The 72089-nt window shown below is 44.8% G+C and overlaps 2 protein-coding genes, 1 long non-coding RNA gene and 2 pseudogenes across 4 annotated transcripts; 3 read left to right on the forward strand and 2 right to left on the reverse strand.

The window, feature by feature from the left end:
- Window positions 1-13264: 13264 nt before the first annotated feature.
- Window positions 13265-22255, forward strand: LOC124657612 (annotated as a pseudogene).
- Window positions 22256-43254: 20999 nt separating this feature from the next.
- Window positions 43255-45618, forward strand: LOC124652499 (mitochondrial amidoxime reducing component 2-like). The gene is made up of 8 exons (XM_047191512.1): window positions 43255-43459; window positions 43535-43684; window positions 44106-44282; window positions 44392-44480; window positions 44569-44633; window positions 44714-44816; window positions 45272-45382; window positions 45472-45618. Exons 1-8 carry the CDS (start codon window positions 43303-43305, stop codon window positions 45598-45600), a joined length of 981 nt encoding a protein of 326 aa, XP_047047468.1. The 5' UTR covers window positions 43255-43302; the 3' UTR covers window positions 45601-45618.
- Window positions 45619-46279: 661 nt separating this feature from the next.
- On the reverse strand, window positions 46280-48076 carry LOC124652009 (annotated as a pseudogene).
- Window positions 48077-49290: 1214 nt separating this feature from the next.
- Window positions 49291-53372, reverse strand: LOC124652058 (protein SUPPRESSOR OF FRI 4). Of its 2 annotated transcripts, XM_047191081.1 has the most exons (7): window positions 53072-53372; window positions 52652-52749; window positions 51265-51385; window positions 50737-51119; window positions 50261-50379; window positions 50086-50142; window positions 49291-49420 (listed from the first exon to the last, which is right to left on the reverse strand). In XM_047191081.1, the coding sequence occupies exons 1-7, from the start codon at window positions 53260-53262 to the stop codon at window positions 49355-49357; spliced, it is 1035 nt and encodes a 344-aa protein (XP_047047037.1). In that variant the 5' UTR covers window positions 53263-53372; the 3' UTR covers window positions 49291-49354. The 2 variants fall into 2 exon arrangements, with proteins under 2 accessions (XP_047047037.1, XP_047047036.1); XM_047191080.1 differs by lacking the exon at window positions 49291-49420 and having other exon boundaries at window positions 49921-50142.
- Window positions 53373-57246: 3874 nt separating this feature from the next.
- On the forward strand, window positions 57247-58571 carry LOC124653937. Its single transcript, XR_006988104.1, has 3 exons — window positions 57247-57289; window positions 57460-57509; window positions 57882-58571. It is a non-coding gene; the product is annotated as an uncharacterized LOC124653937 (long non-coding RNA).
- The last annotated feature ends 13518 nt before the right edge of the window (window positions 58572-72089 follow it).

The following is a 72089-nucleotide window of genomic DNA, read 5'->3' on the forward strand; positions in this document are numbered from 1 at the left end:
TGCAATCTCCATGGGAAGGACCCTTCGTCGTTAGCAAAGTGCTTCACAACGGATCGTACTACCTTGTCGATTTCCGCGAGCTGAGGGATAGACCTGCTAATTGGCACCGGAAACGCAAGCGTGAGGATCCGGATGACATCTACGATGAAACAGATCGCCCTTGGAATATCGCACAGCTACGTCCTTTCTACACTTAGCATATTTTTTCCGAGTTACAAAACTCTGTAATAGTTATACATGATCAATGAAATAAAGCTTATGGTTCACTCTTTGAGTCTTTTACCTCCTTTACTTGTTCATTTTTAGATCGTGTATGTTTTCCAACTAAAACCGCAGAGCTGGATATTTCCGCCTAGGCGTGTATGAAAGTTGTGATTTTCAAAAATCGTCCTTTAGGACGTAAGCTTAAGTTTTCTGATTAAGTTGTTGTCTGTTGCGAACTCGTGGATTCCTAGTAGCGATTTCCGGCACCTATGCTTGGGGGCTTGTTTCCGCGGTTATTGACGGATTGCCATTGGGCTTCGTCGCGCCGGCGAGCATTTCCGGCTAAGGTTTTCCGGCTCGCGGAAGGTCAAGCGGGCAAGCCGGAAAACAACGAAGTCAGCACTTGCTTTCCGACATAAAACGAAACATGCGCATAATATTAACGGATAGCAGGATAAGTGTTTCCGCCCATGCATAATTGTTTCGTTTCCTAGCTACTTAAGAATTTAAAGTCTTATTACAAACCCACTTTGGGGCCAAAAATGATGCATTGTTTTTCCCGCAGGAATAAAAAGTTGTCACTCCCCCCTGGCCGGAGAAGTCTTGCCTCCTTCGGCCGGAGACGACACGTCTTCATCACTTTCCTCTTCTGCAGCTGTAGCACTGGTCTTGGGTTCCTCTTGGGGAGCGTCCTTGGAGCTGGTCCAGGTGAATTGGGTTCCGGATTCCGCAGGTCGCGCCTTCGCGTCGAGCTCTTTTTGAAGTTCAGCTTCCAAGGGCTCGTCCGCAGGAAGAACAACCTTGTCGTAGAATTCCTCATGACGGATCCTACGCGCGATACGGGTGTCGTAGCCGCTCACTGCATCCAGGAGTGCATTAACATCCGCATCCGGAGGAACGCCTGAGGTCACCTGATCAAGATCAAGATCCGGATTATGTGCTAAGCACATAGTCAACGCCATTGCAGCAGCGCCCCGGGCTGATGATGCTTGAAGATCCGTCACCAGTTCCGGCAGAACGTCCATCTTTCCAACAAGTTTGCGAACGTTGCAAGTGCGACTCCTCTTGATGGATAGGTTATAGCATATCTTGCGGGAGGCGGAGATGAGATCTTTGCAGTCATCGCCTGCAAGTTGAAGAAGGTCATCCCGCGGGAACAAATTCCGGCGCTGTTCCGGATACCCAAGCGGCTCTGCATAAAATAGTCGGGATATAAGCATACAATTTGAGCATAAAGTAAAAAGTCGGAGCAAATATCTGGACAAGGTTTTTATGTCTTACCCAAAATGTTCTCGTTGAGCAAGTCCCAGTGATGCTCCGCTGTCTCCATGTATTTCCGGAGTCCATTGAGCTCTCTTTGCTGTCTCTTGATGGTCTCGCTATCAGCATTCTTTTTCAGTTCCAGCTCACCCTTTTCCCTGATATGCTCGGAGTTTTTCTCCGCCAGCTGCTTTTCGGCCTGCTCTTTCTTAAGTTCCGCCTCCTTTAGTTTCGTCTCCAACTCTTGGTACGAGGAGCGCAGGTTCTCAAGTTCAGACGAAGCTGTTGCAAGGGAGGAGGATGCGCCTATAATAACATAAGTTAACAGCAAGTTCATAGTCGGAATATGATTAATGACGCAAAAGACGGAAACCAACCTTGGGCGTCCGCCAGTTGTTTGGACAGTTCCGCATTCTCATCCTTCAGAGTCCGGATATTTTCCGCCTGACTCAGAGTAACGCGGCGCTGCAGGGCAATGTTTTTGTGCAGCTCGTAGTGCAGCGCCTGCTGTTCCTGTAAAAATTCAACAGTGCAGGAGTAAAAATTCCGCCTGTAGCAGTGGTTTCTTTCAAAGCATCATTGCCGGAACTTTTCCGCCATAATGCTTGGGGGCTTCCGGTCCAATTTAAAAACTTTCCCGGAAGTAATTTTTCTCTAAGCATCTAAGCGCTAACTATTATTTGAGTTTCCGCATACATGCTTGGGGGCTACTGGGGAGTACCTTTTGCTTACAAATGAGCTTGTCGAAGAATTGGCCGACATCCTTCTTAAAATCTTGGATCTCCGATGTCGCGGCATCAGGTTTCCCCCAGGTGTTGTTCAGCATGGCGTTGAGCAGGTCTTGTTCAAGCTCCCATTTCTCCGCCTCGGACAGCTTGTTGAAAAACTTGGTAGCATACGCCTTGGGGGTGGAAGTGATGTCAGCCGGATCTCCAAAGTTCTTCGGAAAAACGACGATGTCGCCAGCGCCATCTCCGGCCTTCTCAGAAGAAGTGACTTCAGCCTCTCCTTGGCCTTGTTCTTCTGCATTTTCTTGGGCAGGGCCTTTGGCCGCCGGATCTTCTCCACCTACCTTCTCGCTGCTAACCGGAATTACTTCCGGTGGAGTGTTTGCGGCAGGAGGGGGAGACGGATCAGCCTGAGGGGGAGATGGCTGAGGAGTAGGGTGAGAGGCACTTGGCGGAGCTGGAGTAGCAGGACCGACTGCCGGAGATTTCTTCATGTACTTAGTAATGGGCTCCTGGCGGTTCGCGTAGCGGTGGTACTCGGATTTCTGTAAACAAGTGAAAGGGGTGGAATGAGAAATAAATTTCGCCAATATAAAGATGCACCATATTCGGAAACTTACAAGGCGCCGGGGATGATGGGGCGCGTGCGTTTGCCTGCTGTTTCCAGCATTTTCAGGCGTGCACGTTCTGCCTTCCTCGAGTCTAGCGGAGGTGGCTTCACGGTTCTTGACTTCTTGGCGGAGGCCTCGCCGCTAGCTCCGGCCTCGAGCCGGAAGCGTTGGCGCGGGGACGCTTCGTAGGTCGAGGGGCCGCCTTGCGGGGTGCCTGTTCCTCTTCCTCCTCATCGTCATCCGGAACCTCCTCCGCCGCGTCGCCGCTGACGGGGACACGAATGATGGCGCGAAAGTTTTCCTCCGCCAAAGTGTTGAGCTGGAAGGAACATGCATAAGAGTTAAAGTTAAACATCAAAAAACTTGTGGAGTTTGAAGCAACGGAAAAAACAAAGCTTACCGGAGGACATTGGTCGTTCGTGTAAATGTCCTTGAACAGTTCCGGGACCTGTTGGCCCCTCGGAATCTTCACCAGCGTCTTGATCCTTCTCTTCAGAGAGTCGGCCGGAAGATCGTGGTGGGTAACCCGGAGAAGATCGTCCGCCCCGGTATAAGCGCACATCAGGCGCGCGTTGTAGCGTAGAGGCTGGATTCTCCGGGAGAACCAGCTAAGTGTGAGCTGGGCTCCGGTCAGTCCGTCGTGGACTAGCCAGGAGATTCTCCGCGCAGCCTTCTCCAAAATTGGGGTCAGGGCGAGTGAAGGGACGAAGCTCCAGCTTGCAAGTTCTTCCGGAGGTTCGTTGATGAATTGGGGCAGGCCTTCGTGGACTTCCGGAACTGAAGCGTTCTTCTCATAGAACCATCCGGCGTTCCAGTACCGGACGGATTCGTGCGAGTCATGGGGAGGATACATGCGGTTAGGGCGGAGCATAAACGTCATGCTTCCGCAGTTCACCATTGCTTTGTCCTTGGTTTCTTTCTTCACCCGGAAAAAGAATTGCCACAACTTGACATCTGGCCGGATCCCAAGATGTCCTTCGCAGAGAGTCACGAAGTTGGACAAGAGAAGGTATGAATTTGGGCAGATGTTGTGGGGCTGGAGCCCGTAGGTGCTAAGGATGGAGAGAAAAAATTCCGAACAGGGAAGTGAAAGTCCGCGTTCCACCCAAGCCTTGGTCATGACAATTTCTCCGGCTTCGGCTTGGGGACGTCGGAATCACGAGTGAAACTCCAATGGGTGGAGATCATGCCCTCGTTCTGGAGCTCTCTAAGCTCCACGTCGGTAGTTGCGCAAGGCCACCATTGACCCCGTTCTCCTTCGCGGATCCGAGCCTTGGACGCCCTCTTGTTTTCCGCCTCCCGCACCTTTGCCGCCATCCGAGCTTGTCCCTCGAGTTCTTCTTGGAGCTCTTGGAGGGTAGGGATCCGGCTTGGAGCGGTGCTGGAAGATGCGGAAAAAGGTTGAGCTAGTCTGATGTCGGAAACATATGGTGGCAGGAATGATATGGGATCCGGGCATATGGGTTCTATTTGGTTGGGATCCGGGCTACTCGGAGAGCTACCAGTACAATGCGACGATTCGAGTGGCATGCTTCCGGCTGCACCCATACAAAGTATTTGAGTACCCGGATCACTAAGTCTATCTTCTACACTAGGTTGTCTTCTACAAGGCCGGTGTACTTACCGCTAATGGCGCGGTGGCTCGACGGAGCTCCGGCGAAGATGAGGTCGCCGAACTTGAAGGAAATCGTCCCGCGTTACCACGAATCGGCGGCGGAGCGAATTTCTCGTTCAAACGTGGGAATCTTGGCGCGAGGGGAGCCTTGGTTTGGCGGCGCGCGAAGTTCACCGTGGCGAAGCTCGCCGGAGTCAAGATCTGGCGGGCGGCGCAGCGCGAGGAGGAAGACGATGTGGTGAGAAGGGGTGAAAAGAATGGATTTTTACCGGGCCGCGGGGTATTTATAGGCCGCGCTCGGAGATTCGGGATCCGGATCCAACGGTGGAAACTGAGCGGTCACGCCGTTGGATGGATGACACGTGTTTAGGTCAACTGCGGTAAAACGACGTGGAGGTAACTTAACCATGCACTCCCGAAAATTTCGGTTGAAGATTTGCATCTGCGAAAATTTAGCGCGGGAAATGAGGAAGTTGTGCGCGGGAAATGTGGAACTTCCGTTGTTAAGTATGATCTGAAGATGAAGGATTTCGGAACCGTTTGAGTCTTTTAAGATTCCGGGTAATTCCGTGAGGATAAGTTGTCTCTCGTTCGAGCAGGGAGTAACCCGGAAATGTTCTTTGGAACGTCGATGGATGAAGTCCCGCGGGATGGGGGCATTTTCCGGCTATAAGTTGGAAAAATGCAAAGTTGGAGCTCTCCAAGTTTCTCCGCGTTACCAACGTTTGCCGGAGATCATGATGGACCAGCAAAGCGGAAACAGCAGGTGAAACTCGGAGAACTCTGGGGGCTACTGTTGTGGGTATACTTCATGGGTGTACCATCGACAGTGCCTAGATCCGGCAAGCCCGGGTGGCCCAAAGACGGTGATGAGGCATGCGGCCCATCGGGCGGCCCAGTTGCTGTTGATCATGAAGGAAGAAGTCCGGCCCAGGATCAGTAAGCCGGATCCGTACCGACATTAGGAGTAACCCGGATCCATGGAGGCCCATGAGGAACCCGGATCCAGTACGATGTATATGGAAGGCGGATCCGTGACGTGCACGGCAAGATATTGTACCGTAGCTAGGCTGTCTGTAATCCGGCTAGGACTCTCCATGTAAACCCTAGATCCGTGCGCCTTTATAAGCCGGATCCTGGGAGCCCTAGAGGCAGAACCTCAACTCATTGTAACAACGCGAAAGCGCCCAGATAATTCCAGACAAGCAGCAGTAGGCCCTGTCATCGTGCAGGTGTTCCGAAGCTGGGTAACTCGCGTACCACCGTCCCGTGTGCACTCCGCCCTATGGCCCCTACTTCTTCTCCCCCTCGTGAGGATCCCTCCTCCGAGGTACCGTCGATTAGGCAACGACACCTGGCGTCTTCAACCTCCGTACATTCCCATAAAACTTATGAGTTTATGTAGTCTCACTAGATTATATTCTATCATCTCGCAATAAGGTCTTAGATATCACATATATCTCATACCTTGCTTATTTCTGAAAATAAAATTTCCAGCTCCTTACTTTTCAAACGGATTTGAACTTCAAGTTTCACGGAGATAAGATGATTTTACGTACTAATTGAAACCATTTCTCTTTGAATCAGCAATGTGAGGTTTACTAAAAGTTTGCAATAGGACTTAATCATTTCTTGATTCTTTAACAATACGGTACCAGTCCGTAAAGTTTCTTGTCAGACTTAACATTATTTCTATCTCAATTACAAGACTAGCGCATGGTAGATAACGGATGCCAATTCTACAAATTAATTCAAAATACTATTCTGACTATGTTCATGATAATTAGTTCATGTTTTAATCTAATTACTAATGAACTCCCACTTAATACAACATCCCTCATAGTTGTTAAGTGGTACACGATCCATATCCACTACACCAAAACCGAACATCACGTGAGATGATGTATCTTCAACGGTGAACATCAACATGTTGATCATATCATCCATATGACTCGTGTTCAACCTTTCGGTTTCCTGTGTTCCGAGGCCATGTCTGTACATGCTAGGCTCGTCAAGCAAACCCAAGTATTTTCGCGTGTGCAACATGGCTTACACCCGTTCTATGTGAACGTAGAATCTATCACATCCGATCATCACGAGATGCTTCAAACCGACGAACTGTAGCAACGGTGCATACGAGGGGAGAACACTTTATTATCTTGATATTAATGTGAGGGGTCATCTTATAATGCTACCATCGCGATCTAAGCAAGATAAGATGCATAAAGGATTAACATCACATGCAATTCATATGTGATATGATATGACCCTTTAGTCTTTGCGCCTTTGATCTTCATCTCCAAAGCACGGACATGATCTCCATCATCAACCGGCATGATCTCCATCATGTCGGCGTAGCATCAAGGTCCATGGCGCCGTCTTCATGGTTGTTCAACACATGTAACAACTATTACAACTAATTTGAAATAATACTACTACATGAAATATAAAGACAACCATAAGGCTCCTGCCGGTTGCCACAATACAATAATGATCATCTCATACATATTCATTATCACATCATGGCCATATCACATCACCAAACCCTGCAAAAACAAGTTAGACGCCTATAATTTGGTTTGCATATTTTACGTGGTTTAGGGTTTTCGAGTAAGATCCAATCTACCTACGAACATGAACCACAACGGTGATACTAGTGTTGTCAATAGAAAGAGTAGATTGAATCTTCACTATGGTGAGAGAGACAGACACCCGCAAAGCCACTTATGTAATACAAGTTGCATGTCGGGTGTGGAGCAAGTCTCATGAACGCGGTCATGTAAAGTTAGCCCGGGCCGCTTCATCCCACCATCCCGCAAGATGCAAAGTACACCAACTAAAGACAACAAAAGCATCAACGCCCACAAAACCATTGTGTTCTACTCATGCAACCAATCTATGCATAGACACGGCTCTGATACCACTGATGGGATTCGTAGCATAGAAAATAAAAAATTTCCTACCGCAAGAACGAATAACAAGCCAAGATCCAATCTAGAAGATGGTAGCAACGAGAAGATCATGAGACTAACCCTCGAAGATTTCCAACACCTACTAGATTAGATCTCGTTGTTGCTGTAGTCGATCACTTGCCGCTTTCAAAAGCGCGTAGAAGATCTTGATGGTGCCACAGTCGGGCAACACCTCCGTACTCGGTCACACGTTCGGTGTTGATGACGACGTCCTTCTCCCCGTTCCAGCGGGCAGCGGATGTAGTAGATCCTCCTCGAAATCCCGACAGCACGACGGCGTGGTGTCGGTGGTGGTGGAGATCTCCGGCAGGGCTTCGCCTAAGCGCTGTGGGAGAAGATGGAGGAGGAGAGAGGCTAGGGTTTGGGATAGAGGGGGTGGCTAGGGGCGCTGGCCAGGGGGCCCCTTTGGTGGTGCGGCCAGGTCTAGGCTGCCCCCTCCCTCTCCTCCTCATTATATAGGTGGAATCCCTAAGGCTTTGCCCAAAAGTTCGAATAAGACCCCAATTCAAAACTCCCATATGGACGAAACCTAGGGGGACAGGGACTCTCCCTTTCCCCCCTTTCTTGGAAGGCCAAGGAGGTGGAGTCCACCATGGACTCCACCCTCCCACTTGGTTGGCTGGTTAGGGTTGGTGGAGTCCAACCGGGACTCCACCTTCCATGGTGATTTCTTCTGGAAGGTTCACCTTCCATAAATGCACCGGGTCATTTCCAAACTTGGAAAGTGACTTCCTATATATGAATCTTATTCTCCGGACCATTCCGGACCTCCTCGTGATGTCCTGGATCCCATCCGAGACTCCGAACAAAATTCGAACTCCATTCCATATACCATATCTACATAAAACGACATCAAACCTTAAGTGTGTCACCCTACGATTCGTGAACTATGTAGACATGGTCGAGACTCCTCTCTGACCAATAACCAATAGCGGGATCTGGAGATCCATAATGGCTCCCACACATTCAACGGTAACTTAGTGATCGATTGAACCATGTACATACGATACCGATTCCCTTTGTCACGCGATACTTTACTTGTCCGAGGTTCGATCATCGGTATCTCCATACCTGGTTCAACCTCGTTACTGACAAGTACTCTTTACTCGTACCGTGATATGATATCCCTTGTGAACCAGTCACATGCTTGCAAGCTAATTAGATATCATTCCACCGAGAGGGCTCAGAGCATATCTATCCGTCATCGGGATGGACAAATTCCACTCTTGATCCATATGCCTCTACTCACACTTTTCGAATACTTAATCCCATCTTTATAACCACTCATTTACGCAGTGGCGTTTGATGTAATCAAAGTACCCTTCCGGTATAAGTGATTTACATGATCTCATGGTCAAAGGACTAGGTAACTATGTATCGAAAGCTTATAACAAATTAAAGTTAATGATGTGATCTTATGCTACGTTTATTTGGGTGTATCCATCACATCATTCACCTAATGATATGATCTTGTTATTAATAACATCCTATGTTCATGATCAAGAAACCATGATCATCTATTAATCAACAAGCTAGTTAAATGAGAGGGTTACTAGGGACTCTGGTTGTTTCACAAAACACACATGTATCAATGTTTCGGTTAATACAATTATAGCATGGAGTGTAAACATTTATCATGAACACTAAGATATAACAATAACTATTTAATTATTGCCTGTCGGGCATATCTCCAACACTTAGAGTATCTATCCGTCACGCGGATGAATAAATCTCAATCTTGACACATACGCATCAGTCTACCCTTTAGGAATACCTCACACCACCTTTATGATAACCCGATGTGACGGTTGATGTAGTCAAAACAGCCTCCAGTGATAGCGATTAGATATGATCTCACGGTCTAAGGATTAGGTTAATAATTATCACAACGATGAACAATGTGATTTGATCGCATTGTAATACTTATATTGGTATATACATCATATCATTCACCCAATGATATAATCTCATTATCAATTGACATAAATGGACATGACTGGAAAACCTCGATCTTCAGATGACCATAATGAGCTAGTTCGCACAAAAACTCACTAGGGACCCTAGTTTATTTACATACTACACATGTATCAATATTTCTGATTAATACAATTATATCATGATATTAAACTTATTATGAACTACTGAGATATAATAATAATTTTTTTATTATTTGCCTCTCTAGATCTATCTCTGATAGTTCACACTACATAAATAGAGAACATTGCAAAAAGCCACCATAATTCATGCTTGAGCTTTAAAAAACGACCACAATTAAAAAAATCGTAAAAACCCACAAGGTGACCCTCTAATTTTCGTGGGGAATCATACACTTTAGCTCGCTTGATGGTGTTTCTGCAGGATGACCCCATTGTCAGTACCGACATGGCAATTATTAATGGTCAGGGAGACACACCTTAGATTGGTTACATGTGTTGATTTTTATTGTAAAACTCCAATGGACCCACATGTCAGACAATGCACCCTCCTTTCTTCTCCCTACCAAATGGGGCCCATATGTCCGATCATCTCTAAGCTACATCAATCGGGAAGATAGAGAGCATTGGCGGGGAAGGCAGAGAACAATGGCGGCCTCCGTTGGCGTGGCCTTGACAAACCATTGGCGCCGCCCGTAATTTTTCGAATGCAGCTTTGGCGAGGCTTTGCTGCCTGTGGCACCGCTGTAATGTGCACCATTGCTTGGCTGTAGTGGTCAGTCGATCTTCGGGTTGTTGCCACGGCCGCACTACCACTAGTAGAGAACAGGTCTTTTGTTCGGAGCTGCCAGGAGCACTAGTCCCAGCTATGCTTGAATCAGTTACTAATATGCCCATTAGTCCCGGTTCGTAATGGATCCTTTAGTCCCGGTTGGAGAAACCAACCGGGACTAAAGGGGTTGTGGCAGGTTCCGACGGTGCCAAAACCTTTAGTCCCGAATGGTGTCCCAAACCGGGATTAAATGTCTACCCTGTAGTACCGGCTAGAGACACCAATCCGGACTAAAGGTTTCTGGGTTTTTTTTTTTGCTCCACACACCCTCCCCCCTTTGATCGTCTTTTTTGGCTGTGTAAAATACAAAAGAAAATGGTAGAAAATTTAAAAAATAAAATCCTTTGAGATGTTCATGTGCTATGTCATCTAGCTGCAAGTGAAATTAACAAACATGAATTTCAACTTTTTTTTGTAAAATTACGTCATGTATCGGTAGAACGGGATTATCTTTTGCATAAGAACTCGAAAAAAACATTTAGTATATGAAAATGTATCTACACGAAAAGTTACATCCGAATTCGCCGGGGTTAGCTAATTTTTAGATTCTCAAACTGCCAAAGGGAAGTATGAAAATATTTAGGTTATGCAAAAATAAATTAAAAATTACTTAAATAATTTAATTTAATTTATTTATTCAAGATTATTGTTACATCATACTTTTATTTATTAAAGTAATTATTTGGAATTTAAATAATAAAGAAGTTTGACATCGTGACTAAGAGCTTAAAATGATTGATACGATACTAATATCAATAACATACGCGCAAAGCACTTAATTAGAAGCGGAATGAAAGGAACTTAGAGGATAAGCGTGCTAGTGCTAGAGTAGTGGGAGGATATGTGACCGACCGGGAAGTTTGACCACGAGTAAAACGTGCTAGTACTAGAGTAGTGGGAGGATAGGTGACCGACCGCTAGTTAGCACAACTTCACTACATCAATAGTGTTTACACAATGCCGCGGGTTTTCTAAAGAAGCGATTAACCATAGACGGTGGCTACAAGATGTATTTATAGAAGGATATAATGATCGGTACCGAATATTATAAACGGCATTGTGCGGCCATGGAGATGGGTCTCGCCCCGCTCGTCAAAAGTTTGCCTCCATTTTATATGAATTCGGATCACAATATAACAGTCAACACCCTAGCTCCTACACCTCTCCATGTGTGTCCCCGTCCCCATTCCGGCTGCCTCCGACTAACAAAGGAAGGGCAGCACCAGGTCGGCGGTCCCCTTTCCCTTCCCATCCCTGCTGTCCTCGGTGTATGGACAGCCGTTCCCCATTCCCTGGTTTCTTTTCTTTTCATAGAGAATGGAGAGAAGAGAGATCAGAAAAGTGGGTCCCACCTAGAAACGTTAGAAGATACAATATATGGAGGTGTTTTTCACAGAAATATCACGCCACATGAGCGTGATAGCAGCGTCAAACCACCTGAAATGAGCGATTGGCGTTTGAAAAATTTAGAGTCGATTGGTGGTTTACTACATGAAAAAAAAGGCCATTCTTTTAACTCCTAACCTAAAATATGGTGTTTTTTCAATTTTCTCACACCAACCCAGTGTATCATCGCTGGTGTACGGTGCCGCAGCTTATCACCAGTAATTTAAAGAGCGGTGACGTGTTGAAGACAACGCTAATATTGTGTTCTCGGCCTGGCCGGTGGCCCCGGCAAATTAGGTGGCATATTCAATCCCAAAAGGCCCCGGATGCAACTACGTGCTACACCACCACTGGTATTCTAGCTAAATACGGCCGGAATATTGACGAAGATTTGTCAAAACTTAAATGTATCTAAATGTTATTTAGTGTCTACATATATCTAAATTTTAATAAATCTCAGATAATCGAGCACTATTTAGAACATGCATGCTTACTATGGATGAATTTGCATGGGAATCTTCATGCCGTTCGCTCTGCCTCCTTTTCGCATTTGATATGTACGTACGTCCGGCTAACCACTACTTGTAGGGTGTGTTTGGTAGCTCGTGTCACTTCAGATTTACTTTCCCACTTGAGATATCTCATCCCATATAAGCTGACTTGAAATTTTGTAGTATGTTTGTTTGCTCGTATGCATTGAGAGAATTTGAAGTGATACTTTGTTTGGTAGTTGTATGGGTGGAGATGTGCCCAAAACCTAAGAAATAACAAAGAGGTTCAAAATCTTGCACAAAAGACCTTAAACAAAACAACTAAAAAGCAATCAGGCTCTCAGCCGTGCTGGGAGCAGATTGCCGGCGATGGCTGGTCGTTGGGCGCCGGCGGTGGTGGGAGGCGGCGGGAGAAGGGCCGTGGGGCGCCAGCGGTGGCGGGAGAAGGGTCGTGGGCGTCGGCGGTTGCGGAAGGAGGGCCGTGGGCCGCTGGCTAGTCTGGCCGCCGGTCTGGAGCTGAGGCGCGTCTGGCCGCCGGTCTGAGGCGCGTCGAGCGGCGTCCAGGGTCGACGGGCGGCGTCCAAGGTGGCCAAGGGAGGGCCCTGAGCACCGGACGGCAGTTGCGGAAGGAGGGTCGTGGGTCGCTGGCTCGTCCGGCCGCCGGTCTGGAGCTGAGGCGCGTCAGGCGGTGGCGTCCAGGGTCGACGGGCGGCGAGCGGCGTCCAAGGGAGGGGGTGGCGGCGGCCGGCGGCCAGGGGGCGGCGGCCGGCGGCCAGGGGGCGGCGGCGGGCGATGTCCAGATGAGGGGTACAGGAGGGAGCATTTTGCTTGTTCCTTTTCTTCGAGAGCAAATGAGGATGCCGGGTCGTGGTCTGGGGGGGGGGGGGGTTCGATGGTGGGGCCCGAGAAGGTTTGCGGGATGGACTCAGCTTGGTTGGGTTGTGAAGCTCGATTTGAGCTTCACAATCGGGCCAGGCTGAGGGGTAATTTCTGTATGAGGTGGGCATAGCTCATCTGCGTTCACCCGGGCTAACAAACAAGGGTATGGCTAAAAATCCCAGTTGAGATGAGAAATTCTTAGTTGACACAGGCTACCAAACACATCCCTAGTGAACCGATGGCCATAAATAGAAGGGGACTCGAAATCCAAACGTGTTTCGAATCCATGCTGTGGTGCTGCTAGCTGCCTTTTGTAACACACTGCTACTCCCATAGTCCCATCTCTCAACTAATGGCGACGATAACCATTTCTCTGGTGCTGATGGCGTTGGCGTTGCCGCTATCCTCGGCGGCGCGAGCCGCTGACATGGTGGTTCCTTCGCCGCCGCCGGAGACCTGCACCCGCAGGTGCGGCAAGGTGGCCGTGCCGTATCCGTTCGGTGTCGGTCCCGGCTGCTACTGGCCGGGCTTCAACCTCACCTGCGTCAGCAACACGAGTGGTCCGCTGCTGCTCGGCGACGGCACGCTCCGAGTCGACCACATCTCGCTCGAGAACTCGACGGTGCGCGTCATCCGACACGGCGACATCAAAATAAAACACCACGATGAGGGCTCCAACATCGGGACTGGCACCTTCGGCGGCGGGCTCAGGCCCGACGACGGCCCCTACGTGCTGTCGGACTACAACGAGCTGGTGCTGATCGGCTGCCAAGTGCTGGTGACGCTGGATGAGAAGTTCACCAACAGGTACGAGAGGGTCACCAACTTCAGCAGGAGCGGCTGCGCATCCGTCTGCAGCAACTCGGTCGACCAAAACACAATCTACATGAATGGCGGTCCCGGCCGCAAGGTGTGCACCGGCATTGGGTGCTGCCAGGCGGAGATCCCCAACGTCCTCCGCATGGACTTCAACACGCGGTTAATTAGGTGGTTCGGGCAAAACCGCACCATAGAGGAGATGTGGGAGAAGCCGCGCGTGTTCGTGGCCGAGATAGGGTGGTTCGATAAGCCATCTGTCTCCGACGAATTGCTCGCGACGTCCATCAAACATCGGCCGCACTCGGAAAAAGTCATGCAAGTCCCCGTTCAGCTGGCGTGGAACGTCAAGGTTGCCGGGGATCCTTTGTATAAGACGCCTGGTGATGAGATTCGTCTTCTTGACAGTGATAAATGCCCCGGCTACGCGACCCGCGCGGTCTGCCGGAGCAACAACAGCCACTGCATCCCGGGACAGAATAGAGGCTACACTTGCTCCTGTAAGATCGGTTACCAGGGCAACCCCTACGTCCCCGGCCACGGCGGATGCCAAGGTACGTACGTAGGTTACCCCGGCCGATTCCTTTTTTCTTTCGAAATGGGGGCCGACCCCGGCCTCTGCATCAATCGATGCACGCAGCCCTCTTTTATTACCCAGATAATATAATCCTTAGTTTTACAATTCACGAATCACAAAGCGAGTACACAAAAACTAGCCAATGAAAAATAAGAGAGACTCGCTTATACATCTGAAAGTCGTTTAACAGGACGCCAGCCATCCTGGTTGTATATAGCCCGTGCCACCGCATCCAGCCGGCGGCATCCAGCATGCATAGGCTCGCTTTGCGTTTCCGGCAGTAAAAGAGACCATTCGTGGATCCAGTGTGAGACCATACGGGTAACCTGTAAAAAATTTGAGTTCGTACTCTTGTTAAAGACAATATCATTGCGGCAGTTCCATATAGCCCACATGAGCGTGCAAAACCCAATTCTAATTCTGAACTTGGACACTTTGTCAACTCCGTTTAACCAATTTCCAAACATATTTGTAACATTTGTTGGAGGAACAATATTGAAATTGAACTGAATAACTCTCCAAATAAGTTTAGCGAAGGGACAATCAAAGAACAAATGATTGATTGATTCCGATGAATCACAGAACGCACATTTCATGCAACCATTTCAATTTCGGCGACTAAATTATCTTTAGTGAGTATAACTTTTCTATGAAGAAACCACATAAAAATCTTGACTTTCAGTGGTATCTTAAGTTTCCAAATATATTTACGAAGATAGATCGTATGACCGTTCATATAATCTTCATACATGGATTTTACTGTGAAAGATCCAGACGTTGTTAACTTCCATACAAAAATATCTTTCTCCTCTGCAAGGTAGTCAGAGTCGGGATTCGGAGTCGGGTCGATTTTTGTCAGGCAGAATCGAGTCGCAGTATCGAATCGTAGAATCTGGGATCCTACCATACTTACTTAGAGAAGATCTTTTTATCACACATAAAGTTTGCGTAATAGTATAATGGAGATAAAAAATTATAATACATAAAGTTTCTAGCAATAATGTTCTAGCGATAGATCATTTGAGATTTGGTAGGTAAATAAAGGGTAGTAAAGCAGGTGAAAAGGGCTTGGGATGTTTAAGTAGTATCATTGTATGGTTTTGTGGATGGGAAAAATAATGAGTTAGTAGAATCGGAAAAATCCATAAAAGGGATCGAGATTCTACATTATTCTAAAGGATTCTATGATTTGGATCGGGACTCAACATGGATTCTACGCTATTGGGATTCATAGTGGGATTTGGATCGATACGGCGATGTAAGATCGTCAAATCGTAGGATTCCGGTAGTAGGATCGGGATTCTGACTACCTTGCTCCTTTGACAAGGTTACAAGAATAAGGCGTTGGACCAACGCAATCCAAGCATCCCACTTGTTTCCTGTCAAAGTCCTTCTAAACTCTATATTCAGAGGTGTATTTGAAAGAACATCAGCGACTAAAACATTTTTTCGTCGGATGATATTATACAACGAAGGATATTGGGACGCCAAAGGAGCATCGCCCAGCCAAATGTCTTCCCAAAAGTGTACTTGCTGGCCATTCCCAATTGTGAACGAACCTCGTCAGAAGAAATCGTTTTTCACTCCCATGAGTCCTTTCCAAAAGGGAGAGTCGGTGGGTTTCGCAGTCACTTGTGACAAAGTTTTGTTCTTGAGGTATTTATTGTGTAAAAGTTCTTGCCAAACTCCTTCATTAAGAAGTTTATATAACCATTTACTTAACAAACATCTGTTTTTCAGTTCCAAAACCTCCACCCCCAACCCCCCTTGCTCCTTGGGTCAACAAATAATGTTCCATTTAGTCAATCTGTACTTTCGTTTTAGCTGATCGTTCTGCCAAAAAAAACGAGATCGATAAAAGTCTAATCTTTTCCTAACCCCTTTGGGTATTTCAAAAAAAGATAGCATGAACATGGTAGACTTGTCAGCACTGAATTTATCAAGACCAGTCTATCTCCGTATGAAAGAAGCTTGCCTTACCAGCACCCCAATTTACGTTCGAAGCGAGTTTCAACTAAACTCCATTTCTTGTTCAATAATCGTCTATAATGAATTGGGATGCCCAGATAATTAAAAGGAAGTGCCCCAGATTCACAGCTAAAAATCTGCTTGTACTGGTCTTCCACTTCTTTCGCCTTACCGAAGCGAAAAATTTAACTCTTGTGAAAATTTATTTTCAGCCCAGATAAATGTTCAAAGATACAAAGTATGAGCTTCATGTTAATGGCCTTCTCAAGATCGTGCTCCATGAATAAAATTGTATCATCGGCATACTGTAAAATAGAGACTCCTCCCTCTACTAAGTGAGGTACAAGTCCCCCTACTTGGCCATCTTCTTTCGCTCGAGCGATTAAAATAGCCAACATGTCCGCAACAATATTAAAAAGAATCGGAGACAGGGTGTCACCTTGTCTCAGTCCTTTCATAGTTTGGAAATAATGGCCAATGTCGTCATTAACCCGTATTCCCACAGATCCTCCCTCGACAAAAGTACTTATCAAGTGACACCATTTTTGGGAGAATCCTTTCATACGCAAGGTTTGTTGGAGAAAAGACCACTTAACCTTATCGTAGGCTTTTTCAAAATCAATTTTGAAGAGTACACCATCCATTTTCTTCCGATGAAGTTCATGGATGGTTTCATGCAACACTACTACTCCTTCTACAATATGTCTCCCTGGCATAAAAATTGTTTGGGTAAGTTTTATCACCTTAGGTGCAACACTTGTAATTCTATTAGTGCCTACTTTCGTAAAAATCTTAAAGCTTACATTAAGTAGGTATATCGGTCTATATTGTTGAATTTGTGTTGCATTCTCTTTTTTCGGTATCAACGTAATGATTCCAAAATTTAGTTTGTAAAGCGGCAATTCGCCGTGTTGCAATTGTACAAACAAAGTCATAAGGTCGTTTTTAAGCACCTCCCAAAAGCATTGATAAAATTCAGCTAGGAACCCATCTGGTCCCGAAGCTATATTATGTTTCATTTCCATAATAGCATCTAACACTTAACCCCGGCCGATTCCTAGCTACAAGTATTAATTACTACTACTATATGTAGTGACCATGCATATATATTTTTTCGAAAATGGGCACTTTATTACTTAACGTAATGGACCCGACCTCTGCATAGCTAGGATGCATAGCTAAGATGCATATATATATATATATTTCCAAGTTATACATATATGCTCCATCCACGTGTGCAAATGCAGATATCAAAGAGTGCGAGCGGAAAGAAGAACATGGGTGTTTCTTCGAATGTGAGGAACTACCTGGCAGTTTCAAGTGCGCGTGCCCGAAAGGAACCAATGGTGACCCCAAAGTACGCAATGGATGTATCAAGCACACAAACACAGGTAAATCAGCTACAAGTATCAATTACTACTACTATGTGTAGTGACCATGCATATATATATTTCCAAGTTATATATGCTCCATCTACGTACGTATGCAAATGCAGATATCAACGAGTGCGAGCGGAAAGAAGAACACGGGTGTTTCTTCGAATGTGAGGAGCTGACTGGCGGATTCAAGTGCGCGTGCCCGAAAGGAACCCATGGCAACCCCAAAGTACGCAATGGTTGTGTCAAGCACACCAACACAGGTACATCAGCATACTCCCTAACAAACTTTTCCCTATTCGTAATTTAAGCTAGGCCAGTCGATGTCAGATAGTTAATTATAGCATGGCGTCATGCATCTAGAGCATACCAGGAAACTCTACAAGGGGATTTTGATTCGTAAGATCGGTGGCGGCTCTAGAAGACGCCTGCCACTAGGTTGGAACACGACAACCACTCTCCCCGATCTACGCACTACAAACCTATATCGGAAATGAGTCCTTAAGCTTGGTTAAGTTCCCAACATACTCTTTGGAGTTTGCAACTGGCACTAAATATTTAGTGATATACTGTATAGTCACTACAGGAATCGCCCGAGACGCCGACGGCCGGCTGCCCTCGGCGTAGCCACGCCTGGCCCTCGGCGTAGGCTACGCCGACGGCAGCCCTCGGCGTATGGCCTCGGCGTCCAGGTCCCTCGGCATAGGTAGGCTCGCCGTCGGCGTACGTCTGGCCCTCGGCGTACGTCACCTACGCCGACGGCCAGGTGAGCCCTCGGCGTCTCTGCCCTCGGCCTGTCCTGGCGGCGCGTCGTCACCGTTAACGGCGCGTCGGCGGACGCCGACGGCACCCCCTCGGCATAGAGGCAGCGGCCCGGCGACGAACGGGCGACGTGGCGCGAGCTGGTGCTGCCAGGTGGTCGTCTACGCCGAGGGCAACCCCCTCGGCATAGAGACGTGCATGGCATGGCCACGTGGCGGCCGTCCAGACGCATAGTCTACGCCGACGGTATTGCCGTCGGCATAGACCTGACCATATGGTCCATGTTAGTGTCTATGCCGACGGCAATGCCGTCGGCGTAGGCCTTGCAATATTTTTTTTTTCTTTTTCCAGTTTCTGTTTCTGTTCCTGTTCCTGTTTCTGTTCCTGTTGCAATTCAAATTCAATTCAGCAGGTCCAATTCATCCAAAATCGACCAAATTCGCCATAATTCACCAAAATAGCATATAATTCACATAGTAGCATACATGGTGCATATAGTAGCATACAAGCGGAGAGCGGAGAGTGCCATGTCATAGTAGCATACATAGTAGTAGCAAGCAACCCTAGTTCTAAGCTGACTAGCGGAGGAAGGACCCGGGCGGGGTGTGTCCGCCCACATCGTTGGCGAAACGAGCAGCCCGGGGTTGCGCTCCGGTAGAAGCTCCAGAAGAACCACCCGGAGAAGGACCGGTGGTATGCCTAGGAGAAGTCGACGGAGAGGCACCGGGAGTAGTCCCGGGAGTAGTCGACGGAGAGGCACCAGCAGAACGCCCGGGAGACCGACCACCTTCATGAACCGGTGTGACCTCGCGCCCACCCGGCGATGCCCGGTTCCCGGACCATCCCGTTCCCTACATGTTCCCTACATGTTAGCAACTTGCGAGGCAAAGAAAAGTGGTAACTACCGGTTTGGCAAAGAACTTACCTCCGGTGTGGATCCGTAGTAAGTCGCAGCGAAAGCTGCCCTCGATGGCATGATAGGCATGTCCCCCGCCACGGTAACTCGAGCCGGTGGCGGTGTACCGGTAGACATAGAGATCATCATTTCCTGCAAGATAGGTTACAAGTTAGGCTTTGCAGAAATAAAGCATCAAACTGAGACTTGTCATCTACTTGCGCGAGAAGAAAGATTCAGACTTACTCCTATATACGCCATGTAGGCCGTATTCTGCCTATTCCACTGCGCAGCGGCCTGCTGATAAGCTTCATTACAGGCTTCGAAGGCCGCCTCGAACTCAGGCTACAATTTCAGAAACAATGAATCTCGTAAACACTTAGCCATGTAGGAAGGAAAACCGGAAAGAGGATGAAAATGAGGAAAACTTACATCGTAGGCGGGTGGACGAGCAGGCCGTGGACGAGGCTGGGGGCTGTCGGCGGTGAGGGTATGCTTGAGGCGCGTGTAGCTCGTGGAGTGGGTAGGCTTGACCGCCTTATTCAGCCAAGGGAAACGGCCATGCGGACGCCCGTGCCCCGACAGGACCAACGACTCCTCGTCGACCGGAATGCTCAAGGGGTCATCCACCTCGGGGTGACGAGACTTGACCATGTCGCAGTAGTCCTCCTTGGCGGCCTTGGCATTGCCGTAGTACTGTGGCTGAGGCAATGCGGGATTGGGCTTCTGCTTCGTCCGCATCATGTCATATATCTGGGCATCATGAAGCACCACCCCAGGTGGTGCCTCGGCCACCTGCATCGCGAAAAGAAAAGTTAAGCGTACCACAAATGAGACATGACGGGAAATGAAAGAAGGTCGTTCCATGTATATACATACCTTTTTCCCCTTGAAGCGGGTGTAGTCGCGGTTTCCCGCGCAGTGTGTGCCACCGGTGCCTCGGTTCTCCATGTTACGCCTCGACACGGCTGCAAACTCCTCGTCCTGCCTGAGCCACCTCGCCCTAATCAGCTCCTCCCATGCCTCCCTATGCTGCTCGGCCCACTCGGGACAAACCTGAAAACGCAATACTCAGCTCAAGATAATTCAATGAAAACTTAGCAGCAATGTAGAATCTCATTGACATTTTACTCACCGACATGTACTCCTCAATGGTCATTGCCCATTCGTCCGTAGGCTCGTTACCAACATAGTACTCCTTCTTGACCCTCTTACCCTTGTTAGCCCAGAAGGCACTAGCGCTGGTGAACTTTTGGTTGTACCACTGCTGCGGTGTCAACCTCTCGCAAGCGCCACGCAAAGTGAGACGCGCCTGCGTGTCATGCTCCGGGTCCACACGATAGAAGCACTTCAATCATGCATAAATCATGGCTCCGGGGCCATGCCCTATGCCGAGGGTAGCCCTCGGCGTCTGTCTGACGCCGTGAGAGGGCGGCGACGGTGCGGGTGCGAGGGGAGGTGATGGAGACCTCTACGCCGAGGGCCAGGTAGACGCCGACGGCGGCCCTCGGCGTAGGAGACTATACGCCGACGGTACCTAGACGCCGACGGTCGGCTTCCGGCGCTGCCCTGGCGAGGCCGTACGCCGACGGCCCCGATAAAATGCCCTCGGCGTAGGGTTTGGCCGTCGGCGTCTAGGCCCATTCCTGTAGTGAGTCGAGCATTAAACAGGTGGTAGCTAGCTACCTTGGTTTGTATACTCAAGTTAACATGTGCTTCTGTTTCTCTTGTAGGTTTAATTATTAGTATATCAGTTGCTAGTAGTGCTCTATGCCTTGTACTGTTAGGCACAGGCGCAATGTTCTTAATTATCCGCAAGATTAAGCTACACAGAGCAAAACAGTTGAAAGAGAAGTTCTTCAATCAAAACCGTGGACAACTGTTGCAGCAATTGGTATCTCATAGAACAGATATTGCAGAGCGGATGATCATCACTTTAGATGAGCTGCAGAACGCCACTAACAATTTCGATCAAACTCGTAAGATCGGTCGGGGAGGGCATGGCACAGTCTACAAAGGGATTTTGTCCGACCAACATGTTGTGGCCATCAAGAAGTCAAATATCGTGGTCAAGAGAGAAATTGACGAGTTCATCAATGAGGTGGCCATACTCTCACAAATAAACCACAGGAATATTGTAAAGCTTCATGGGTGTTGTCTTGAGACAGAAGTCCCGCTGCTGGCATACGAGTTCATTTCAAATGGAACACTCAGTGACCATCTTCACACAGAGGCCCCACGATCCCTACCTTGGAGAGATAGGTTGAGGATTACAAGTGAAATAAGCAAAGCCGTTGCTTACCTTCACTCTGCTATTTCCGTTCCTGTAATTCATAGAGATATTAAGCCTTCCAACATACTTCTTGATGGTGCATTGACAGCTAAATTGTCGGACTTTGGAACTTCAAGGTACATTCCGGTGGATCAAAGGGAAAGAACAACCGCGCTGCAAGGAACTATGGGATATTTAGACCCTATGTATTATTACAAAAGACAGCTAACCGAAAGTAGTGACATCTACAGCTTCGGAGTGCTTCTTGTTGAGTTGCTTACAAGGAAGCGACCATCTCTGTGGATGTCCTCTGAAGGCAATTGTCTCGTCGTTCAATTTGTTGAACAACTTGAAAACTGCAATGTGGCTGAAATACTTGATCCCCAAGTTGTGGAAGAGGGGGGTAGCGAAGTGGGGGAAGTAGCTACTATAGCTATGTCATGCATGAAATTGATAGCGGGGGAACGGCCAACAATGAGGCAAGTGGAGATGGCACTGGAAGCTCTCCAAGAACCCTAGGAGATTTTCATGGGTGGTCTAACGGAAGAAGAAGCTGAGAAAATGTATGCATCAACAAACTATCCATCAACTAGCAAAAGACCAAAGCAAACTGAAGCCACCAGATGTGTATTAGCCTGCAAGAAGAGTTCATGTTATCTGTGAGACACCCTGGATAGTTTTCCTTCCTTGTGATTAAGTCAGTGTATTTTTATCCATATATATATGGTGTGTTATTGTTGTTATGGCTATTTGTTAAGCCACTGATTCGTTATGTATCATTTCATGGAAAAATTATGTTGAATTCTAGTGTATCAATTGTTTTTCAAATGCATCGATATTTTCAATGGAAACAGCAATAAGAGATGTCCAATTTACCCCTTTAACTTGTCAAAGTTCCCTTTACAATCCTTAACTTTGAATTGGGTAAATTTCACCTCTAAATTCTAAAAATCGTTTGGAATACACCCCTTTCACCATTTGATAGGTTTGATCCGGTTTGTATTGCCACATTACCAATTTTTCATGTATGCCAACTCAACATTCCCATGCATGAATTTGGATCTCACATGTACTTTACCTCCTCGTACATGCATGCCCGTTGTGTACTTCTATCTCTCTTTTCTCGTGAGATCATGCTCTCTGAGGCAAGAACAGTGGACATGATCGCGACACAATCTCCTCCATTAGCGATCTATGTAGGTGATAGGGCCACGGCGCCATTAGAGCAGCTGTCTCTCATGGGGTTCCTGAATCAGGAGACATATGACGAATATGCTGATTTGGAAAAAAATCTTATTTTATATCAGATTGGCCCCTTTTTTACTTGATTAGTGATTAGTTTAAAAAGCAAAAATCTTTTCATTATATAAAAGTATATTGTTTTGTTGCGTTACATTCTCTATCTAGGTTTGACTATTTCCTAAATGCATGATTAGAAGTATTGAGCCATTGTTATGAGAGATTTGCACAACTAGTAGTTTTAGTAGGATTTATCACTTTTCCTTATCTTTGGTGTGTAGCTATTATGAACCTTTATGGATAAAAAAAGGAAGAAAGGAGACAAGAGGTGGTAATATGGAGAAACTACATGCACCAGGACTTAGCCATTTTAAGGGTGGAAAAGTCTAGTTTTTCTGTTAAAAGGCAATATAGTGGTGCGTAGACACACAAGTATACTAGCGCTGAACCCCCGCCTATGGCATTTCCTTTGTGGACGGGCTCGGTTCTAGGCGGTCCATTGCCACCGCCTTTCTCCATGGGGCCGACAGTAATATTATCTTGCGAGTGACACACGAGTACTATACATAGTGCACACATGTGTAACAGCCCGGTACTCATAAGGAGAATATTTATTTTTGTAATAAATCTCTTATATATAGTGGATCACATATATTCGCCCCTCTAGTACAAGTCCGAAAGCATAGAATTCCTATTTTATTTCATTCAATCCTACAACTACAATTATTTTAGTTTACTTTCAGTTTTACTTCACTTTGTATCACTTTTGTTCTTATTTGTTAGTTCTTACTTTAAATCATGTCTTAATTTATACCAAACACATAGCAACTTGTAGAATAGGATATTTTCAAACCACGGTTTGGATGCGAAACATATGGATGTGTGTTGTGACAACGTAGTTATGGGGAAGAGTGGTTTCCAAGGATCAAAGCAAAGCTCTCTATGGAACGATATACTTGTGGTGATACTTCCCGTGAAAATACTATGATAACCCTGTTATAAAATAATTGCAGGAAACACTATTATAAAATAGTTGCAGGTTATTACTTAGCTTAGGTCTCTTTCTTTTGTTAAGTTTGAAGGGATTACACACTCTGCATGAAACTCTCAAATATATAAAATAAACACTCTAGATATAATATAAAGTTAGAAGATATAAAATTTCACGCAAAGAAGAACACATGCTTCCAATGTAGATCGCCATACTTAGCTAGCTAACCCACCAATACGGCGCGAGATCCATGTAAACTTGTTTTTCAAAGAGCTATAAGTACCGGGTATTAACTGAGAAAATAAGTTTTATGGAGCTCACTGCACATACCATACCAATTGTTATATTGTGATCCAAATTCAATAAAAAGGCTAATGACGGGGCAAATCAAGGCCCATGTTGTTGCGAGGCTTGGGCCGGTATGATCATAGTCTCCATATATTTATACCTCTTGCAAACCGCCAACTATGATTAATCGCTTCGATTAGATAACACACAATGTTTGTAATCAGTCTCCATATAGTGAAGTTTCGCTGGTTGACGCCCGTGATTTTTTCTCCTTTTGTTACAGAGGTTTTTGAAAGGGGTTCGCAACAGAAATCAAAATTTCCTAACTTAATAGACCATAATGCGCCCAAGATCTATCCATGTAAAAATGCAGTAACGGAGAAGATATCGTTGGTGTACCCTCGTAGACCGATAGCGGTTAACGTTCCGCTAGAACGTGATTGATGTAGTCGAACATGCGACACCAACCTCAAGGTCGTGTAGAAGTCCTCTCCCGACGTCAAGTGCCGCAAGTGTAGCACCTCGTAGTTTTGCACACATACGATGCTCAACGATGCTACCGGGTCCGATCCAGCGAAGTTGCGGAAGTAGATCTTATGGATCCAGATCCAGGCAGCGCTCCCGTGTACCGGATGAAATTGTTCGTGTCCCTGCGTAGTTCTTCGGGGAATCGCACGGAGTCGGCAACTAGGGAGAGATTTTCCCTATTTTTTCTTGTGTGTTATTTTCAAAAAAAAAACCCACTACATATAGGGGCAAGGGGGTACTAGGGCATCCAACGGGGCAAGGTGGGACTCAAAACGAGGCAACCATGGAAGGGAGCCGGCAACGGCTGAGCCAAGCTCAGGCTCGCCCACGCGCCTGCCCCTCCCGTGTGGCCGCCCGGGTGGGCCAGCCCACTTGGCCAGGCCGGCTCCCCCGCCCCTTTTTTCTTCCTTTTTTCCTTATTCCTTTCTTTTATTTAGCCCCTCCTGGGGCCTAATAAAATAAGGATCCCCATTTAATTAAAACAAAAAAATCATTTTTTTTTATTTAATTAAATATATTTCAATATATTGATTCATCCAAACAAATATTGAAGCGTATCCTTAGTTACCAATTAGTCAGAGACTCCTCCCGAACTAATCCGAATGTCCTTCGGACTTCGTCGGAATCCTGTTCCGGATGATCAGGGCCAACGTCGTTGGTCAATGCGATCACCAGGGGGGTCTGGATAACCATATAATCTCTATGCATTCCACGAAGATATGATCGTTATTTGAAACATCGCATCGATTCTTATTCCTTTTGTTCATACGATAGCGGAACTCGTCCGAGACATGATCATCAATATCATAATACCAAGTTTGGTCTCATTTTCGACAAGGCTATTTAAACTCGTTCATGTGTGATTTCATCCCCATGACCTAGTCATATCATGCATAGTGTAACATCCAAAGTTTTCAAATCAATAAAGAGAATCAATTTCCATTGTTCAAAATTTGGAACCAACAAAAAAACTTGAATTAAGTGATATGGTGTGCATAGTGCTCATGCCTAAATGTTGTGATTTTGCTATGATGGTTGTTTGAAGTTGTTTAACAATACTCTAAATCCTAAACCATGCCAAATGGAATCAAAGAGGGACAAAGAAAAGAAAAAAGAAAATCCAAATAACATCACATATGAGCCTAGGGCCATTGTTGTAAAATCTTAACCTAGGCCATTTTACTTTGTGTAAATGGTTTGGAAACATTACTAAACTCAAAATAATACCATTTGAATCAAAGAAATGCAAAACAAATCAAAAGAAAAATCAAAACTAACTCACATATGATAATGGTCAAAGGTGACAATTATATCAGGGTACCTACTTTGAGCCCTTGTATTAAGAAATTTCTAAACTAAACTTTCCCAATTCTTTTCTCCTCATCCAAGAGCACATCAAGGTGAACACTTTTGGTGTTGACCAACCTGGCTGATTCATTTTCAAATTCTTATAAATGGCATGCAAAGTTGCAACATGAAATCAGATTCTAGATCACCTCATATTTGATTTTTACCAAACCAATTCCACTTTGCAAACCAACACCACCCAGAGGTGCCAAACAATATTTGGATCACACCCATAAAATATTTTGGCAAAATTTGAATTTAAACTTCATGCGGCCATTTCATCAAACACCTTGTGTGCCCAAATCTGCCAACTACACACACTCTATAATCCAGTGGTTCTTAGCCTAAACCATCCATGCCTAGGTCATCACCTGACTAGGCGGTTCCTCAGCAATGCCCACCATGAGGGGCTTGGATTTTTAGAGAAAGGCGACGACGGAAGTTCCGGGAGCGAGGCGGTACACGACGTACCCAGGTTCACGTCCCCGCGGTGGAGGATCGCTACGTCCTGCTAGCAATCCAGTATATGAATATATATGTACAGGGGGCCGCCATAGGCGGAGTAGTTGTATCTAGTCTAATTCTAGTCCGCGGGTTGCGGTTTCTAGGCGTGTCACCTCTATAATTATGTTTCTGATTATGCGTGTCCTAAAGGGTGCCCTTGTCTAGCTTTATATATCAGCCAAGCTAGGGTTTACAAGAGTCCTAGTAGGATTCGTATTGGAGTCTTCTTTCCTTGTAGTCCAAGTTGAGGTGCGTGCAGGTCCATCTTGTCGAGTCCTTGTGCTGGTCCAGCTTCATAGTTTGCACCGGGTATGGTAATGTCGAGTACCCGAAGGGTTATGCCCACGTCAGTAGCCCCCGAGTGTCTGGCCGAAGTGAAGCTTCGGGCAGGGACTAAAGTTGTCTTCACCGAATGTCTTGATCATCTGTTGAATCTTGTGCTTGATGTAGAGTCGAAGTTGCTTTACGTCGGGTGCGCGAAGCGCTCCCGATGGGAGTAGCCCCGAGTCTATGGGCGGATGCTTGCGACCACGCATAGACTCAAGTTGTACTACTCGAAGATCTTGATTGTTGATGCCGACGTCTTTTTCTTTGTTGGCGAGGTTGCCATATTTTTTTATCGGGTGCGCGACTAGCGCTCCCGATGGGAGTAGCCCCCGAGCCTGTAGATAAATATGAAATAGTTATGTATAGGGTGTAAAAAATGCTAAGTCAAATACCGTACACGTCCTCGAGTTCCGAGAACATGATGCTGATGACTCTGATGATGTCATCGATAGAGGAGTTGATGATTTGGAAGATGGCCCAGAGGAGCCGATGATTTGGATGATGGTCCAGAGAAGCCGATGATTTGGATGATGGCTCAGAGAAGCCGATGATTTGGATGGTGGTCCATAGGAGCCGATGATTTGGATGATGGCCCATAGGAGCCGATGATTCGGATGATACCCAGGGGGAGCCGATGATTGGGATGATAGCCCAGAGGAGCCGATGATTGGGATGATGGCCTGATACGCGTAAAGCACACGCCCGTTGGGAACCCCAAGTGGAAGGTGTGATGCGTACAGCAGCAAGTTTCCCTCAGAAAGAAACCAAGGTTGTCGAACCAGTAGGAGTCAAGAAGCACGTGAAGGTTGTTGGTGGCGGAGTGTAGTGCGGCGCAACACCAGGGATTCCGGCGCCAACGTGGAACCTGCACAGCACAATCAAAGTACTTTGCCCCAACGTAACAGTGAGGTTGTCAATCTCACCGGCTTGCTGTAAACAAAGGATTAGATGTATAGTGTGGATGATGATGATTGTTTGCGAAGAACGAGTAAAGAACAATTGCAGTAGATTGTATTTCAGATGTAAAGAATAGGACCGGGGTCCACAGTTCACTAGTGGTGTCTCTCCCATAAGATAAACAGATGTTGGGTGAACAAATTACAGTTGGGCAATTGACAAATAAAGAAGGCATAACAATTCACATACATATATCATGATGAGTACTATGAGATTTAATCAGGGCATTACGACAAAGTACATAGACCGCTATCCAGCATGCATCTATGCCTAAAAAGTCCACCTTCGGGTTATCATCCGAACCCCTTCCGGTATTAAGTTGCAAACAACGGACAATTGCATTAAGTATGGTGCGTAATGTAATCAACACAAATATCCTTAGACAAAGCATCAATGTTTTATCCCTAGTGGCAACAGACACATCCACAACCTTAGAACTTTACGTCACTCGTCCCGATTTAATGGAGTCATGAACCCACTATCGAGCATAAATACTCCCTCTTGGAGTCACAAGTATCAACTTGGCCGAGCCTCTACTAGCAACGGAGAGCATGCAAGAACATAAATAACATATATGATAGATTGATAATCAACTTGACATAGTATTCAATATTCATCGGATCCCAACAAACACAACATGTAGCATTACAAATAGATGATCTTGATCATGATAGGCAGCTCACAAGATCTAACATGATAGCACAATGAGGAGAAGACAACCATCTAGCTACTGCTATGGACCCATAGTCCAGGGGTGGACTACTCACACATCGATCCGGAGGCGATCATGGCGATGAAGAGACCTCCGGGAGATGATTCCCCTCTCCGACAGGGTGCCGGAGGCGATCTCCTGAATCCCCCGAGATGGGATTGGCGGCGGCGTCTCTGGAAGGTTTTCCGTATCGTGGCTCTCGGTACTGGAGGTTTCGCGACGAAGACTTTAAGTAGGCGGAAGGGCAGGTCAAGGGGCATCACGAGGGGCCCACACGCTAGGCCGGCGCGACCAGGGCTTGGGCCGCGCCGCCCTGTTGTGTGGCCACCTCGTGGCCCCACTTCGTATCCTCTTCGGTCTTCTGGAAGCTTCGTGGAAAAATAGGACCCTGGGCGTTGATTTCGTCCAATTCCGAGAATATTTCCTTACTAGAATTTCTGAAACCAAAAACAGCGAGAAAACAACAATCGGCTCTTCGGCATCTCGTCAATAGGTTAGTGCCGGAAAATGCATAAATATGACATATAATGTGTATAAAACATGTGAGTATCATCAATAAAGTAGCATGGAACATAAGAAATTATAGATACGTTTGAGACGTATCAAGCATACCCAAGCTTAGTTCCTACTCGCCCTCGAGTAGGTAAACGATAACAAAGATAATTTCGAAGTGACATGCTATCATAATCTTGATCATACTATTGTAAGCATATGAGATGAATGCAGCGATTCGAAGCAATGATGAAGATAATGAGTAAACAAATGAATCATATAGCAAAGACTTTTCATGAATAATACTTTCAAGACAAGCATCAATAAGACTTGCATAAGAGTTACTCATAAAGCAATAAATTCAAAGTAAAGGCATTGAAGCAACACAAAGGAAGATATAAGTTTCAGCGGTTGCTTTCAACTTCAACATGTATATCTCATGGATAATTGTCAACACAAAGTAATATAACAAGTGCAATAAGTAAACATGTAAGAATCAATGCACACGAGTTGACACAAGTGTTTGCTTCGGGATAGAAAGAATAGGTAAACTGACTCAACAATAAAGTAGAAGATAGGCCCTTCGCAGAGAGGAAGCATGGATTACTATATTTGTGCTAGAGCTTTTTATTTTGAAAACAAGAAACAATTTTGTCAACGGTAGTAATAAAGCATATGTGTTATGTATAAGATATCTTATAAGTTGCAAGCCTCATGCATAGTATACCAATAGTGCTCGCACCTTGTCCTAATTAGCTTGGATTAACACGGATTATCATTGCATAGCATATGTTTCAACCAAGTGTCACAAAGGGGTACCTCTATGCCGCATGTACAAAGGTCTAAGGAGAAAGCTCGCATTGGATTTCTCGCTTTTGATTATTCTCAACTTAGACATCCATACCGGGACAACATAGACAACAGATAATGGACTCCTCTTTAATGCATAAGCATTCAACAACAGTTAAAATTCTCATAAGAGATTGAGGATTGATTGTCCAAACTGAAACTTCCACCATGAATCATGGCTTTAGTTAGCGGTCCAATGTTCTTCTCTAACAGTATGCATACTCAAACCATTTGATCATGAAAATCGCCCTTACTTCAGACAAGACGAACATGCATAGCAACTCACATGATATTCAACAAAGGTAAAAGTTGATGGCGTCCCCAGAAACATGGTTACCGCTCAACAAGCAACTTATTAAGAAATAAGACACATAAGTACATATTTTTCACCACAATAGTTTTTAAGGCTATTTGTCCCATGAGCTATATATTGCAAAGATAAAGAATAGAATTTTTAAGGGTAGCACTCAAGTAATTTACTTTGGAATGGCGGGGAAATACCATGTGGTAGGTAGGTATGGTGGACACAAATAGCATAGTATTTGGCTCAAGGATTTGGATGCACGAGAAGAATTCCTCTCAATACAAGGCTAGGCTAGCAAGGTTGTTTGAAGCAAACTCAAGTATAAAAGGTGCAGCAAAGCTCACATATGAACATATTGTAACTATTATAAGTACATTGTCTCCTTGTTGTTCAAACACCTTAACCAGAAAATATCTAGACTCTAGAGATCAATCATGCAAACCAAATTTTAACAAGCTCTATGTAGTTATTCATTAATGGGTACAAGGTACATGATGCAAGAGCTTAAACATGATCTATATGAGCACAACAATTTCCAAGTATCACATTATTCAAGACATTAAACCATTTACCACATGCGGCATTTTCCGTTTCCAACCATATAACAATGAATGAAATAGTCCAACTTTCGCAATGAACATTAAAGATAAAGCTAAGAACATATGTGTTCATACGAAACAGCGGAGCGTGTCTCTCTCCCAAACAAAGAATGCTAGGATCCGATTTTATTCAAACAAAAACAAAAATAAAAACAAACAGACGCTCCAAGTAAAGCACATAAGATGTGACGGAATAAAAATATAGTTTCACTAGAGGTGACTCGATAAGTTGTCGATGAAGAAGGGATGCCTTGGGCATCCCCAAGCTTAGACGGTTGAGTCTTCTTAAAATATGCGAGGATGAACCACGGGGGCATCCCCAAGCTTTGCCTTTTCACTCTTCTTGATCATATTGTATCATCCTCCTCTCTTGACCCTTGAAAACTTCCTCCACACCAAACTCAAAACAAACTCATTAGAGGGTCAGTGCATAATTCATATATTCAGAGGTGACATAATCATTCTTCACACTTGGACATTGCACAGACCTACTGAAAGTTAATGGAACAAAGAAATCCATCAAACATAGCAAAACAGGCAATGCGAAATAAAAGGCAGAATCTATCAAAACAGAACAGTCCGTAAAGACGAATTTTTTTGAGGCACCAGACTTGCTCAGATGAAAATTCCCAAATTGAATGAAAGTTGCGTACTTATCTGAGGATCACGCACGTAAATTGGCAGATTTTTATAAATTTTCTACAGAGACTACTGCTCAAATTCGTGACAGCAAGAAATATGTTTCTGCGCAGCAATCCAAATCTAGTATTGACTTTACTATCGAAGATTTTACTTGGCACAACAATGCAATAAAATAAAGATAAGGAGAGGTTGCTACAGTAGTAACAACTTCCAAGACTCAAATATAAAACAAAGTGCAGAAGTAAAATAATGGGTTGTCTCCCATAAGCGCTTTTCTTTAACGCCTTTCAGCTAGGCGCAGAAAGTGTGTATCAAGTATTATCAAGAGATGAAGCATCAACATCATAATTGGTTCTAATAATAGAATCATAAGGTAACTTCATTCTCTTTCTAGGGAAGTGTTCCATACCTTTCTTGAGAGGAAATTGATATTTAATATTACCTTCCTTCATATCAATGGTAGCACCAACAGTTCGAAGAAAAGGTCTTCCCGATATAATGGGACAAGATGCATTTCATTCAATATCCAAGACAACAAAATCAACGGGGACAAGGTTATTGTTAACCATAATACGAACATTATCAATCCTCCCCAAAGGTTTCTTTATAGCATTATCAGCAAGATTAACATCCAAATAACAATTTTTCAATGGTGGCAAGTCAAGCATATCATAAATTTTCTTAGGCATAACAGAAATACTTGCACCAAGATCACATAAAGCATTAAAATCAAAATCATTGACCCTCATCTTAATGATGGGCTCCCAACCATCTTCCAACTTCCTAGGAATATAGGTTTCAAGTTTTAGTTTCTCTTCTCTAGCTTTTATGAGAGCATTTGTAATATGTTTTGTAAAGGCCAAATTTATAGCACTATCATTGGAACTTTTAGCAAGTTTTTGTAAGAACTTTATAACTTCAGAGATGTGACAATCATCAAAATCTAAATCATTATGACCTACAGCAATGGGATCATTGTCCCCAACATTTTGAAAAATTTCAGCAGTTTTATCAGTTTCAGCAATTTTAGCAGTTTCAGGCAATTTTGCACGCTTTGCACTAGGAGTAGAAACATTGCCAACACCAATTATTTTACCATTGATAGTAGGAGGTGTAGCAACATGTGAAGCATTATTATTACTAGTGGTGGTAATATTCCAAACTTTAGCTACATTATTCTCTTTAGCTAGTTTTTCATTTTCTTCTCTTTCCCACCTAGCATGCAATTCAGCCATCAATCTAATATTCTCATTAATTAGAACTTGGATGGCATTTGCTGTAGCAAATGACTTAATACCTTTATCTTCATTAGGCATAACTTTCAATTTTAAAAGATCAACATCAGCAGCAAGACGATCAACCTTAGAAGCAAGAATATCAACTTTACCAAGCTTTTCTTCAACAGATTTGTTAAAAGCAGTTTGTGTACTAATAAATTCTTTAAGCATGACTTCAAGACCAGAGGGTACACTTCTATTATTGTTGTAAGAATTTCCATAAGAATTACCATAACCATTACCATTATTAGAAAGATATGGCCTATAGTTGTTACCAGAATTATTCCTATAAGCATTGTTGTTGAAATTATTTTTTTTAATGAAGTTCACATCAACATGTTCTTCTTGGGCAACCAATGAAGCTAAAGGAACATTATTAGGATCAAAATTAGATCTACCATTAACAAGCATAGACATAATCACATCAATCTTATCACTCAAAGAGGAGGTTTCTTCAACAGAATTTATCTTCTTACCTTGTGGAGCCCTTTCAGTGTGCCATTCAGAGTAGTTGATCATCATATCATCAAGAAGTTTTGTTGCGGCGCCCAAAGTGATGGACATAAAAGTACCTCCAGCAGCTGAATCCAATAGGTTCCTCGAAGAAAAATTCAATCCTGCATAAAAGGTTTGGATGATCATCCAAGTAGTTAGTCCATGGGTAGGGCAATTCTTTACCAAAGATTTCATTCTTTCCCATGCTTGGGCAACATGCTCATTATCCAATTGCTTAAAATTCATTATGCTACTTCTCAAAGATATAATTTTAGCAGGAGGATAATATCTACCAATGAAAGCATCTTTACATTTAGTCCATAAATCAATACTATTTTTAGGCGAAGATAGCAACCAATCTTTAGCTCTTCCTCTTAAGGATAAAGGAAACAATTTCAATTTTATAATGTCACCATCTACATCCTTATACTTTTGCATTTCACATAATTCAACAAAATTATTAAGATGGGCAGCAGCATCATCAGAACTAACACCAGAAAATTGCTCTCTCATAACAAGATTTAGTAAAGCAGGTTTAATTTCATAAAATTCTGTTGTAGTAGCAGGTGGAGCAATAGGTGTGCATAGGAAATCATTATTATTTGTGCTAGTGAAGTCACACAACTTAGTATTCTCAGGAGTACCCATTTTAGCAGTAATAAAAATAAGTAAAGCAAACTAAATAAAGTAAATGCAAGTAACTAATTTTTTTGTGTTTTTGATATAAAGAATACAAACAAGACAGTAAATTAAGTAAAAGCAAGTAACTATTTTTTTTTGTATTTTTGATATAGAGAAAGCAAACAAAGCAGTAAATAAAGTAAGGTAAAGCAAGACAAAAACAAAGTAAAGAGATTGGATGTGGGAGACTCCCCTTGCAGCATGTCTTGATCTCCCCGGCAACGGCGCCAGAAAAATTGCTTGATGGCGCGTGAGACACACGTCTGTTGGGAACCCCAAGAGGAAAGTGTGATACATACAGCAGCAAGTTTTCCCTCAGTAAGAAACCAAGGTTATCGAACCAGTGGGAGATGAAGGCCACGTGAAGGTTGTTGGTGAAGGAGTGTAGTGCGACGCAACACCAGGGATTCGGCGCCAACGTGGAACCTGCACAACACAATCAAAATACTTTTCCCCAACTTAACGGTGAGGTTTTCAATCTCTCCGGCTTGCTGTAAACAAAGGATTAAACGTATGGTGTGGAGAATGATGTTTGTTTGCAAAGAACAGACGGAGAAACGAGTTTGCAGTACATTGTATTTCAGATGTAAAAGAATGGACCGGGCTCCACAGTTCACTAGTGGTGTCTCTCCAATAAGAAATAGCATGTTGGGTGAACAAATTACAGTTGGGCAATTGACAAATAGAGAGGGCATAACAATGCACATACATATCATGATGACTACTACGAGATTTAATTAGGGCATTACGACAAAGTACATAGAACGCTATCCAGCATGCATCTATGCCTAAAAAGTCCGCCTTCAGATTAGCATCCGCACCCCTTCCAGTATTAAGTTGCAAACAACAGACAATTGCATTAAGTATGGTGCGTAATGTAATCAACACAAATATCCTTAGACAAAGTATTGATGTTTTATCCCTAGTGGCAACGACACATCCACAACCTTAGAACTTTATGTCACTTGTCCCGGATTCAATGGAGGCATGAACCCACTATCGAGCATAAATACTCCCTCTTGGAGTCACAAGTATCAACTTGGCCAGAGCCTCTACTAGCAACGGAGAGCATGCAAGAACATAAACAACACATATATGATAGATTGATAATCAACTTGACATAGTATTCCATATTCATCGGATCCCAACAAACACAATATGTAGCATTACAAATAGACGATCTTGATCATGATAGGCAGCTCACAAGATCTAACATGATAGCACAAGAGGAGAAGACAACCATCTACCTACTGCTATGGACCCATAGTCCAAGGATGAACTACTCACACATCAATCCGGAGGCGATCATGGTGATGTAGTCCTCCGGTGATGATTCCCCTCTCCGGCAGGGTGCCGGAGGCGATCTCCTGAATCCCCCGAGATGGGATTGGCGGCGGCGGCGTCTCTGGAACTTTTCTCGTATCGTGGCTCTCGGTAATAGGGTTTTCGCGACGGAGAGTATAAGTAGGCGGAAGGGCAGAGTCGGAGGAGGCATGGGGGACCCACACCATAGGGCGGCGCGGGCCCCCCTTGGCCGCGCCGCCTTGTGGTGTCGGCGCCTCGTGGCCCCACTTCGTATCCTCTTCGGTCTTCTAAAAGCTCCGTGGAAAAATAAGACCCTGGGCGTTTGTTTCGTCCAATTCCGAGAATATTTCCTGTGTAGGATTTCTGAAACTAAAAACAGCACAAAACAGGAACTGACGTTTCGGCATCTCGTTAATAGGTTAGTGCTGGAAAATACATAAAAATGATGTAAAGTGTGTATAAAACATGTGAGTATTGCCATAAAACTAGCATGGAACATAAGAAATTATAGATATGTTTGAGACGTATCATGGATCCGCGCCATCAAGAGGGATTTCCTCGACGTCGCACCAATCAAGCGCGTATGCTTGGAGTGTGATTTCACCGACCCTCGCGAGGGTAGAGATAATCAGCGCGTCTATGTCCTTCAACTCTCGATGGTGACCAAGAATTTGGTTTTTCAAATTTGTTGGGCTGATGAAGTGCCACAACTTCTCAAGGATTTCTTGCAGGACACGTAGCATGGTGAACACGAAGCATGAATATATATCTAACACATCATTTAAACAAGCAGAAAATATAGATTTCCAAACATGAATATTGCTAATATATATCTCGCACAACATAACCAGCATAATAACAAGCTGGACATGGAAGCATATTCAATATATATATATGACCACATATAGGTACATGTATCGGTGTAGAATTTGGAAGCATGGTAACATATAAGCATCAGTTTGTTTGTACGCAGCGTAAGACAATCTATGTAGAAGCATACAAAATTAAAATTAAAATATGACAACGGTTCACGTCAATTGTACAAAATATGTACAAACTTCATCATCATAGGTGCATAATTCTTCACACATGAAGCATGAATACGAATCCCACACAGCAAAACAAGAATTACATGGAAGCAGTAAATTTCTAATATTACCAAAAAATTATGACTAGTATTGTACAAAAACTAGCCGATGCACTATATGACCACAAATTGGTTATGATTCGGCTGGAAAATTGGTTTAAGGGCATCTCCAGCGGCGCGACGCAAACGGACGCTCAGCGACCGTTTTCGTCCGCCGTGACCGGAAATCCGTCTGGGGCCTGCTCCAGCGGGGCGACGCAAAGTGATCGGGCCATCCGCGGAGACGCAAACCTGGCCCAAATATGCGCTAGGTTTGCGTCTCCGCGGACGCTCGGCGGTCGCGCGGAGCGTCCTCCATTTCTTACCCGGTCCCGCATGTCAGGGACAGCGAAATCGACCGCTTTGATTTGCTTCTTTTTCCCCGTCTTTGCTGCCCTAGTGCGACGCCACCACCCCAACCCCACCCGCCGCCGTCCCGCCGCAGCACCGCAGAAGTCGCCGTCGGCTCTGTTCTTGCCGCGCGGGAGAGCAGGATCGTACTCGGGCTTGGCTCCGCCGCGTACCTGCCGGCTATTTTTGGGCGAAACGCTCCTGGTTGCGCCGCCCTTCCGCGCCGCCCACGACCTGTTCGGTCCATTGCGTCTGTAGGTTTCTTACTCATGTTTTTGGCGCTATTGTGCGCGGCCATTGATCCGCAGTTTGGAATAACTATCTTATTTTCATGTAGATTTTTAAAAATTTAAATGTAATAACTATGACTTCGTTGATTTCCTTATTTTGTTGTTTGGAAACTTCATAAATTGATGCAAACGCGGAAATGCGTCGGGCCGCTGGAGCCACCCCAGGTGCAAACGGACGCGCGGACAAAAATGGTCTGTCTCGCGTCCGCCGCGCGATGGAAACGGACATTTCGGACGTCCAAAATGCGTCGCGCCGCTGGAGATGCCCTAACATATCCAAATGCTAGAGGACTACAAAGACTTACTGCTCATAAATTTCAGAAACACACATATGGAGACCTACATCAAGCTATTACCTTCTCAGATCGCGTAGCCAATGACCGTACTGAGATGGTGATAGTAAACGGTGGAAGTAGCCTCCGGCAGATTGAGCCCGGAAGGCATGCCTGCTGCCGCCAAGTCGGGTACTCCTCTATCCTTGTTTAGCTATTCGTTCCCTCTTTTCTCCTCTTTTTTTTGCTCGTTGGTGTGATGATTTGGTTGTTTGTGGTGTTGCGGGTGGGGCGGTAGCTTATAGAGATGTGTAGGGGGAGCGCGGATTTTTGCAAAAAGGCATCAATAGGTGGATGCTTTGGTCGGCGACTGTGATAGGGGTTCGATTCCATGGAGAGTTTTTAGTCTAAGTGTTGGCGTGGTGGATGCATGTTTCGGCGCCGGAGCTTGGTAATTAGCCCTCAGTTTTCATGATTTAGGGGTGGTGAATGCTCTCCTCAGCTTCGTTGATAGCGATTTCGTTCTCATTTCGTTGTTTTGTGGTCTTAGTGGTTTAGTTCCTAGTGTTAAACATTATAATTTGTTTAGGGTTCGGCTTGGTGTGGTAGCATATTGATTAGATCACCGTTCAAGTTTGAAGAGGCCTCGGTAAAGAATCGTACAAAAGAAGATGCCGCATGTGTTCATCATGTTCTTGCCGTGGCGAATAAAAATATGGGGATCCAATGCACTGGAGCACGTAAAAAGGAGGAGTTCTCCCGTGGTCCCCGCGTTGGCGATCACGGGCAGCACCAGCCGGAGTTCTCTCGTGGTCCAACAACGAAACTGAAAGATGCTACGGAATATACGATCAACTTTTGCTGTTTTAGGAAAGTGTGTGGTCCCCGTGCCCGACTTAAAGCGAAAAGACAACCTAGTCGGAGCGACTTCGTTTTAATGGGAATCGAGGTCGACCTAGATGTAGCAAAGTCCATATATAATAATACTCCCTCCGACTCATATTATTTGATGCTAAAATAGTTGTATCTACAATTAAAATGGGTTGCCCTAGCTAGCGCTCGAGCGCTAGGGAGGGAATGAGCGCTCAGTTTTCAACAAAAAAAAATTCTATTTTTGGCAAAATTTGGACTATATTGGAGGCTATTAAGGGCATGGCCAACGCTCCATGCTGGACCGCTGCCTCACAGATCCACGTTGGAGAATCAGCTGAAGTGGAAGTGAGCCCGAAAAAGACGTATGCTTGCAGAGTGAAGTGATCTCCTGCAGAGGAGACCGCTGCTCCATGGAAAAAGCAAGAGAAAAGGAGGAGAGAGATGAGAGAAGAGGGCGAAGGAAAAAAGAAAAGTAGACCAGGATGAGAGAAAAAGCTTCCAACGCAGGGTGTAGAGGCTACCGTTTGCATTGAGTGATGACGAGTTTGACCTGTAGCTTCACAACCAATATCTATATGGATTGGGTGGGGCCGTTACATGATACTGCCCCCATTGCTCATGCCCTAAGGGAAAGTTTTGCATGCATGTAGAAACAGACGAATTTGATGACGTAAGCGAGAATCTTTCCGAATTTGAAAATTTAAAACGTTTTATCTCACAAACGACAACTCCGATTTAAGATCTGTTTTCACCTATGAGTCGGTCTCGTCGAGATCTTCAAAACTAGCATCCATGTTAATATGTTTCGACGACTTTTTTTTCGGGCTAAAAGTTATCAACCCTTTATATTTGAATAATCAACCCCCCGTAATTGAGGGATCAACGGTAAATGTATAAGATTATCAACGGCTATTTAGAAAAAAGTTCTGCATGCATGCACAAAAATAGACGAATTTGCTGATGTAAGTGGAATCTTTTCCAAATTTGAAAATTCAAAACGTTTTAATTTTCAAACGATAACTCCAAATTAAGATCCGCTTTCACCAATAAATTCGTCTCGACGAGATCTTCAAAACTACCACCCATGATAATATGTTTCGACAAACTTTTTTCTGGCTAAAAGTTATCAATCCTTTCTATTTGAATAATCAACCCCTTGGTATTTGAGTGATCAACGGTAAATGTATAAAATTATCAACCTGGTGCAGACTATTGAGAAAAAGTTCTGCATGCATGCACAAAATAGACGAATTTGCTGATGTCAGCGGAATCTTTTCCAAATTTGTAAATTCAAAACGTTTTAACTTTCAAACGACAACTCCAAATTAAGATCCACTTTCACCAATAAATCCGTCTCGACGAGATCTTCAAAACTAGCACCCATGTTAATATGTTTCGAGAAACTTTTTTTCGGGCTAAAAGTTATCAAGCCTCTCTATTTGAATAATCAAACCCTCCGTACTTGAGTGATCAACGGTAAATGTATAAAATTATCAACGGCTATTTAGAAAAAAGTTCTGCATGCATGCACAAAAATAGACGAATTTGCTGATGTCAGCGGAATCTTTTCCAAATTTGAAAATTCAAAACGTTTTAACTTTCAAACGACAACTCCAAATTAAGATCCGCTTTCACCAATAAATTCGTCTCGACGAGATCTTCAAAACTAGCACCCATGTTAATATGTTTCGACAAACTTTTTTTCTGGCTAACAGTTATCAACCCTTTCTATTTGAATAATCAACCCCTTGGTATTTGAGTGATCAACGGTATATGTATAAAATTATCAACATGGTGCAGACTATTGAGAAAAAGTTCTGCATGCATGCACAAAATAGACGAATTTGCTGATATCAGCGGAATCTTTTCCAAATTTGTAAATTCAAAACGTTTTAACTTTCAAACGACAACTCCAAATTAAGATCCACTTTCACCAATAAATCCGTCTCGACGAGATCTTCAAAACTAGCACCCATGTTGATATGTTTCGAGAAAAAAAAATTCGGGCTAAAAGTTATCAAGCCTCTCTATTTGAATAATCAACCCCTCCGTACTTGAGTGATCAACGGTAAATGTATAAAATTATCAATCTGGTGCAGGGTATTGAGGAAAAGTTCTGCATGCTTGCACAAATAGACGAATCTGCTGATGTCAGCGAAATCTTTTCCAAATTTGAAAATTTAAAACGTTTTAACTTTCAAACAACAACTCCAAATTAAGATTCGCTTTCACCAATAAATCCGTCTCGGCGAGATCTTCAAAACTAGCACCCATGTTGATATGTTTCGAGAAAAAAAAATTCGGGCTAAAAGCTATCAAGCCTCTCTGTTTTGAATAATCAACCCCTCCGTACTTGAGTGATCAACGGAAAATGTATAAAATTATCGACCCCAAAGTTAATTTTATTTTAAACATTTTAGCGAATATTTTTTTAGTTTAGAAGCTATCAACCTTGTGTCCTGTTATTTATCAACAGTAAATATAAATAACTACCAATCCTAAAAATCTAGCTTCATTTCGAATATTTTGGCGACTCTTTTTAGTTTACAAGTTATCAACCTGGTGCTCCGTTATTTATCAATGGTAATTATAAAAAAAACTAGCAACCGTAAAAAGTATTTCATTTAGAATATTTTAACGAACATTTTTTTTATTTTACAAGCTATCAACCTGGTGCCTCGTTATTTATCAACTGTAAATATAAAATAAATAATAACCCTACAAAGTATTTCATTTAGAATATTTTAGCGACTCTCTTTTAGTTTACAAGCTATCAACCCGGTTGCCCGCAATTTATCAATGGTAAATATAAATAAATGTCAACCCTAAAAAATTAATTTAATTTAAAAATATGTAGCGACTCTTTTTTTGTTTACAAGTTATCAACCCGGTGCCCCGTTATTTATCAACGGTAAATAAATACCTAGCAACCCTAAATAGAATATTTTAGCAACTTTTGTTACCTTACAACTTAAAACAGTACTTAATTTGAGTAGCAAGTGGTAGTTCATTTGAGTTGCAAGTGGATCTCCCCACCCGTTATTTTCCCCCTTAAAAACCACTGGCCCGAAAAAGGGAAATATAAAAATTAATCCAGAAAAACATGAATTACCGTACGAAATAACAACATAAAGAGAATCGCAAAAAAAGAGAATTGTCAAAAGGGAATTGCAAATAAAGAGAATTGAAAGTATGCGTCGTGCTGAAAAAAAAAGAGCGAGATGCTTTGTGCATGAATGCAGCAACTTGTGAGAGCTAGCCTCGTGCTGAAAAGTTGGCTCATTAAATGCAAACCCATGAGATAATTTATGCATGCAGTGTGAACGCTCCTGGCTGTATGCAACTTGCAAATGGGAACGTGGGCTGTTAGTGTGAACATAAAGCTACATGTGAACGTAATTAAACACTACAAGACAAAAAGGGAATTGATTTCGCGCATGGCGCGAGCGTTGCCGCGCCAAGGAAAGTGATCGCTCCAGCGATCGATTGCCAGGGAGCGTTTTTCAATTAAAATATGTCTAGATACATCTATTTTAGGATTAAGTAATATGAACCAGAGGGAGCAATAAAAATAGGAAAATGATTGTATGCCCCCGGGGGCTGCTCACCATCGCAACCTCCGGATCCCGCACTGTCCGATTGTGGCCATCGTCTGGCTTCCGATCCACACGCGTCCCTGCGGGCCCACCCACGACGCGTCATCCCCTCGTCCTCATCCAGATAATTTGGGAGTTGCAGACGGCCGCTCCCCACCTCCCCTTCGATTCCCCATCGTTGACCACTGCGCCGCCGCCTTGCTCGTCCACCAGCGCGCCGCCTACAGCCTTGCCCCCCCGCTCGGCGCCGTGCTGCTCCTCTGCCGTCGTCCCACACCCCGGAGTTGCTCCTCCCGCGCCGTCCCCCGTGCTACTCCTCTGCCTGCGGGCGAAACCACACCGCCATGGACCACCTTGATGGGAGATCGGGCGCCGGAGATCCTGTCGCCGCTGGCCGGCTGCCGCCGCGCTTCGTGGCTCACGACGACGCTGCTGCGAAGCGCCACCGACGTTTGGACCGGCCGCGACGGCGTCGCCCGCCTAGCTCGCCGCCGCCGATCGGGCTCACGACGCGGTAGAGCTCCTCAGTGGCGACAGCTACGGCGTCCAGCCGGGCTCTCTGCGCCTCCTGCTATGATTCCTGGATGACTGCCTTTTGCACCGTCGCGGGTGTGAGTCTGGCTTTCCTGGATGTTCCAACCATAGTGCTACCATTGGCCAACAAGGGTGCTACCAACGCTGGCCGGGCAAGCTACACATAGTATTCCGAGTTGCTATTGTATGGTGTCCTGATTTGGGATTTTGCTCCGCCTGACTACATAGATATATACTTTTGCTATTTTTGCTACCTCAAAGTGCTACGAAGCCATGATGCTACAATAGTATTTTTTTTTCTACAATTATTAAAACTGTTTTGCTACTTTTGGTACAAAATTATGCTAAGATTTCCGACGAGGTTGAGTTTGCTACGATTTTCCCGCGGAGGGTGGATTTTTGCTACCATAGGCATAGGGCGTTGCTACTAGCGGATTGTGGCGTTCGTTGTCCTTGACGTCCGGAGTTGCTACAACCTTGGACGACGTTGCTGCCGGCTGCAGGCGATGTCTCCGTTGATGTTTTAGAGGATCTGCAACATATGAATAAAAAAAATTGCTACAATTTATTTGCGGTTTTGCTACATCTACGTAATATGTTTGCTACGTGGTCTCCGGCGAGGTCTCCGGCGAGCCCAGCCTTTTTATTTTCTTTTCTGAACGAACCGTTTTTTGCTTCAGTCATTTGCTGCCGGGGGTGATTTTTTGCTACCGGAGATGCTTTTTTGCTACATGCAAATCTAACCGTCAAAATAGTTGATCCGACGGCTGGGGACCCGGGGGCTGGGGAATCAGATCCCCCGGGGTTTCCATAAAAATAAGCATACTTGAAAAAGGTCCACAAACGACTAATGGCCTGAAGGAAGTCAGGCCAGCCCATCTCCCTCGCTCGAGCCACGTTCAGCGAAACATGAGCAGGCCCAATATAACAGAGACAATACTGTGCGGCGATGGATCAGTTAGCGTACACATCAACATATATGACGTCACACTCAACAGAACTGCACCAAATCCAAATATACCGAACAGCATTTGTCGGATTTTTGCGGGCGTGGTTGGTGAATGGTGAGATAAGCTTCGTCGCTCTCGTGCGTCCACTTTGCACTCACTCACAGTCTCGTCTTCTTCCTCTGCTTGCGACGATCGATGGAGAAGGCGGCGTCCTTCCTCTCCTCCCTCCTCGGCGGCGGCGGCGGCGATGCACCTGCGGGAGACCCAGCAGCGACGGTGGCGTCGATCCTGATATACCCGATCAAGTCCTGCAGGGGCGTCTCCGTGCCCCAGGCCCCCGTCACCTCCTTCGGTACTGTTTCTTTTTCCGTCTCCGTGTTTTGCAGAGCTCTGATCTGAGGCTGACGGCGGCGGCGGCGGCGTGCAGGGTTCAAGTGGGATCGGCAGTGGCTGGTGGTGAACGCCAAAGGGAGGGCCTGCACGCAGCGGGTGGAGCCCAAGATGGCGCTCGTCGAGGTGGAGCTCCCGCCGGAGGCCTTCGACGAGGACTGGCAGCCAACGCCGGACTCCTGCCTGGGTACTACTTCTTCTTCCTCTGTTTCTTATTTTCATCTGACATTTAATTTGGTCCAACTGATATAGTGGTACTAACAATAGACTCGGAATTAACGCCTATAAACCTCAAAGAAAAATTGGCATTAGTTCTAATTTTGTCATTAGCTTGGGTTTGACAGCCGATTTATTCAGACTAATTTTTCTTTTTGTGGGTCAGACTAATTCAATTCCCTATGGGATGTTTTATCTTCTTCTCCTGCTGATTTCTGCTGTTGTTTTCTCAACAAGTCATACTACAGTAAATTTGATCAAAGCATCTTCATCATAGCGCGAATTGTGATGCTATTTGGTTTATAATTTTTTTTACAGATTAAATTTCGTTTTTATAGTCCAGAGGACAGTCCTGGAGGTACCAATTTCATTTAACCCTTTGCTAAATGCAGTCATAAGAGCGCCAGGGATGGACCCATTGAAGGTCCCTCTTGCCGTGGAACGTGCCACGCTTGACGATGTATCCTTGTGGGAGTGGTCTGGTTCTGCCTATGATGAAGGAACTGAAGCAGCCGAATGGTTCTCCGCGTACTTTGGGAAGCCAACTCGGCTCGTGCGGTTTAAAGAAGGTTGTCAAAAATGACTCTGGACGCCTTTCTATTTTTCCATAGTGAGTTTTTGCAATGATATGATCTCTGTCACTTATGGACAACGGTATGTGTTTCATATGTTTGGCAGAGACCGAAATCAGACCGACTAATCCGGACTACGCTCAAGGATACAAGATCACGTTTACGGATTGTTTCCCATTCCTGATAGCCTCCCAGGTACAGTCCAGAGTTCTGAGTTGTTTGAACTGTTCTATTTATGAAGGCTATGTGCATATGTTGCTAAACACACAACTCATGTTGACAGGGCTCACTGGATGCACTAAACGAGCTTCTTAAAGAACCTGTAACAATCAATCGATTCAGACCAAAGTAAGCGGCGCACTGTGCTTAGCTACATTCTACTGCAATTACACTGCGTGCTTTCTTACAGGCATAGTTTCTTTTGGCAGTATTTTAGTGGATGGATGCCACCCATACTCAGAGGATCTCTGGAAAACCTTAAAGATAAACAAGCTAACATTTGAAGGTGTGAAGTTGTGCGACCGTTGCAAGGTAAAATTACTCTCCTAGCTTAAAACATAATTCTGCAATCATTGTCTGGAAAATAAACATGACAACGGACAGTCAAATGGTTGCTTCTTTTTCTTTTCCACTCTTCTTTCAGTATCAAAATAAGCAACATACTAAAGTCAGAGGTGTCAAAAATCCTCTTTAGTCCTAGAGTTATTTAGGTGCAAGGGAGTGAGTGATGAGTGCTTAGTGCTGGTCTCCTAAGGCAGTCTTTATGATATTGAGAAGTACGCCTGAGCTTGCAACTAACTCGACAATGGATGCTTGATCGCGATAATTTCTATAAAACTGATAATAATTAACTTGTTCATTTGTCGCATATAAACTTTACACCACCAGAATTAAATTCTATCAAGAAAGACATGTACACTCAATATTCACAAGGCAATATTAACAGTAGTATACTCTATGCTTAGTTTCTGAATTTGAATTTTCAGGTGCCTACTGTGGATCCAGAGAGAGGAACATTTGGTACTGAACCAACTGAAACTATGCTGACATTCCGGTCTGGTGAAGTGATCCGTCCGAGTCACAAGAACAAACAGAAGGTAATCATCCCCTACGACCTATTCTACTGCTACTACCTTCAAGAGTAGAACATGTTGTTAACCGCTCCTATTTTTATCTTGTTTTGTAGGTTTATTTTGGGCAAAATCTGGTCTGCAAGGAATCAGTGTCAGCAAAGGGCAAAGGGAGGATCGTCAAGGTCGGCGACCCAGTTTATGTTCTGCAGACATACCCTTCTTCAAATGAAGCTCCAGCCTGAGCAAGGGCATGGTAGCATCTAGATACATCTAGATGTTTCTGTATGTTGATTATCGCACATTCTGCAAAACCAATTTACAATAAACTCGACAAGTGTGGTTGTTATGCTCTCCATTTCAAACAATATCATCATGCAGATTATACAATAGAATAAAGCTTGACAAGTGTGTTCGTGCCCTCCACTTCAAACTGTCTTCTTATAAAACAAGGTAAAAGTTTTGCCTTGTATATGTATATGGCGGGAGTAAAGAGGATATACATGCCCAGAGCCAAGAAAGAGAAAAGCAAAAACCTGGCTAGGAAAGGGTGCGGTTTAGGCTACGATCTCCCCAATGATCACTGCAGTTCAGCTATTTCAGACCGTTTCAGACGGTTATTTTAGAATATTTCAAGACAAATTACAAGAAAACAAGAGCCCAGAAACACAGGCCCACGTCGTTTGCTAGCACAGCAACATCGCATCCGCACGTCGCCACGCTATGCATCGCCGATTTTTGATCGAGTGAGACTTAACAAATTATCAGTCGACTGATGTTTAGCAATTCCGTTAGAACATACAATTTTCAAGGATCACTAAATTTACTAAGATGGAAAAAAGTATATAAAATTATTCTGAATATAATACAAAACAATAAGTGTCAAAAGGAATCAGAAGTTAGAATACTACACAAAAACAACCTTGGTGACATTCAGGACAACATGTATCTCTGTATATCTGTACTACCCTCTGAACTTGAGAGGAAATTGCTGTCCAGCTTCCAAAACAGTTGATGGCTATGCTGCGTCCTCTTTGGGGCTGTTCTTCACATCACAGTGTAATGGCAGTCACCATAGCCTGAAAAGCAAGATCAAGAAAGCAACAGTATGATTACAAGAACTGTTAGACTAATTGGTCATCACTGAAAATATTTTCAAGAATTAATGTAAAGCAGTGGAGGAGGAACATAATGGTGGCAAGCATACTTGGATCCTTGGTGATGAGCATGGCGGTGCCGCCGAAGTCGCAGGTGGCGCCGGTGGACTTGGCGTGTTGCCAGTAGCTGTTGAAGGCGTAGGAGGCGTGCGCCGTCATGGTGTCCGGCTTGAAGCAGGCGCCGTCGGCCTTAAGGGAGTCGCAGTCGGCGCCGGACGCGCACGCGTAGTCCATGGCCTGCTGCACGATCGGCCCCGGCACCGACGGCTTCGCCACGCACCACTCGGCGTGCCCCGACGACGGCGACGGCGGCCCGGACGTTGGCGGGAACACCACCGGCGGCTGGAAGCTGCCGCCCGGCGGGCTCGGGGGCGACCCCGTCGACGAGTCCGGCGGTGGGTACGGGGCGTAGTCCGGTGGGCTCGGCACGATTTCCGGTGGGCTGGGTGTTCCTCCCGGTGGCCCTGGAAATGGCGTGACCTCCGGTGGGCTGGGAGCGACGTACGGTGGCCCTGGGAACGGCGTGACGTCCGGTGGGCTGGGAGCGACGTACGGTGGCCCTGGGAACGGCGTGACTTCCGGTGGGCTGGGAGCGACGTACGGTGGCCCTGGCATCGGCGTGACCTCCGGCGGGCTAGGCTCAACCTCCGGTGGCCCCGGGATCGGCGTGACCTCCGGTGGGCTAGGCTCAACCTCCGGTGGCCCCGGGATCGGCGTGACCTCCGGCGGGCTAGGCTCAACCTCCGGTGGCCCGGGAAACGGCGTGATCGCCGGTGGACTGGGCGCAACCTCCGGTGGCAACCGGTATGACCTCCGGCGGGCTCGGGTACACGATCGGCGGTAGCGGTGCGATCTCCGGCGGGCTGGGCGCGACCTCCGGAGGGCCAGGGAGCGGCGCGATCTCCGGTGGGCTGGGCGCGACCTCCGGCGGGCCCGGGAACGGCGCGATCTCGGGCGGACTCGGCGCGATCTCCGGCGGGCTTGGCACGACCTCCGGGGGGCTCGGGTTGACGATCGGCGGCAGCGGCGCGATCTCGGGCGGGCTAGGCACGACCTCTGGTGGCGGAGGCGAGTAGAACTCCATCGGTGGAGGTGGCGGGGAGTAGAGCGGTGTTGACGGCGGCGGAGGCGACAGATAGGCGAATGCCGGCGCCGGCATGACAGGCGGCGCGACCGGGCCGCAGCCAGGGGAGCCCGGCGACGGCGAGGCGTCCTCGTGGTGAGCCAGCGAGTATGTGTCGGACTCGGAGTACTGGTCCAGCAGCTCGTCCACCGTCAACACTCTTGCTCCTGCTCAGCAAACAGAGTAACAGACCATGTATGTTACTAGCATGTCAAGGTCAAGAAGTTCAAATATACTGTCATAAAATTCAGCAAAACATCATCAAAAACGAAAGGCGAAAGTACAGAACCCTTGCACTCCACATTCTCACACAACTACACTTCTTCTACACATGCTACAAAGTAATGTAAGAAGGAAGAACTCGGAACATACCACATTGTGTCGCGAAGGCGAAGGCGAATACGACAATGGCGATGGAGAGGAGACGGTGCATCTTGCCTTCCTCCATGGGAGGTGCTTTCTGTGCAGAGGAGATGGAGCTGGGGCTGTTGATATAGCCATGGCGCATTGGCGCAAAGGTTAAAGGGAGGAGACATTGTAAAGCTACTAGCGTAAGTGAAGTGAAAGAGTGAGCTTTTCTGTGCTTGGTAGTAGTAGCTACACTGACCTCTGAGCATGGAGATGATTTGGATTCGTTGGTGGTTCGGAGGTTTTGGATTCGCTTTTGCACCTTTGCTCCTTTGGCAGTTTTGGCACAGGTGCTTTGCTTGCTGCCTAGAAAGAAATGGAGATGATCCTTTCTCACCAGCTCTTGTGAGCCCTTTGTTCTTCATTTGCTTGGGATCCACTCAAGCACAAATCACTATTAGCAGATGATGATGTGTCGTGGGTTTCTTATGCATGTAAGAATCTTACTAAGGTTTGTTGAAGAAGAAGAAGAAAAACTTATTAAGCGCGCAAAATTTGGTTCCAATTGCACAAAGCCTTGGGTCAGGCATTGCATTTCACACGCAATCTTGTTAACCGAATGATACACCAGCTTGCCAGAAAGTAGAGAACGTATGAGTAGACCAATAGCAGAGCACCACACAGTTCTTAGTCTGACATTCTCATGTAAATTATTAGTACCAAGAGCAGGAACATAACTCCTTGTTGGATTTGCTACTAAATCAATACAATCAAGTAACAACTTGTGAAAAGATGGTGCTAATTTGCAACTGGCTTGAGTTGAAGACACTCATAATATACTCATCTGCTAATTTGCTCCTAAATCCATGCAATTGAACAAAGCATTTGGTTTGATTTGCATTTGACAGGCAATCAAGATGACCTGATGGTACACCAGCTTGTCAAAAAGTAAAGAATGTATTAGCAGAGGAATAACAGAGCCACAGACCAGAAACATAAACTGCTTGTTTGATTTGCTACTAAATCAATACAATCAAGCAACAACTTGTGAAACGATGTCACCAACTTGTCACCAGTTTACAGAGTTCAAGACACCAACAACGGAACAAATGATTTCTAGGCTAACCAATTTTTACTCTTGGTACAAAAAGATAGGACAAATGATGATGAAAATCCCCAAGTCGGATTAATACATTCTTTCAACTGCTGTGGCTCAGTCAATAACTAAATAACAAATCGACAACAGGGGATACAGGATCATCAGCTGCACGGCGTCTATCCTATGGATGCGCAGGTGAGCCTGAGCCTGTTGAGCCTGAGCCTGTTGGTCATTCACATCAGGCTGTTTACTGAGCATGGAGCCAAGCTTGTTCATAGGACCATGTGTGCAGCAAGCCCTGATACTCTTAGATCAAATGCTGCATCTACCGAGCTCATCTGTTCACACAAGTTTTGAGACAAGAAAGACAATGTTAGATTGGAGCTCTGTAACATAGGAACAAATAAGCATGTGAAGTTCCTTCTTGGAAACAAAAAGTATCAGGCTCACGGGCCAAATGAAAGCTGACCTGGAACCAAACTCTCGGCACATTCTCGGTCAAAACTAAGTTATAAATGCTACGGTACTGGCAGAAGCTCAGCAACCTTGGTTCTTGTTACAAACCCATATTTGCACGTGGTGAATGGTAATAAACAAAAAGTAATGCTTCAACTGAAATTAATACATACACGTTTGTGTACTGTCCAGGGCTTGGCTGATAACCCTCAAGTCATTAGCACCATGAGATTTGTCAGATTGTGAAAAAGTTACTAGCAGGAAGAACAATGTAAATACCTACTTGGAACTCCTGATGTGCGCGAAATCAGCAGGGTCAAATAAACACCAACAAGATGCCGTGAAAATGTAGAAGGTGCAATATAGTAGGAACCATCTCACATATGCAACTACTGAAAGAATATATTTGGTTTAATGTCTGTTTCACCCTTTCAAAGTTCGCATATGTTGTTCAAGTTGTGTCACAAGTTCATCACAAAGGATTCTGTTTGTGCCCAATGATGTGCAAGAGATCATTGGTATTGATAACATTAAAATCAGAACTTACCTGGCTAGTTTCATCATGAACAACCAGGTACTTGGGCAGCGACAACCGTCTTTCTTCCTACACATGTCAATAAACATTTTAGAAATTAGGCTTGTAATCTGGATAATCTCCCAAATTCCCATGTTACACCATAAGAACAGTAACTTAAGAAAAAAAAAAGATTACGGAATAATACCATTGACATTGCTTCATCATCCCACATCAGATAGACCTCGCTCGTAGCGGGTTGAGTACCAGACGCTTTACTATTAGTGGCAGGTGCAGGTGGAAGTCCAACTGCAGGACCTCCTGTACCTGGAACAGATGCATGCACAAGTAAATTCACAAGGGGCATGCCTAACACCAAGAACAAAGATGAATATCAGATGCAAATATAGAATGTCAATACAGAATTGTCCATTCACATAAGAGAGCTACATATATTGCCCCTAATCTAAGTAATATATCTTTAATAACATAGAAAATATTGACTAGATTCCTCTCGAGAGGTGTTCCAAATAAGATTAAATTAGTCCATATTGTTCTCTGATTCCATCTACATACAACAAATACATGGTGTATGTGCTATTTTTGTCCATCACGGACGAAAAGCTAGCACATCTCAGTGGGTTCACAAAGGTAGAGTCAAAAATTCTGGGATAATCAACATACCTTGGTTATTGGCTACATATCCAAATCCTGCATTAACAACTGATGCTGGAGAACTGGCTGGAATAGTTGCAGGTGAAACAGATAAACTGAATGGGGAATGTGCTGCCCCATTGCCAGTTGTGTTCACAGGAAACAAAGGCTGGGAAACCTGAGGGGTAACAGGTGAAGGAACCCCAGTAGCAGTCATAGCGAATGATGTCTGAAGTAAATTAGCAGGTGCTGATGTCATAGGATTGGGCATATTTTGAATGGGGAATAGTGGTTGCTGTGGTGCCTGCCCAGGAACCATTTGAGGAACTGGCATTGCTGGTTGTTGAGTAAACCAAGCTTGTGGTGGCTGAGGAGGCCAAAGAGGAGGTCGAACCATCATTGCAGGGTTATACCTGTAAATAAATGTGACGGAAATGTGAAAATATTCCAAAAGGAGCGCGTACAAATCCATGATGTGATTACACAAGTTGTAATGGATAGCAGACCCATTTTAAAGTAAACTGCTACTTAAGTAAAAGAAGGATAAAGAACACATACATAGGTCGGGGTACACCATATGGCCGTGGAGGGAAAGTCATGCCTAGTGGATGATTAGGCATAATAGGAGGCCTTATTGTCGGCACTTCTACTTTGGCCATCTTCGATGAAGGTTCTTCCTCTGCATGTGGAACATGTGTAAAGGTTAAACAACATGCTCTTCGACTGCCAGAGAAAAAAACATGGCAAGTTCACCACTTGAGGAAAATTACATGCAAAGGTTAAATAAGAGGCTGTTGGGGAGAAATGACATGGCAAGTTCGGCACTCAACGGAAACTACAAAGATTAAATAACATGCTACTGGAGAGAAATGACATGGCAAGTTCGGCACTCAACGGAAACTACAAAGGTTAAATAACATGCTACTGGAGAGAAATAACATGGCAAGTTCGGCACTTGAGGAAAATTACATGTAAAGGTTCAAAAAGATGCCATTGTGGAGAAATAACATGTCAAGTTCAGCACTCAGGTAAAATTACATGTACAGGTTAAATAGCATGCTATTGGAGGAAAATGGAAAATGGCAAGTTTGGCCCTTGAGGAAAATTACTTGTAAAGGATAAACAACATGCTACTGCAGAGAAATATCATGCCAAGTTAAACTCTTCAGAAAAAAATGGTGTTCTTTCATGTGCATGCTTTAGTTTACATATCGATAATTGTGCTCACATGTGAGGTGTCTAGACAACATTAAAGAACCCGATAGTTTCCACCATGACTGGTCATCATCATTAGCGAGACTAGCTGACAGTCACCAAGGATTATGAGTTGCTGCGTCGCAACTTGTCGCTGGGGTACCGACTCACAGACTAGTCTTGTCGACATGTGGTCGAGTTGTAACTACTAAATAAATACAAAGTAAATAGGCTACTAATGGTAGTATACTACAATATATTTATGGCATAGGGGAGTGGCAAGCAACCTAATACTGTGGCAACTGCGTCCAGTGGGCAGGGCCTCCACTTGTGTGATGGCATAGGCGAGCTGGCAGCTGCCAGGTGAGAGGCGGCACAAGGGGAAGGGAAGCCGGAGGAAAGGCGGCTGGGTGGTGGGAGGGGTCTGTTTCGATCCTGAGGGTTAGGATTTCACGGGCAGGCCTTTTTTTCCCAGCCCAGAACTAGTTGCTCGAGTCAAAAGCAGAGACTCGCAATGATTTGTCGTCATCTAGTCAACTTGTCAATCGACAACTTCGACAACTAGTCGTGTCGCTCCAGGTTGTCGACAGTGAGGTTGCGACAGCCGACAAGTCGCGCCACAAGCCACAACAAGTCAAGCGGCTCATAATCCTTGACAGTCCACGGTGCCATTCAAGATAACATTAACTGAGCAGCTACCTTGGTTTCTAAATAAAGTTAGCTGCATCAGAGACGTAGCTGTTGGCAGTACCTTCTCCGTAGTGCGCAGCGAGTATATTTGAAGGAATCCCTTGCATGCCGAAGATCTCAATCTCGGTGGAATCCCTCTCGGGCTTGGCATTTGGAACCCTGCAGCCAAAACAAACAGATTTGTACATGAGTGAGTAATAACGAACGGGGCCAATCAATCCAGTCCGCGCATAATATTGCGATAAGCAGCATGCCCACAGACGTAGAGGCGCCCATCTGAATCACGGGCGAGCACATAAAACTCACATACTAGCGCAGCAAATTAAACATTACTAAAAAAACATCATGGGCAACGCCAGGATCTAATCAGGCGAGCAATTGGAGGAGGCGAATATAAGATCCCAAATCTGATCTGAGCACCTCCGGGCAGAGGCGGACGCAGATCCATGGGTGGGAGAGAGGGGGATGGAGGTGGGCGTACTTTGTTACGGACTCCTTGTGGACCTGTAGGACGTGGATGGCCATGCCGGCGGCGGTGGAGAGCTTCTTGTGGCAGACGTGGCACTTGAAGTGCTTGGCCTTCTGGTGCTGCACCAGGATCTTCTCGTCGTCGAACTCCCGGTCGCAGTAGTAGCAGAACACCTTCTCCGCCCGCTTCTTCTTCTTCCCCATGCCTCCCGCTCCCAATCCCCCTTGGGGCGGCCGCGCCGGCGAGCTAGGGTTTCGGCGACGAAGCGGCGGAGGGGTGGTGTGGGGGAGCACGCGAGTCGTCGTCGGTGCGATTTGGTGGAAGGGGTCTGTCCGGAGACTTGGAGGGGCCTTGTGCAAATATGACGTGGTGGAGTCGGGCTGACGTGTGGGGCTGCGAGAAGGATTTGACGCTTTTCTCTTTCAGCCCCTGTCGTTTATGGTATTTCTGGTCTTACCCTTAGGGCATTTTACAATCTAAAGGTGTATATGATGCCCCCCATAGGGGGTCTCACAGCGCTTTGGATTTTCGGCCGTCAGATCGAGCTGACGTGGCGCGATCTCCGCCGTCGATTTCGTCCAGGGCGCGAGGCCCTCCCACGAACCCGCGTTTTATCCACGGGTCGGGGGACGAGCCCGCGCGGCCGTTCCATTCGCTCCGCTCTCGCCCGCCTCGCACGTCCGCCTCTCCCTCGCGCCCCTCCCATCGCCGCCGCCGCCGCCGGCTCCCAATCCCGTCGCCCCTCCTCCTCCACAATCCCTGCGGCGCCTCCTCCTCCAATCCTCCCGTTCATCCTCCCCCAATCTTCTTCCAATGGCGGCCCGGCCCCGATCCGCGTCCCTCTCTCCCTATCCCCGCCCTCTCACGTTTCCCCCAATCCCCTTCCCGTGGTCCACCTCCTCTTCTCCTCCACCGGGGCGCTCCGCCTCCTCTTCTCGCTGCTACACGTCTCCCTCCTGCTCGCTGCTCACACCTCCTACCGGTTGAGCGCCGGCGCGAGGCCGCGACGGGATACCGTGCGGAATGAGTGCGGTGAGCGAGTCGTGCGGTGAGGCGGAGGGCGGAAGTGGCGCCATGGATGGACGAGCCGAGAGGTAGTTGAAGATGGCCACCTGGTGGCAGAGATGGCCGCCTCGCGGACCCGACGACGGGCGCGGTTGGGCCTGCAGCGGCAAAGGACTGCCACGTCCAATCTCATATGGAACACAGGTGCTCAAGATCTTCTCTCCTAATCCCCTCTCTCGTATTTCTAATCCCCCAAATCATGTATGCTAGTGCAGATCCTATGTATATATGCATACACCACATTTTTTTTAGTTTTTCGTACAGATTTCCAATGAGATGTCAGCTACATGCCTAATTAATCAAACCTGATTAGTGATGAACTTGTCGAGAGTTGATAATTTCTATCTCGTCTTATTTACAGCTACAAATTTCTAAATTTTCTTGCAATGTAATATTCTGTATCTATTCTAAGCTACAACATGCTGCCGTTTTATGTGCAACTTGTCCTGGTTTCCTTCAATGATGATTAATTATGCTGTAGCGGCAGCAGCTTCTCGGTGCGTGTTGTGCTGATCAAGAGCAAGCCCATAAAGAACACCTAATACGTGTGGGAACAGATAGTGGATACAAAGGTAGCCCATGTGTCCCAATCCACGTAATGGATGCACAACTGGTTCAATCCAGTTCCCCTTCATTTTCATTTGATCTTGCGCATAAAACAAGTTCGATGAAATGAAATGGCTACAGACAAGCAATTTTGCATATTGCCAGAATTGTTGCAGGTGATGGAAGGTGACATCGACTTAGGAAGGAAATGATAAATTATTGATGTATCTCCTTTTTTTCAGGCTTGCTCCGCCCTTGCCTCATGTGGTTGTCTTGATGGAAGAGTAGTACATCCTGCAGCTTGCGCCACCACTGCGTGCCGTGCCCTCGCCAGGAGGAGCAGGCGGTAGCCCGCGTCCATCCCAGCTTGCACGGGGCCGCCTATATCGCTTGCCCCTCTTCTTGGTGCGCGGTGGCTGGCTGGTCGGACGTTGTGTGGGCTGAGATGAACACCACTTGGATTCAATGTTGATTGAGGTGAGCTTCGGATTGCTAGGTCCTTCTCGGTTATTGCTTGTCAAATTGTTCAAGTTATTCAACTTTTTCTTTTTTTGTACACCTCGGTACTACGGGGAAATGGAGCTGTTGACAAAAAAGATTATGATCTGCACTATTTGCTAGGGATGAAATTCTTTGTGTTGTGTCCGTTTATGGTGATGTGTGACCAGGCTGACAGGGCCTTTAAGTTGGATTTACTGTTTTGTAGAATACATGTATGTATGATGAGAGCGGTTTACTCCTGCAGCTTATAGCATCTATTTGCAAAAATAAATAAATAGATCCTTACCATTTTCATGAATCTGTTACTGAGTAATCATGTTGTGCTTACACATACGCATAGCTATTGCTGATACGTAAATGATGCTGCATAAGGAAGACTAAGGAAGTAGGAAAATTAGCCTACGAGAAAATAGTTGTTCGTTAGTCTGGTTAGTTTGGTCAGCTTGGGTGCAGGAAGGCTATGTTTTCATCCCCATCCTTCCCCTTTTCATTTAATGTTCATCAGTTTATTTATTCTTTCTGATTCATCTACTAATTTGGATATATGTTTAGGTCAGGTTTCACTTTTCAGCAAGTTAATCTGGGATTTCATGTCTGCATCATGAAATTTTTATTGCCATTCTTTACTTTCTTTTTAATTAGCTATAATTAGGTAATAGGCCATGAATATGAGGTGCAGATTGCGTATGGAAGAATTATAGAGCACAAAAAAACTAAGGACACTATTATGTTTTGAGGTACAAACATTTGCACGAATTTTCTTTACATTTGATCTTTTGTCTCTTTTATTCATTCATATAATGGAAGGTTGATTATATAAGATAACTGATACATGAGTATATGCTCAAAACAATGTTCTTCAGGGGCTGTCCTATGCATTATATAATTTTCATCTCACTCTCTCCTAATGTGCTCAATGAATATACCCTTCTTCCTGCGGTGGCTTGGGAAGGGGAGTAAGACCGTGGCTTGCGAGGTAAAAGGCTAGAGAAACGTTGTTGTTGAGGCTGCTCCCAGAGCGAGAGATCTTCAATGGCGATGTAGGGGAATTCCAGTGCCCACACAAGTTCCTCCATTTGGCGATATTAGACGGTGAGTGTTCTCCACCTATGTTCTATGACACATTAGTTATGCTTGGGTGCAGGGGTGACGACACATATTAACTACGTGAGGCATCCGTAGGTTAGGAAATGAAACTAATGCCATACTTGTATTAATTATGTGGGGTATCTGCTGGTTAGGATATAAAATTGATTCTCCAGCATATAAGTTATGTGAGGCAACTGATACTTTTTTTTGCCGATGTGTTATTATCACTTGGTTCTGCTAACAACAATAGGCCCTACATTAGGCGTTATAAGGTTAGTTTTATTGAATATTGTTTGCTCGAATCCAAAATTCAGCGCTTAAACTTTTTTTCCTAAAAGATGGTATTTGAATTTCTAAGAAAAGCATTGGTTTCTGGAACATAAGGCTCTACAATTTTATTTGGATCTTAAACATTTTAAATGAACTACGATTTCCTTGGATTATATGGCTCTACTAATTGAGAAACTAATTCTTGGAACGAGATGATATCAATATTTATGTTACTCGGGAGCGAGTGACCAATCGGCGAATGTTTAGCTCATGGAGCTATCATCCGATGATGCAGGTGGCACGCGGAAAACCGTTGTTTCAGATTATCCATTGTTTACGTAGTCCATGGTGCTGAAGGAGGTCCGTTTTGGAGCATCTCATTTATTTCTCTTTGATTTTTCTCGATGCCTAACTTTTGAAAAAAAAATATGTTGCGAATCATATTTCGATTGGTTACTTTGCTAAAGTATACACATTGATGGAATGTTCAATGAGTACTACCTTGACCAGCTGATCATTTTATGTCTTGTGGTTGTTGTAGGATTGTTTCTCTCTATTTCTAGCTGTTATATAACCTTGCTATTTAATCCCATCCACTCCGTGCGGTTGCTGCAAAAACTATGTGTCCTCTGTACATGTCTCTCGGATGTGTGTCCATGCGAAGAGCAAGGCTCTAATCCTGTGTTTTTTTTGTTCAGTACTCTGATGCACCCACGGTTGCGTAGAAATGTGGATTCGTCGAGTGGATCTCCATGAAAGGTGAGGGCATGTAACAATCAAGAGCTCTCTCACTTGTCAAGCTGATGCTAGACAAAGTCATGTTTTTGCTTGGGTTCACTAATTTGCTTGGCGACACAATTTTCTACGTGTGCGTAAAGGCACACATTATTTATTACTTGCTAATATTCTGAAGGTTATCTTTATCGCAGCAGGTTTGCAGATACTCAGATAGGGAATTATGCACACACACGCACACTTGGTAAGTTAAGTCTCATAACATATATCATTTCATATATTTCCTCTTCCGGCCTTTTTTAGATTCATTTCCACGCGCTTCGGGGTGTTGCAATATTGGGTGAATGTTACTGGTAGACGCGGCCTGTAGCCATTCCAGTTACTTGCTTTTGTTTTCCTATGTGTACTTCCTTTTACTCAAGAGAGTTCTTTATAATTATCATTTAGAGAAGAGTTATTGCTTATAGAAGGATAGAATATAAGTTCCTTGATGGACTATGCTCTCTATTATTTGTTGAAGTGGGATCTGAATGTTAGAGTATATGATGCATTTCTATTCTTTAATTTTACTATCTTTCTTTCTGTCATATCCAATACTGTGAATGCTCTGTTTCAGGACCTCAAGAGGAAGTTGTTTGCATTGCAATTCAAATGGATCTTGTTCAGCTTAGTATTTGGATTATCATTATCATTTACCACTGAATTTTTTTTTATTTCACAAATTTCATCAGCGTGTGTACTGAAGATTTTCTCTTTTTGTTCATACGTTCACAAAAGTACAGCTTAGCCTTGCATGACACACAGATTATTGGATTAGACATAAACTGAATTTATTATACTTGTCTCGGGCTCCTACCATTTGACCAATTACTTGCAGCTTCCTTGTTCTCATATTCTTATTTTTCAAGTGTATCCTGGGGAGTGACATTCTCCCCTTCTAAAGATCCATGTTTATTACTTGATTGGGTTGCATTGAAATAATTATTATGCAGTTCTTACTTCTTAGACACAGAATATATTATTTAAATTCAATTGGTGCATTTTAGTAACTTGTGCAAATTATTTTAGGGGTCCATGCGGTTATCTTATGATCGTTGTTGTTGTAAGTGGCTTTGTGAGAAAATATATATATATATAATAGGGGCGCTGTTATTTTCCTGCCCTAAACGCTTCTTGAGGGTGTTTGCTTGTTTGCTACAGATTAAATATTTGGATAGCTTCAAACATTTTGTATGCTTACTACATTGTTTGCAGATATATGTGGTGAGGACTGATGGTTGTGGGACAACGCGCGATAGTGCAACCATAGGGCTCGATGGACGGACGTCTCTGTTTTGGTGAAGAAGAGCCTACGTTGAAGAGGAGAAGGCAACTGTGAGCTCATAGTTTTTTTTTTATCTTCAGCCCCAGGTCACGACTCATCTCCAGTCTTTCCCGAACATGTCGACCGAACAAAACTGTCGACCGAACAAGTCGTCCATCCAATTATGCATACACTTAGCATCAAGATAGGCTGGTTTGTAGCTTTATCTAGAGCTATATATTGTCACACTGCCTGCTGAAATGCGGGCATTGTCGAGTATATGCTTCTAAGTTTTATCATATACTTAAATTGTTCTGGTTTCTCTTTCAAACGATGTAGAGCATTCTATATGCTGAACCTATTCCTGGAAAGTTCTGTATTCATAGGGCGGTCTTTCCACCTTATGTTTTAGTCGTAAAATTGAAGTCTAGCGGTGTATGTTAGTCAGGAAGAAAATTGTTAGTCTGTTGCAAGTCACTCATAGTATGTGCAGGGAGAGGATTTCATTTGTATATCGGGAAGCGTGTAGCTTTATATCATACTCCGGTATCGAAATTCGTGATCAATGTTTTATATATTCAAGGTCATGCGCAGTTGCATTTGTATATGTGAGCCTGTGACTATCTCGCAAAGTCACAATAGAATCATGGGTTTTTTGGTAGGCTACTTATGGGTTTGGGGGGAGATGATGTAATACAGGGAAGTTTTTTCATTTGTTATTTTGCGGATATTTGATATGAGTATGATATAGAAGCATGATATTTGATATGGTTTTTTTTTCAACTATATTAGGATACAATGAAATATGAAATCAAATATTCATGTGTCAGACTTCCCTGTATTACATTAGCCAAGGAAATTCACCAATTGTTTATTTCTCATTTATTTCTGCAATTACAGTTTATTAATCTTTGATATCTTTATATTGGTAGAAAATGATACCTCATTTAGCAAATCAAAAAACATCTGCAGATCCATGAACACGCTCTCCTTGATTTCACTAATATCACCCTCAAGGTGCGTTCTCCTCTGCTCCCCAATCACACGTCGCCATTGTGTGTTTTGAGGACTCTGAACTTGCTGCAGCTTTTGAAAACAACGTTAACAAGAGGGTGATCAGTTCTTATTTAAGGAGATAAAGAGACAAGCAAATAAATATTGTGTGTCTTTTTTATCAATGGGCCCAGCTACCAGCATCGTGTTTTGCAGTCTGGCTCAACTCTGTTTAATTTCTATTTGCATTTGTGACCATTCCTTCACTGATTATATTTTTTACTTCCATTTGTAGGTGGCATGCATCACATCATCCCAAATAAGGCTCTGTATACATATCTAATATTTTTTGTGCTACAAGAAAATGGGACACGTAATATCCTGCCCGGGATAGACGATGTGCTGTAGCAGATAAGGGCATATTGCCCCGAAGCTGGATAGATAAGTACTCCGTCTCTAAAAAAGGCTGCTCAAATTTGTTTAGATATGGAGGTATATATACATATTTTTGTTCTAGATAGGTTGAGCAGTTTTTTTAAGACTGAGGGTACATGATATTGGTGGAAAATTTCTTAGTCATTTAGGCCATCAAGTTCTATAAGTTGATCGGTGACCCTCCAGGTTATATTTTGCGTTTTGTAATAAATGATGCAAGGATTCTTACCCATCAATGCTTTCCCTCAAAACAAAAAAGTTCATCATCTTATCAAAATGGCTTCTATGCACGCAAATGTGTGATATTTGGTGGTGTTCATAGTTAGAACTGAGGGAGCAATGGAATTGAAGCTTTATTGTAATTACGCTTAAATTATTACTCAGACGAGAATTCTAAAGGAAAACATAGTTTTCCTCAAAATGAGATATCCACTAAGTCTACCTCCAAAAAGAAAGATTCATCTGTTTTATATCATAAAATATGTTGTGTTACGATCGACTCACTTATGTGTTTGTTCGCTCCTAATCATTGATTTATATTAATTCTTAGCATAGCGTTTTACTTTATGAGTCGTTCATAGTGTGAAAGACGGCACAGAGCCCAAAGGCTAAACCCACCATCTACGTCAATTGATTGAGTTGGTTTCTATAACAACAACAACAACAACAACAACAACCAAGCCTTTTAGTCCCAAACAAGTTGGGGTAGGCTAGAGTTGAAACCCATAAGATCTCGAAGCTGAGTTGGTTTCTATCTTCTAAAGAAATTTGTAGTGGTGTTAGCTTTCGGCGGTGCAACTAACTAATAGAATTAGATTTTCTGTGCGCCTGGACTTATGTAAATGTTACTTTTGCACAGAACTTATGTAAATGTTACTTTTGTTATTATTACCTTCTATTACTCTAAAAAAAACCCATAGAGTTAGTTATTGTAATATATTTTGCTATTTCCCTCATTATGTATAAGAATTGTTGTTCCGTTCTGATTTCATGTGTTTAATCCTATTTCATCCTATTAAATTTGTTTTTTTCAAATCCTATAAAATGTATTCTCATTTACATGTAAATCGCTTCGAAATTTACGGGATCGTGCGCCAAGGCGCACATCAAAATCTAGTGGTAGAGAAGGCATACCTTCTCTTAGGGCATCTCCAGCGGCGCGACGCAAATGGTCGCTGGGCGACCGTTTTCGTCCGCCGTGACCGGAAATGCGTATGGGGTCTGCTCCAGCGGGGCGACGCAAAGTGATAGGGTCGTCCACGGAGACGCAAACCTGGCCCAAATATGCGCCATGTTTGCATCTCCGCTGACGCTCGGCGGTCGCGCGGAGTGTCCGCCGAAAAAGACGTAGGACCCGCGCGTCAGTGGCAGGAGGCCGATATTATTCCCGCCACTGGCCATTCCCCGCGCGAAATTGCAAACTAGACCGGCGCGAGCAGTCCAGAAGCGATGGACGTCCTCGCCACCGCAACCACCGCCATGGATGCGGAGCAAACCCTCGTACCCGTCGCCGCCCCACACTCCCCCGTAGCCACGACCATAGCCACAATGGAGGCTGCAGCTCCCGCGGAAGCAAAGCGGGCCGCCACCGGCGGCAGCCGGGAGGCAAAGCCGAAGGCGGCAAAGAAGGTGCTCTCCCTGGAGGAGAAAATCATGGAGGCCACGAAGCGTCGCGGCCGGCGCAAGAACCAGAAGATCAAGACTGCCGCGGCCGCCAACCAGCAGGCCTGGCAGATGCAGATCAAAGCCGGCGTCGCGCAAGTAGCCCTCCATCCGACCTTAGCGGAGAGCTACATGCTCGTCAAGAGAGAGGGGATCGACGGCGTCGCGCCTCCGGCCTCGTCGGTGAGCTCGGTAAGTTCCCAGCTGCGCCCTAGAACTCCCGCTCCCTTGCAGGGCCACGCGGCGTCGCGCTTCGCCTCCGGCCTGCCGCCGGTGAAGTTGACTGGGACGGCGGTTCCCGACCTCAACCGGACGCCTAGAAGCGGCGACTCCTGCCCGGGAGCGACACAGAAGACGCGCCAGGTGCCGGAGGAGAGCATGCCGTAGCCCCGCATCCTATTCGACGAAATGGCGCCGCCTGCCCCGACGATGGACGACCCGGTACGTGAGCTCTATCAATGTGTGCGAGTGTCGTGTATCATGCGTCTGATGTCCGGTCGTTCGTAGGACTATTGGAAGGACCGCCATGATTCAGACATCCAAGAAATTATCTACGGCAGCGGCTTCGTTCGCGATGATCGGGCCGGGACAGGCCCGCATGATGATTCGGCAGCAACGCAAGATGCGGAGGACATCGAAACCGCACGGCGTCTCCAACGTATCGATAATTTCTTGTGTTCCATGCCACATTATTGATGTTATCTACATGTTTTATGCACACTTTATATCATATTCGTGCATTTTCTGGAACTAACCTATTAACAAGATGCCGAAGTGCCGATTCTTTGTTTTCGCTGTTTTTGGTTTCAGAAATCCTAGTAAAGAAATATTCTCGGAATTGGACGAAATAAAAGCCCAGAGGCCTATTTTCTCACGAAGCTTCCAGAAGACCGAAGACGAGACGAAGAGGGGCCACGGGGTGGCCAAACCCTAGGGCGGCGCGGCCCCCCCTTGGCCGCGCGGCCCTGTGGTGTGGGCCCCCGTGCCGCCTCTTGACTTGCCCTTCCGCCTACAAATAGCCTCCGTGACGAAACCCCCAGTACCGAGAGCCACGATACGGAAAACATTACCGAGACGCCGTCGCCGCCGATCCCATCTCGGGGGATCCCGGAGATCGCCTCCGGCACCACTGCCGGAGAGGGGATTCATCTCCCGGAGGACTCTACGCCGCCATGGTCGCCTCCGGTGTGATGAGTGAGTAGTCTACCCCTGGACTATGGGTCCATAGCGAGTAGCTAGATGGTTGTCTTCTCCCCATTGTGCTATCATTGTCGGATCTTGTGAGCTGCCTATCATGATCAAGATCATCTATATGTAATTCTATATGTTGCGTTTGTTGGGATCCGATGAATAGAGAATACTTGTTATGTTGATTATCAAAGTTATGCTTATGTGTTGTTTATGATCTTGCATGCTCTCCGTTACTAGTAGATGCTCCGGCCAAGTAGATGCTTGTAACTCCAAGAGGGAGTACTTATGCTCGATAGTGGGTTCATGCCCGCATTGACACCGGGACGGTGACGAAAGTTCTAAGGTTGTGTTGTGCTTGTTGCCACTAGGGATAAAACATTGATGCTATGTCTAAGGATGTAGTTGTTGATTACATTACGCACCATACTTAATGCAATTGTGCTGTTGCTTGCAACTTAATATCGGAGGGGGTTCGGATGATAACTTCGAAGGTGGACTTTTTAGGCATAGATGCGGTTGGATGGCGGTCTATGTACTTTGTCGTAATGCCCAATTAAATCTCACTATACTCATCATGATATGTATGTGCATTGTCATGCTCTCTTTATTTGTCAATTGCCCAAGCTGTAATTTGTTCACCCAACATGCTTGTTCGTCTTATGGGAGAGACACCTCTAGTGAGCTGTGGACCCCGGTCCAATTCTCTTTACTGAAATACAATCTACTGCAATACTTGTTCTACTTGTTTTCTCGCAAACAATCATCTTCCACACAATACGGTTAATCCTTTGTTACAGCAAGCCGGTGAGATTGACAACCTCATCTGTTTCGTTGGGGCAAAGTAGTTTGGTTGTGTTGTGCGGGTTCCACGTTGGCGCCGGAATCTCCGGTGTTGCGCCGCACTACATCCCGCCGCCATCAACCTTCAACGTGCTTCTTGGCTCCTCCTGGTTCGATAAACCTTGGTTTCTTTACGAGGAAAACTTGCTCGTGCTCATCATACCTTCCTCTTGGGGTTGCCCAACGAACGTGTGAAATACACGCCATCAAGCATATTTTCTGGCGCCGTTGCCGGGGAGATCAAGACACGCTGCAAGGGGAGTCTCCACTTCTCAATCTTTTTATTTTGTTTTTGTCTTGCTTTATTTACTACTTTGTTCGCTGCACTAAATCAAAACACAAAAAAATTAGTTGCTAGTTTTACTTTATTTGCTATCTTGTTTGCTATATCGAAAACACAAAAAAAATTAGTTTACTTGCATTTACTTTATCTAGTTTGCTTTATTTACTGTTGCTAAAATGGCCAACCCTGAAAATACTAAGTTGTGTGACTTCACAACCACAAATAATAATGATTTCTTATGCACACCTATTGCTCCACCTGCTACTACAGCAGAATTCTTTGAAATTAAACCTGCTTTACTTGAATCTTGTCATGAACAATCAATTTTACGGAATTAGTTCTGATGATGCTGCTGCCCATCTTAATAATTTTGTTGAACTATGCGAAATGCAAAATATAAAGATGTAGATGGTGATATTATTAAACTAAAATTGTTCCCTTTCTCATTAAGAGGAAGAGCTAAAGATTGGTTGCTATCTCTGCCTAAGAATAGTATTGATTCATGGACTAAATGCAAGGATGCTTTCATTGGTAGATATTATCCCCCTGCTAAAATTATATCTTTGAGGAGTAGCATAATGAATTTTAAACAATTAGATACTGAACATGTTGCTCAAGCTTGGGAAAGAATGAAATCTCTGGTTAAAAATTGCCCAACCCATGGACTGACTACTTGGATGATCATCCAAACCTTCTATGCGGGACTAAATTTTTCTTCACGGAATTTATTGGATTCAGCTGCTGGAGGTACCTTTATGTCCATCACTCTTGGTGAAGCAACAAAGCTTCTTGATAATATGATGATCAACTACTCTGAATGGCACACGGAAAGAGCTCCACAAGGTAAGAAGGTAAATTCAGTCGAAGAAACCTCTTCCTTGAGTGATAAGATTGATGTTATTATGTCTATGCTTGCGAATGATAGGACTAATGTTGATCCTAATAATGTTCCATTAGCTTCATTGGTTGCACAAGAAGAACATGTTGATGTAAACTTCATTAAAAATAATAATTTCAACAACAATGCTTATCGGAACAATTCTAGTAATAACTATAGGCCATATCCTTATAATAATGGTAACGGTTATGCTAATTCTTATGGGAATTCTTACAACAATAATAGGAATACACCCCCTGGACTTGAGGCCATGCTTAAAGAATTTATTAGTACACAAACTGCCTTTAACAAATCTGTTGAGGAAAAGCTCAATAAAATTGATATTCTTGTTTCTAGAGTTGATAGTCTTGCCTCTGATGTTGATCTTTTGAAATCGAAAGTTATGCCTAATAGGGATATTGAAAATAAAATTGTTACTACAGCAAATGCCATTCAAGTTAGAATTAATGAGAATATAAGATTAATGGCTGAACTAGCGTGCTAGGTGGGATAGAGAAGAAAATGAAAAACTAGCTAAAGAGAAGAATATAGCTAAAGTTTGGACTATTACCACCACTAGTAATGCTAATGCTACACATGTTGCTGCACCTCCTACTCATACTAATAAAAGAATTGGTGTTAGCAATGTTTCCACTTCTAATGCAAAGCGCGAAAAGCTACTGAAGCTTGCTAAAGCTGCTGAACGCACTGTGATAAAGGCTGCTGAAATTTTTTCCAACATTGGGGATGATGATCCCATTGCTTTAGATTATAATGGTTTGAATTTTGATGATTGCCACATCTCTGAAGTTATAAAGTTCTTGCAAAAACTTGCTAAAAGTCCTAATGCTAGTGCTATAAATTTGGCTTTCACGCATCATATTACAAATGCTCTCATAAAAGCTAGAGAAGAGAAACTAGAGCGCGAAGCCTCTATTCCTAAAAAGCTAGAAGATGGTTGGGAGCCCATCATTAAGATGAAGGTTAAAGATTTTGATTGTAATGCTTTATGTGATCTTGGTGCAAGTATTTACGTTATGCTTGAAGAAAATTTATAATATGCTTGACTTGCCACCGCTGAAAAATTGTTATTTGGATGTTAATCTTGCTAATCATTCTACAAAGAAACCTTTGGGTAAAGTTGATAATGTTCGCATTACCGTTAACAATAATCTTGTTCCCGTTGATTTTGTTGTCTTGGATATTGAATGCAATGCATCTTGTCCAATTATATTGGGAAGACCTTTTCTTGAGCTGTTGGTGCTATTATTGATATGAGGGAAGGTAATATAAAATATCAATTTCCTCTCAAGAAAGGTATGGAACACTTCCCTAGAAAGAGAATGAAGGTACCTTATGATTCTATTATTAGAACAAATTATGATGTTGATGCTTCATCTCTCGATGTTACTTGATACACACTTTCGCGCCTAGGCTGAAAGGCGTTAAGAAAAGCGCTTATGGGAGACAACCCATGTTTTTACCTACAGTACTTTGTTTTTATTTTGTGTCTTGGAAGTTGTTTACTACTGTAGCAACCTCTTCTTATCTTAGTTTTGAGTTTTGTTGTGCCAAGTTAAGCCGTTGATAGAAAAGTAAGTACTAGATTTGGATTATTGCGCAGTTCCAGATTTCTTTGCTGTCACGAATCTGAGCCCACTGCCCTGAAGGAAGCTCAGAAAATTATGCCAATTTACGTGCATGATCCTCAGATATGTACGCAACTTTCATTAAATTTGAGCATTTTCATTTGAGCAAGTCTGGTGCCATTTTAAAATTCGTCAATACGAACTGTTCTGTTTTGACAGATTCTGCCTTTTATTTTGCATTGCCTCTTTCGCTATGTTGGATGAATTTCTTTGATCCACTAATGTCCAGTAGCATTATGCAATGTCCAGAAGTGTTAAGAATGATTGTGTCACCTCTGAATATGTCAATTTATATTGTGCACTAACCCTCTAATGAGTTGTTTCGAGTTTGGTGTGGAGGAAGTTTTCAAGGATCAAGAGAGGAGTATGATACAACATGATCAAGGAGAGTGAAAGCTCTAAGCTTAGGGATGCACCCGGTGGTTCACCCCTGCATATATCAAGAAGACTCAAGCGTCTAAGCTTGGGGATGCCCAAGGCATCCCCTTCTTCATCAACAAATTATCAGGTTCCTCCCCTGAAACTACATTTTTATTCGGCCACATCTTATGTGCTTTTTCTTGGAGCGTCGGTTTGTTTTTGTTTTTGTTTTGTTTGAATAAAATGGATCCTAGCATTCACTTTATGGGAGAGATACACACTCCGCTGTAGCATATGGACAAATATGTCCTTGGTTTCTACTCATAGTATTCATGGCGAAGTTTCTCCTTCGTTAAATTGTTATATGGTTGGAATTGGAAAATGATACATGTAGTAATTGCTATAAATGTCTTGGGTAATGTGATACTTGGCAATTGTTGTGCTCATGTTTAAGCTCTTGCATCATATGCTTTGCACCTATTAATGAAGAAATACATAGAGCATGCTAAAATTTGGTTTGCATATTTGGTTTCTCTAAGGTCTAGATAATTTCTAGTATTGAGTTTGAACAACAAGGAAGACGGTGTAGAGTCTTATAATGCTTTCAATATGTCTTTTATGTGAGTTTTGCTGCACCGGTTCATCCTTGTGTTTGTTTCTAACAAGCCTTGCTAGCCTAAACCTTGTATCGAGAGGGAATACTTCTCATGCATCCAAAATACTTGAGCCAACCACTATGCCATTTGTGTCCACCATACCTACCTATACTACATGGTATTTTCCCGCCATTCCAAAGTAAATTGCTTGAGTGCTACCTTTAAAATTCCATCATTCACCTTTGCAATATATAGCTCATGGGACAAATAGCTTAAAACTATTGTGGTATTGAATATGTAATTATGCACTTTATCTCTTATTAAGTTGCTTGTTGTGCGATAACCATGTTTGCTTGAGGAACGCCATCAACTCATTGTTGAATTTCATGTGAGTTGCTATGCATGTTCGTCTTGTACGAAGTAAGGGCGATCTACACTGAGTTGAATGGTTTGAGCATGCATATTGTGAGAGAAGAACATTGGGCCACTAACTAAAGCCATGTTCCATGGTGGAAGTTTCAGTTTTGGACAAACATCCTCAAATCTCTAATGAGAAAAGAATTAATTGTTGTTGAATGCTTAAAGCATTAAAAGAGGAGTCCATTATCTGTTGTCTATGTTGTCCCGGTATGGATGTCTAAGTTGAGAATAATCAAAAGCGAGAAATCCAAATGCGAGCTTTCTCCTTAGACCTTTGTACGGGCGGCATAGAGGTACCCCTTTGTGATACTTGGTTAAAGCATATGTATTGCGGTGATAATCCGGGTAGTCCAAGCTAATTAGGACAAGGTGCGAGCACTATTAGTACACTATGCATGAGGCTTGCAACTTATAAGATATAATTTACATGATGCATATGCTTTATTACTACCGTTGACAAAATTGTTTCATGTTTTCAAAATCAAAGCTCTAGCACAAATATAGCAATCGATGCTTTTCCTCTATGAGGACCATTCTTTTACTTTCAATGTTGAGTCGGTTCACCTATTTCTCTCCACCTCAAGAAGCAAACACTTGTGTGAACTGTGCATTGATTCCTACATATTCGCTTATTGCACTTATTATATTACTCTATGTTGACAATATCCATGAGATATACATGTTACAAGTTGAAAGCAACCGCTGAAACTTAATCTTCTTTTGTGTTGCTTCAATACCTTTACTTTGAATTATTGCTTTATGAGTTAACTCTTATGCAAGACTTATTGATGCTTGTCTTGAAGTGCTATTCATGAAAAGTCTTTGCTTTATGATTCACTTGTTTACTCATGTCATCACCATTGTTTTGATCGCTGCATTCTCTACATATGCTTTACAAATAGTATGATCAAGTTTATGATGGCATGTCACTCCAGAAATTATCTTTGTTATCGTTTTACCTGCTCGGGACGAGCGAGAACTAAGCTTGGGGATGCTGATACGTCTCCAACGTATCGATAATTTCTTGTGTTCCATGCCACATTATTGATGTTATCTACATGTTTTATGCACACTTTATATCATATTCGTGCATTTTACGGAACTAACCTATTAACAAGATGCCGAAGTGCCGATTCTTTGTTTTACTGCTGTTTTTGGTTTCAGAAATCCTAGTAAAGAAATATTCTCGGAATTGGACGAAATAAAAGCCCGAGAGGCCTATTTTCTCACGAAGCTTCCGGAAGACCGAAGACGAGACGAAGAGGGGCCACGGGGTGGCCAAACCCTAGGGCGGCGCGGCCCCCCCTTGGCCGCGCGGCCACTGTGGTGTGGGCCCCCGTGCCGCCTCTCGACTTGCCCTTCCGCCTACAAATAGCCTCCGTGACGAAACCCCCGGTGCGAGAGCCACGATACGGAAAACATTGCCGAGACGCCGTCGCCGCCGATCCCATCTCGGGGGATCCTCGGAGATCGCCTCCGGCACCCTGCCGGAGAGGGGATTCATCTCCCGGAGGACTCTACGCCGCCATGGTCGCCTCCGGTGTGATGAGTGAGTAGTCTACCCCTGGACTATGGGGCCATAGCGGTAGCTAGATGGTTGTCTTCTCCCCATTGTGCTATCATTGTCGGATCTTGTGAGCTGCCTATCATGATCAAGATCATCTATATGTAATTCTATATGTTGCGTTTGTTGGGATCCGATGAATAGAGAATACTTGTTATGTTGATTATCAAAGTTATGCTTATGTGTTGTTTATGATCTTGCATGCTCTCCGTTACTAGTAGATGCTCTGGCCAAGTAGATGCTTGTAACTCCAAGAGGGAGTACTTATGCTCGATAGTGGGTTCATGCATGCATTGACACCGGGACGATGTGACGAAAGTTCTAAGGTTGTGTTGTGCTTGTTGCCACTAGGGATAAAACATTGATGCTATGTCTAAGGATGTAGTTGTTGATTACATTACGCACCATACTTAATGCAATTGTGCATTTGCTTGCAACTTAATGCTTGGAGGGGTTCGGATGATAACCTGAAGGTGGACTTTTTAGGCATAGATGCGGTTGGATGGCGGTCTATGTACTTTGTCGTAATGCCCAATTAAATCTCACTATACTCATCATGATATGTATGTGCATTGTCATGCTCTCTTTATTTGTCAATTGCCCAAGCTGTAATTTGTTCACCCAACATGCTTGTTCGTCTTATGGGAGAGACACCTCTAGTGAGCTGTGGACCCCGGTCCAATTCTCTTTCTTGAAATACAATCTACTTGCAATACTTGTTCTACTTGTTTTCTACGCAAACAATCATCTTCCACACAATACGGTTAATCCTTTGTTACAGCAAGCCGGTGAGATTGACAACCTCATCTGTTTCGTTGGGGCAAAGTAGTTTGGTTGTGTTGTGCGGGTTCCACGTTGGCGCCGGAATCTCCGGTGTTGCGCCGCACTACATCCCGCCGCCATCAACCTTCAACGTGCTTCTTGGCTCCTCCTGGTTCGATAAACCTTGGTTTCTTTCTGAGGGAAAACTTGCTGCTGTGCTCATCATACCTTCCTCTTGGGGTTGCCCAACGAACGTGTGAAATACACGCCATCACACGGCTGTTCGCCACCCAGCAGACGCAGCCAACACCCGTGTCCGTCGACGACTTTGACGACGCGCCAACACAGCCTGACATTGCTACGAAGAAGAAGGGGGAGAGTCACAGGACACAAGGCTTCGTCGACGACGAGGATAAGTGTTAGTGTGAAGCGTGGCTGGCAACGACCCATGATTGTATTAATGGCGCGCAGCAAAAGGGCAAGGTCTATTGGGCCAAGGTCTTGCAGCAGTACAACGAGACCAGGATGCATCCGCCCTACCATATCACAAGCCCTCGGACGGAAGAGTCCCTCCGAAAAAGATGGAACTACGTCAAACAAGAGACAAGCAAGTTCTGCTCGGCGGTCGAACATGCTATTAACAACCCCGTAAGCGGCGCTGGCGTCATGAAAGTGGTAAACACGATACAACCATCATCATTCTACACTATTTGCATCATTGTATGTACATCATTGGCGGCTATGATTGCAGTTATCCCGCGCCTTGAAGAAGTTCAGGGCGACGCATAAGAAGGGCTTCCATATGATCCATTGCTGGGACGTGCTCAAGAACAACAACAAGTGGATGATAAGCTTTGCGTCCTACAACTAAGCTGTGAGGAATGGGACAGCAATCAACCTCGACGGCGAAGACGACGATCAATGCCGTCCAGCCCTTCCACCTCGTCCACGAGGCCATAAGGCTACCAAGGCCGATCTTGTCCGGGAGGTGCAGTCCATTGCGTTCACCCAAAGCATGGAGAAGATAATGGCCGACAATTGTGTCGCCTTGGCTGCTAGGGACGAGAAGAGGCGTCTGGAAAAAGAGGCCGCAACTGCCATCTACCACAACCTCGCGAAAGAGGTAATTGAGGTCCAGAAGGCAGACTCCGAGGCCAAATTGCTTGACGGAGAGGCTAGGAGGATGGACGCCAAGGCCAAGATCCTTGCAGAGGACACTAGGATCATGCTAGCCGACTTGAGCAACATCGACAACGACACCAGGGCCTGGTTCATCAAGAGGTGCGCTGAAATCCGCGCGTGAGACGCCTGATCGCCGGCGCCATGCGCCCAGCACCTTGGCCTCCTTTTGGACATTTTTATTGCTGTTCAGGCCTTGTTGTGCCCCTTTTGGACTCCACTTTGCGCTGTGACATGTGCAAAGTGTGATGAACTTGTTTCAGCCCTCAATTTGCGGCTGTAAAATTTCGTGCAAAGTTGTCGCTAGTTCCTCTTTTTTGAATTTTGGCCTGCGCCAAATATGCGTTGCCCCGCTGGAGCCAGCCCCAGGCACAAACGGACGCGCGACCATTTCCGCGTCCGCCAAGCGACGCAAACGGACGCCCGCAGACATTTTGGGTGTCTGAAATGCGTCGTGCCGCTGGAGATGCCATTATCCCACCACACCACCACCATGGGAAGCCATGTCGATCAAGCCATCCATAGTGGCCCTCCATTCTTCAAAGGTTGGGCCAGAGTGCGATGGCAGGTATCGGAACATGCCTCGCACTGTGGACAATGCTTCTCCACGGGTGCATGGCAGGCCAGATCATGCCGCTCCGGCGCCCAAGGAGCAAGATGTAGCGCTTCGATCCTGAGAAGTCGCCTGGTGTCCTGTCGGTGGGCTCTGA

Source organism: Lolium rigidum, chromosome 5 (genome assembly GCF_022539505.1).
Source record: "Lolium rigidum isolate FL_2022 chromosome 5, APGP_CSIRO_Lrig_0.1, whole genome shotgun sequence".
Lineage (NCBI taxonomy): Eukaryota > Viridiplantae > Streptophyta > Magnoliopsida > Poales > Poaceae > Lolium > Lolium rigidum.

Excerpts from the sequence above, each read along its gene's own strand:
- LOC124652499 (XM_047191512.1), top strand. The coding sequence starts at position 43,303 with ATGGAGAAGGCGGCGTCCTTCCTCTCCTCCCTCCTCGGCGGCGGCGGC. Across the intron at positions 44,634-44,713 it reads ATCAATCGATTCAGACCAAA|TATTTTAGTGGATGGATGCC; the intron begins GTAAGCGGCGCA and ends TTCTTTTGGCAG. Across the intron at positions 44,817-45,271 it reads AGTTGTGCGACCGTTGCAAG|GTGCCTACTGTGGATCCAGA; the intron begins GTAAAATTACTC and ends TTGAATTTTCAG.
- LOC124652058 (XM_047191080.1), bottom strand. The coding sequence starts at position 53,262 with ATGGGGAAGAAGAAGAAGCGGGCGGAGAAGGTGTTCTGCTACTACTGC. Across the intron at positions 51,120-51,264 it reads TATGGTGTACCCCGACCTAT|GTATAACCCTGCAATGATGG; the intron begins GTATGTGTTCTT and ends ATTTATTTACAG. Across the intron at positions 50,143-50,260 it reads ATGATGAAGCAATGTCAATG|GAAGAAAGACGGTTGTCGCT; the intron begins GTATTATTCCGT and ends TGACATGTGTAG.